The 72,089-nt window shown below is 35.4% G+C and overlaps 5 protein-coding genes, 1 long non-coding RNA gene and 1 pseudogene across 7 annotated transcripts; 4 read left to right on the top strand and 3 right to left on the bottom strand.

The window, feature by feature from the left end:
* Positions 1-7,546: 7,546 nt before the first annotated feature.
* LOC145147642 (uncharacterized) lies at positions 7,547-11,752 on the top strand. Its single transcript, XM_079075088.1, has 13 exons — positions 7,547-8,321; positions 8,407-8,794; positions 8,903-9,425; positions 9,518-9,558; positions 9,674-9,742; positions 9,821-9,921; positions 10,042-10,120; positions 10,216-10,314; positions 10,408-10,476; positions 10,570-10,619; positions 10,723-10,804; positions 10,980-11,074; positions 11,182-11,752. The coding sequence occupies exons 1-13, from the start codon at positions 7,942-7,944 to the stop codon at positions 11,300-11,302; spliced, it is 2,097 nt and encodes a 698-aa protein (XP_078931214.1). The 5' UTR covers positions 7,547-7,941; the 3' UTR covers positions 11,303-11,752.
* A 13,861-nt stretch (positions 11,753-25,613) lies between these two features.
* On the top strand, positions 25,614-30,753 carry LOC145115427 (putative serine/threonine-protein kinase SIS8). The gene is made up of 12 exons (XM_079051720.1): positions 25,614-25,950; positions 26,946-27,383; positions 27,467-27,507; positions 27,843-27,911; positions 28,603-28,703; positions 28,900-28,978; positions 29,102-29,200; positions 29,316-29,384; positions 29,603-29,652; positions 29,745-29,826; positions 30,031-30,125; positions 30,247-30,753. Exons 1-12 carry the CDS (start codon positions 25,614-25,616, stop codon positions 30,371-30,373), a joined length of 1,587 nt encoding a protein of 528 aa, XP_078907846.1. The 3' UTR covers positions 30,374-30,753.
* Positions 30,754-33,390: 2,637 nt separating this feature from the next.
* Positions 33,391-34,201, bottom strand: LOC145115419 (epoxide hydrolase 1 pseudogene; annotated as a pseudogene).
* A 3,002-nt stretch (positions 34,202-37,203) lies between these two features.
* LOC145147626 (uncharacterized) lies at positions 37,204-37,784 on the top strand. Of its 2 annotated transcripts, XR_013728534.1 has the most exons (3): positions 37,204-37,302; positions 37,415-37,489; positions 37,597-37,784. It is a non-coding gene; the product is annotated as an uncharacterized LOC145147626 (long non-coding RNA). The 2 variants fall into 2 exon arrangements; XR_013728528.1 differs by lacking the exon at positions 37,204-37,302 and having other exon boundaries at positions 37,334-37,489.
* Positions 37,785-37,829: 45 nt separating this feature from the next.
* Positions 37,830-39,218, bottom strand: LOC145147609 (DNA-binding enhancer protein-like protein). Its single transcript, XM_079075087.1, has 4 exons — positions 38,987-39,218; positions 38,834-38,889; positions 38,195-38,261; positions 37,830-38,055 (listed from the first exon to the last, which is right to left on the bottom strand). Exons 1-4 carry the CDS (start codon positions 39,113-39,115, stop codon positions 37,963-37,965), a joined length of 345 nt encoding a protein of 114 aa, XP_078931213.1. The 5' UTR covers positions 39,116-39,218; the 3' UTR covers positions 37,830-37,962.
* A 270-nt stretch (positions 39,219-39,488) lies between these two features.
* On the bottom strand, positions 39,489-42,586 carry LOC145105257 (Pectin lyase-like superfamily protein). Its single transcript, XM_079042390.1, has 5 exons — positions 42,160-42,586; positions 40,957-41,119; positions 40,674-40,880; positions 40,331-40,578; positions 39,489-39,805 (listed from the first exon to the last, which is right to left on the bottom strand). The coding sequence occupies exons 1-5, from the start codon at positions 42,444-42,446 to the stop codon at positions 39,646-39,648; spliced, it is 1,065 nt and encodes a 354-aa protein (XP_078898516.1). The 5' UTR covers positions 42,447-42,586; the 3' UTR covers positions 39,489-39,645.
* Positions 42,587-44,109: 1,523 nt separating this feature from the next.
* On the top strand, positions 44,110-46,015 carry LOC145115410 (uncharacterized). Its single transcript, XM_079051706.1, has 4 exons — positions 44,110-44,250; positions 44,345-44,593; positions 44,711-44,984; positions 45,054-46,015. Exons 1-4 carry the CDS (start codon positions 44,110-44,112, stop codon positions 46,013-46,015), a joined length of 1,626 nt encoding a protein of 541 aa, XP_078907832.1.
* Positions 46,016-72,089: the final 26,074 nt, after the last annotated feature.

The following is a 72,089-nucleotide window of genomic DNA, read 5'->3' as shown; positions in this document are numbered from 1 at the left end:
ACAATGACATTAGGCACGCAGATACTATACTATCGGCTCTACTCTACTAGCTCATGTATCCTAACATACATGGATACATATATTGTAATACATAGTATAGTGAGATAACTCACCTAATTGAGGTGGAAGATCCTCGGGAAGCTACTCATGGGCTAACGCTTCAACTTATCCATTTTAAACAACCTAAGTACGAATAATACTGTGCTTTCAGTATTCGTTTGTATTTATGTTATTTCCTGGATTCCTCAACAATCCTAATGAATACATTGAGATCTATTAAATAAGGAACAACTGGGTAAGATCATATTAGAGGTAGTTTCCGTTTGGTATATAAAATATACTGTTTGGAAATCTCACTTTAAACACTTCACTAAATCTAGCCTAGACATCATTCTCATAAGTAGATCAATCAATATTATGAATAGAATCACTGATAAATCTTATTTATAGATTCATAAACGACTATGAATATAAATATAAGTTACTCTTAAAGCGTAGTAAGTGCAGCTTAACTTACATGAATTTTTTAATGAAATTCGGAAAGTCGCTGGAATAATCTTGACCTGAAAGCTACTTTTCGTTGGTCTCCTAAATATTTCTGAGCCTTGCTAAAGTGCTTAGATGATGGAGAAAAGTCGGACTCAAGGGAGGAAAACGTTTGAGAGAGAGAGAGAGAGAGAGATTGAAAGTAATGAGAAAATGAACTAAATTCGGTTGCTATTTATAGAGGAATTGGACAAGCACACTGCACCCAAGGTCGGTGTGTCCGGTCTAGTGCGGTGCCACCTGTCGCATGCTTGTTGGTCCACGTAGTTCAGTCGAATGCGTCTTCGACATTGCTACATGTAATCATATCGTGGTGCCACATGTTTTAACCTCATGGTGCCATGTCATCGTGTTGGTTGGAACACATGACTCTCACTCGACTATGTGGCGCACTCCGGTGCTGCCACGACATCACAACAGGTATTTTCGTGAAATATTCGAAAGGCCATAACTTTCGCATACAAGCTTCGTTTTCGACATACTTTATATCCATGGAATCCTCTCGACGAGCACTACAAATTTCCTTTAGTTCTCAACAGTTAATTCTCACTACATTTTAAATTAATATTTTATAGAGCTTACACTGTTAAAGTCCGAGCAAAAATCATAGCTCCTTCATACAAACTTCGTTCTCGACTGTCTCTATATCGACGAGTTTGTATTTACAAGATCTTCAGCTCTCGTTTACATTGTTTTTCCTAACAATCAACCGATCTAAAATTTGATTTATGTATCGCACACTGTTGTATTGTGTCACATCAAAACTTCAAAAAAATCATAACTTTCTCAAACGAAGTCAGATTTGGACGTTCTATATATCTACGTAAATCATAATGACGTCTAATACATGTTTATGATGATTATTTTGGCTAACAAGTAATATATTTCTACTTAAACAAACGGTTTATATTGCATTTCTAATGTAGAGTGAAAACAGGGTGTTATAAATGATGATAGTTTCTTATAGATATAACATCAAATCAGGGGTTCTAGCAAAGAAGTTACCTTAAATCCTGATAGATTTGTTGTAGATGTTGCTACATTCCAACAACAAGTGAGGAATATATTCGAATTTCATGGCCCAATTGTTTCAGGTAAAAAGTACAATTGTCTACTCCAACGTGCATTTTAGCACCAGGTTCTTAACTTTTGAGAACTTTGACCTGTAGTGTATTTATCAAAAGTTGCACCAACAATTATGGCATGCTGTTGGGGTCCAAGAAGGCTTGCAAGAACTTTTGTGACGTTGGATTCTTTTGATAAAATTGTTGATGTTTTATCTATGAGATTGCTAATTATCTGTTGTTAAAATGTCACTGATCAAGAAAGTAAGAGAGACGACGAGCAACGAATTGTCAAATTCTTGATAGATCACAAACATAATTGTATTCTAATTGCAATCAAAGTTGTTAATTAATACCCTGTAATATTTTGGAGAACTTCCTTCTACTTACCTCCATGACTGAAGACGGAAAAGCCATATATTCGGTATGGTTTGCTTCACTCTTTTTCACTTTTGGTGTTCCCCTTTCGATTAAACTTCTATGTAGCTTATTTAAATGGTTCCATAAATATAGTCCTGCTGATACACTTCTAATTCATCATGTCCAACTCTAATAAGATGAAGTCAATCAATCTTAGAATAACATTTAATTATATAGATATGTTTGTTGCATAAGATGTTTCCTGCCCTTACATTGTTTTGAAAAAAGTTGATTTTATGGAGTTTTTGAATTTTCTTGAATCCTAGGTAGGTACACATAGATATGGGTTTTGGGAATATATATGTGGGAAGCTATTGATAGTTTCTTAAAACATATGGATTAATTCCACAAATCATGATTAGAGTCATGCAATAGCTTAATATACCATGCAAATTGTCAATGTTATATCTTTTTTGAAGTTTTCACCATAGCATAAAATGGTGGCCTTTCTTTAATTTTTGGCTCTTATGTGGATATTGATTATGTATAGGTGCTACAAACATGAAAACACATCCTGTTAGAAGTGGCAGTCTTGTTAAGATATTGAAAGATTGAATATTATTTGTACCACCTGTAACGGCCCCAAAAGAATTCAAAGACATTGGTAGCTTTGTGGTTAAGAACAACAAAGTTCATCTGCACCCGTTCAGTGGCGAATCTAGAATAAAAAAGAATGTGGTTCTTAATTAAGTGAAAGCAAAAAAAAAAAAAAAAAAAAACCAAAGAGTCAACGATATATGTGGTCGATCGAGTCGGGTCGAACCAGAAAAATCGTCCGATTTGTAAAAACACGAGTACAACCGGACCGGTCAAACACCTTAAAAACTAGTAAAAATGGTCTATTTAACCTCCAAATACGGATTTTTGCAAAAAAAAAAACAATTACTTTGCACGACTGAGTCTTTTTTCATTTTAAAGATTTCATATGTAAGAAACATTTTTTACGACCAACAATATGTGATGACTTGTATTGCATATTAAAGTTCTTAATAATCATTTATCATTCATTTTTATAACATTAAACAACTAAATTACTTTCTCTTTATCTCTCAATGTGGGATAGATTTTGAAAATATTAACCATTTCCTTTAAATTTAAGTATAAGCCTTCAATATTTTTTTATTTATTAGTTTTCTTATTTTGTTGAATAGTAAGTCCTAATTTTTTTCAAGGTAATTATTATTTTCTTCTATATAAACATAATATTAAATTAAAAAATTAGATAGGTCTTAGGACATATATTTGTTGTAGGTAGCTACGCCATTGCACATGTTGCGAAGCATACATGTTAAGCCCTTTTTATCATATTTACTTTTCATGCGCTATTGTTTTTTAACTAATTCGTTAGATTTTTAGTTATAAATAAAATATATTTTTTTTGAAATTTTAGAATTGTTAATCGGATTTTGCATTTGTTCTTGAAATTTCGAAATATTATTTTTTTCTGTTCGGAATCCCAAATAGTCCGAAGTGACATACGGAAAAATCCATTTTTATTAAAATAAAAAACTTTAAATATGATATAAACTTGGTCTGTAATAACCTATTCCGAACAAAATGGTATTTTGAAGACACTGTTAAATGTATATTTTTATAAGAAAAAAAATACTTTTAATATGATATAAGCTTGGTCGATAATAATCCATTTCGAACAATATTTTCCAAAATACAAAAAACTTGATCTTTTGATTAAACTTCCATTTCTGATGATGTTTTTCATTTTTGTGAATATCTTTGTAAGTTTTATATAAAACAAAATTTTAAATCGCATATTACTTAACAGGATTGACTTGCTAAATTTAACGTTACGTACGCATAGGATGGATATATTCCATACATCTTCTTTTGCAAGTTGACAAGCAAGAGGACAAAGGTATTAGTTCATCTTCAATGTATCCACTAAAACATTAATTTCATATAAAAATATCAAAAATATTATTTTCAAGGTATTAATTTTGTAATTAATATCTTATACCTTTTTTTTTTAAACGACAAATAATTATCTATTCTCCTTTCCCTGGGATTGAACCAGGATCTCCTAGTTAGATGTTAGTTTAGAACCTCCAAGTTAAGTCAAATGGGCTAGTCCCAACTTATTAATATCTTATACTTGATATCATTTTATTTGGTTATCAATAAATTTGGTTGATATATATTGTTAGGCATTTGGAGTGGTTGTCAAGGAGGAGATTCTTCGTTGAGGTGGCAACGACCAGGATCGTTAACACCACCCTGGTGGATTGTGGTTTGTCGTGGCCGTGGTGAACTGGTGATATGTGATGTAGACGACGAACGACAACAACCAATAGCAACACCTCTCCTCCATAAAATGTGCAACAATCATTTTTATAAAAAAAAATTAAAAAACTTACCACACTTCTATGTATATCATACCCAAGGTTCTAAAAAGCTCGTCATGGCTCCAAGGCTTGTATGTGCCGCCAAGCTTTACCAAAACGCCGTCTTGACTTATATATGTGTATAAAAATGAATAATAGTAGAAAATACATATAAAAATATGAATTATATACAAAATTGCCGCCTTAAGTCACGCCTTACAAACGACGTGGCTCGCCAAGGCTCGGAAAAGCTTGAGGCTTGACATTGCCGCCAAGTCACGTCTTACGTTATTTAGAACCTTGATCATACCACTTTCAAACATAAAACCTCACTATCTTTTATAATTATTAACCCTACAAAGGTGATTTTTTTTTTTAATTTTGATTATGATGATGATGGGTAGTTTATCGCGATATTATTTAATGTTGTGCAAAACATAGTCGATGAAGATCGTACGAACGTTTGTAATACAAGAACATTTGTCAGTCGAGATCGGCAAGCCATACATGAACTTTTGGTACGTGATTATTTTGTCGATAATTGTCTCATAATGATGCAACATTCGAATGTTGTTTTCATCTTAGTGGGTGTTTGAGAGTGCTTTTCAAATTGACTTATTAGTTTATTGACTTTTCAAATAACCAATAAGCTAAAAAAATGTTTAGGTTGTTCAAAAGCCATTTTCAAATGACTTTTTAGCCAAAAAAAAAATGAGTTTCAAAAAATCATAAAATTTTAGCTTTTTGTGGCTTATTGGCATATTGATTATTTTATCTCTAAAAAGGTAAGTTAAATACTTTTTTAAAATTAACTTATTGATTTTTAGTTTTTCCTATCATAAAAACTAATCCAAATACTTTTTAATTTTTTTTTTCCAAAAAGCTATAAGCCAATAAATATTTTTTCCAAAAACACTTTTGAGATTAAAAAGCATTTCCAAAAACACTTTTTAGTAAAATATTTTAATATTGTAATGTTCGGAAAAATAAAATATGTATAATGTTTTAACATTATATATTTTTAGAATATTTCAATGTAAAATGTATGAACAATATTATATTAGAATATAAGAATATTACATATATTATATTTTATTAACAATAGAATATTAGAATATTTCATTAGAAAAGAATAATCTTAGGTTGTCTTAAAAATATGCCCTCTCAAATGAACCTAACCTATACACACACGGTTTGTCAGGTTTTTGGCTCAAACCGAAACCGATAAATTTGATTTTTAAAAACGAAAAATCGTTTGATTCGGTTATGGTTTTATTTTATTTTTTTTTTTTTTTTCGATTTATACAATTGCGGTTCGGTTTTCTTCGGTACTAAGAAGAATCTACCTATGTCTCACACACGTCATTGTATAAAATTTGACGCAACATCTGGCGTCATTTCTTTGGAGGCATTGTCTTATAAAACAAAATAGGATACGCATTGGAAATTGAATGCATAAAAGACGATGAAAACTAGATAAATGTGACAATTGGCATGTTAAATAATAAATACAAAATGTGAATATATAATTGAAAGTAATATTCTTTTTCCGAAAAGGTAACATTTTCTTTTATTTTTCTGGGTCTTTTTATGTATTTGATAATTATTAGTGGCTTTTGTTGAACTCTACAGAAAAGGCAAAACAAGACACACGAAATTGCAAAATTTGACTTATGATAAAAAGCTACAAACACGAGCCGGGTACAAAGTTTTGTGTTATAGGTATTAAATTTTTTTTTTTTTTGACCAAACCGAAAAAACGAATATGAGCGTGCAACTTGATTTGCATAAACAAATTGTGCAAAGTTTTGCTGAAACTATAGGGCAAATCTCACATAGTAGATATAAGGCCAACTTTATTATATAAATCTCAATGTTCGCCAATTACGAAGAAACGGAAGAAAAATATAGAGTTTGTGGAAACTAGGAGGATGCGTATATATGTGTAGAAGTTTATTGGACAAAATATCAAACATGACACTTAGAGTTATGCTAAGAGTGGCACCATTATATCAAGAGATTGAGGGAATGAAGATTATGTTGTTCATATATGTCGATAGGAGACAATTGAAGACTGTATAGGAGGGTTGAGAAAATGATCAGTGACACTGCAAGGAGGAGAGAACACTCTTAGGTTAGTCTTAAATTAATTAGCTTTTAGGCTAAAGGATGTGGTGATGTTTTTGTCTATCAAGTTTTGGTGACACATAGGCATTTGACATTTATGCCAATATATACCTATGAATGAGGTGTGGTGTCATCCTTGCCTATTAAATTGTTTTGAAACCATAACCCATTTACCACCATTCTTGTGTATTTTCCTAATGCACAAAAATGCAAGCCTATGATGCATCTTCATGTGCTCCATGTATCTTCCAACGACAACAGTGAACAATAATAATGTGCAGATCAAGTTTGCCAACGACAACATAAAGAATCAAGGGGTGGTGTTTGTTGCCGGCAATAACATCACGACAACATATAACCTTACGGAGAACACGACCTTTAGATGAAAGGGTGTGGAGGCTTAACGGTAGAGTTGTGGAGTAATATATTAATAGTCAAGGTACTAGCTTTCTTCTGCTAATGTGCTTGTCCTACATTCTTTTTCTTAGTATTTTTCTTAGTATCCTACATTCTTTTTCTTAGAATTATTCAATATAAAAAATCGAAAAAAAAGTATTCAACAAGAATAAACAAAAAAAAAAACGAAAAAAAGGTAAAATAAAACTTCAGTAACATATAATCAAGATTTCAGCAAGAAAAAAAAAGAAGAGGTTGGAAGAGACTGAAAGAGGCAATACAAGTGTTGTGCCAAACAGAACACGCGCAAAAGTTTTTTTACTCTCAAAATTTCTAAAAAACAAATAGCTGCGAGATTAAAAGTGTTGCGCTTGTGCTACGCCGTGCAACAATAAAAGGTCTGAAAAGGTTTTTTACAAAAATCAACAGCACCTTAGTGTGGGTACTAATGTTTACCTTTGCTAATTTAGTCCATTCTTATGGGATAAGGCCATAAGGGCATCTTTGCTAATTTAGGGAATGAAAATCACCAAGAGGGAAAAAGTATTTATTAAGAAACCAAAAGTGTAACTTGATAAATAGTCTAGGGGGCACTTCTATAGCTTATTTAAATTTTATAAAAAAAGCCCATAGGTTCTGGGGGCGATTTTGAGGAAGTGGAACGAAGACACAGTCCAACACAGTCCAGGCTTTGTCGGATGTCGCTACTCGCTAGAAACTTTATCAGACGCATTTTGGATTTGCTTTTTATGGTTACGTGTAAGAACCCAGAGAGAGAGAGAGAGAGAGAAGTACAATTAATCAATTGATCTTCAAATCATTGTGTGCTCGTGTGTGTGAAAATGAAGTAGTAGTGTAAGTTAAAGTGTTTCTGTTTCTTGGTTTTACATTTTCTATTACTTTCTTGATGTGTGTTTCTTTCACGAGGTCAAATTATATTAATCTGATTGATAAAATAATCACTGCATGAGAAACTTGGGTTTTTGCCATTCGATTAATTCGCAATTTGGGGTTTCAAATAAGTGTTTGGTTTTGTCATTTGTGTGGAAATGGAGAACGATAAGAACATCAATTCAATCGAAAGACCACCAGTTGAGATGCTATTGAAGAAAATCCAAGAGCTAGAAAAAGGTCATGCCCACCTCAAAGAAGCGATTTCAAAGCTCATAATCTCCGACGAGTACAAAAAATCAGTATCACCCGTCAGAGGCGGCGCCTCCCAGACCTTCTCCAAAACGGAATCTTCATCTTACCGGAAAATTTTACCACTGAGAAGAGAAAACAATAATGATAGGTTCCATGAAGGCGGTGGCGCGGCCGTCGACGGTGGTGGGGCCATGAAGCTGACAGAAAATCAATATATGAACATATTACAGACAATGGGTCAAGCATTGCATGTATTCGATCTCACAGGTCGCATAATCTACTGGTATGTTGATCATTTCGCTTGATTTCTTCTTCGTTTTCCCCCAATTTCTTCTGATTTCCATCTCTTTAAACCATTAATTCTACAGGAACCAAATGGCACAGAGCCTCTATGGTTACACAGTCGAGGAAGCCATCGGAAAAACTGCTCCCGACATCATTATACCACCTAATTATTCAGAACTGGCTAATATCATCATACACAGAGGATTACAGGGAGAAAGATGGTCAGGGGAGTTTCCTGTTCGACATAAAAGAGGGCAAAGGTTTACTGTTATCACTAACGTCTCGCCATTTCACGATGAAAATGGAACAATTCGTGGTGCTATGTGTATTTCAACTGATTCTCGCCCATTTCGGGAAATAATTCCACAATTAAACGTTAATATTGCGCCATGGAGGATTTCTTACTCTAAATTTGGTCTTGATGATCAACAACCTCTACAATCTGCAATCGCCTCAAAGATTTCAAATTTGGTTAGTTGTTTGTTCTTGTAATAATCTTGTTCAAGTATAAACCTTTTTCTTTCTTTCTAGATATTTCTGAACTTGTAGTTGTAACTTTTCTTCAAAACTTCCATACAGGCTTCCAAGGTCAAGTCAAAAATAAAGACAAGAGAGAACAATGAGGATGATTTCACCAAGAGTGGAGACTATCATTATTACGATATTGCCCCTTGTGATCATACTCAAGAAGCAGGTTGTAGTATCGACAGTATGAAATCTCCATATGGACATTTTACCGTAAAGCCCTCAACGGATTCTAGCAGGGGTAGTGAAAAGGAAAACAAACTTGGGATCCATGAAGTTTTATCTTCAAAAGCAGAGGCATGGTTGGGCAAAAAGGGAATTTCATGGCCATGGAAAGGAAATGAAAGTGATCAAGATCACGATTATGGTCCACAAACAAGTTCTAGTGCTTCTATAAAAGTAGAAAGTCAAATGCATGAAAGTTTTATTAATACTAATGAGGCTCCAAAGTCGTTGTCTTCATGTGGTGCAAGTAGCTCAGAAAGTAATGTTATCTATAAAATTGACATCGATATTGACAATTTGGATGTTGAAGTATCATGGGACGATTTGGTAATTAACGAACAAATTGGACAAGGTATAGACTATAGCTACCCTCGTTATGGTGGTTTAATCTTTTATTTATTTTTAATTTTAATTTTAATTTTCTTGTTATATATATTTTGGCAGGTTCGTGTGGGACCGTATATCATGGACTGTGGTATGGATCGGTACTTTTTCCATCTTTGCCCTTCTTAACTTATCTCTTTAAAACCATGCTTAATTGTTTTTGTTATAACGGATTAACGGGTAATTAATGAAGTTATGTATCTTGATGTTATGTAGGATGTTGCAATCAAAGTATTTAGCAAGCAAGAATACCCTGAAGATGTGATACTATCCTTTAGAAAAGAGGTAATCTTTTCGTCAATGCATTATTTTGACCATATTATTCTTTTTTGTGAAATAATATTCTTTTGTTGTGGATTGAAGGTGTCTCTAATGAAAAGACTCCGACATCCGAATATTTTGCTCTTTATGGGTGCAGTAACTTCACCTCATCATCTATGCATTGTTTCAGAGTTCCTTCCACGGTTAGTTACATCATTGCATTTGCATAAAAAAGATTGAATATTACCAAATGTCTATAATACCCTTGAGTAATGATTACACATAGTCGATAAAAATCGAATTTTTTTTTTCTTTTTATGTAGTGGAAGTTTGTTCGGGTTACTTCAAAGAAATACAACCAAATTAGATTGGAGACGCCGCATTCATATGGCCATGGATATTGTAAGTCGCATGTTAATAATCTTTTTATTAACAACTGATTTTGAGTGATACTTTTTAAATAATCTTTTTATTAACAATTGTTTTTGTTTGTAAAGGCACGAGGGATGAATTATCTTCATCATTGCAACCCACCTATCATTCACCGTGATTTGAAGTCTTCTAACCTTCTTGTTGATAAAAATTGGACTGTGAAGGTGTTTGTTTTGTTTACTTTTGTGAATTTTAGTTTTTTTTTTTTTTCTTGAGTAGGAAAATAAAATAATATTGAATAATTTACAATTGAATAGGTTGGTGACTTTGGTATCTCGCGTATCAAGCATGAAACTTACTTGTCAACAAACACTGGAAAAGGAACAGTATGACAATCTCTTTCTTGACTTTTTGTTTTGACACATATTAAATAAAAAAACTTATTTAATCATTAACTAATTAAGAATTTTTTTTCTTAGCCTCAATGGATGGCTCCAGATGTTCTTCGTAACGAGCAAGTGGATGAAAAGTAAGCTTATAACATGGATTTTCTTTCAAATTTGATGTAAAATAATATTATTAATATGGGTCGATTTGGATTTTTAAGTTGAACATTTTTTGGAGAGTTATAGGTCGGATGTGTATAGCTATGGCGTGGTATTATGGGAACTTACTACTGAAAAGATTCCTTGGGATCATCTGAACTCAATGCAGGTATATATGAATTTCTTTCTATTTCATAACATGCTATTAGTCTTTGAAACCATGTATGTTAAAACTTTGACTTGTAAGTGTATGGTCAAACCTAACTCTTTTTTTTAATAGCATATTGATATGCATATCATGTTGTTATTAAAACTTAAATTTTAATTAGTAATGACTCTTGCAGGTTATTGGAGCTGTAGGGTTCATGAATAAAAGGCTGGAGATTCCAAAGGACATCGATCCACAATGGGCTTCTCTTATAGAAAGCTGTTGGTCCAGGTCTTTTGTTCAATCTTAGTAGCAAAATTACAAATTTACCACCAAATACAATGTGTGATATTTGAGGCATAATATACCAACAACTTTCTTGATTTTTTGTTGCTCAGTGAACCAAAATCCCGACCAACATTCCAAGAAATACTAATTAAGCTCAAGGATATGCAGAGGAAGTTGGTGATTCAAACTCAGGTTCCCCGTAGAGTTAACAGCAATCAAAAGGGATCATAAAAAGTAAAAGCACATGATGATCAATTGCTAGAGGCTTCAATTGTTTTTCTCATCCAAGATTTTAGAGATGAGTTGACAAGTTGCATAATCGGGCTAACATTGAAGAAGATACTCGAGAGTTCTTGTTACTTATTTTCGTTGGCTGGTTTTATATAAATATCATGAACCATGTTCATGGATAGGGGACATCATGTGGTTTGTGATCTTGATACAACTTAAGAGATTACTTGTATAGTATATTTACCAATGAGGACTGACCAAAATAAGATGAGGGTAGACAAGTAGAAGGCATCTTTTGTGTTGTATGTATGTAAGTATGTGTTTTCATTTTGTTTAAGTAGGTGGATGGATCCTCCATTTCCAACAGTTAGTTCATAGTTATGTATAATGCAAATTGAAAACATTTGTTCACAAACAACTTACAAAAAGAGACAGATCATAATGATTCGACCGGTGAATAAGCTTGTTCAGTTCTTATAGGTTTTGTGTGTTCGTTTTTTCTCATGTAAGCTATTTATATATCTATTTATCGTTGTCAATCGTGATTGGTTGTAATATCTATGGGAGGCTGTTACCCATAAGCCCATAAGGGCCATACACAGCATGGGAAAGAAATCATGTAAAATAAATCATGTATAATTCTGTCTTGTAAAAGTTCTATCTCATTTCTACTACATCACTTTTAGTTCTTACATGGTGATCTGCCTCTTACTTAATGACACTTGACTTTCAATCCAGCTTTTGTATTAATTTATAATTCTAACAAAAATACTATATTGAAAATGATAATACAATATCAAATAAGGTAATCTCATGAACTGTCAATCTACTAATTTGTATGTTTCAGTCATTTTTGTTAATTTAATTTGTTTTGAAAGGTAACCAACTACTTTTATTCAAAGTATATCAATATAGCCTGCCATAGCCATTTCACCGGTTGTCGGTCTATACAACGTGTGTATTATGAGCTAGCATGGTTAAATAAGATACTAATGGAGCTTAAGCATTCCTCTAATATGTGAAACCATGATTTATATCTACATTGCTAATAACCGCGTATTTCACGAGAGAACAGAGCATATAGAGCTGGCTTGTGAACGATCCCACGTGTGATTGGAGGCCAGAGAAGACATTTCAGAATCCATGTTAGACTTCCAATTGGGATCACACATATCTTAAGCAGTAGACCAGGGTATGGAAAAAAAAAACTCAAAAGGTGGCAGAGAAAGATTGATGATTTGTTTAGGTTTAAGAGACCTCATATGAGAACGATTGGTCATGTGGTGACCATCTATGGAGGTGGAGACATAAGTAGGATTTTGTGTACCTTTAGAGGTTCTGTGTCTGGAGAAGACGACACATCATCAGATTCATCCAAGAAAGGAGAAAGTGTCGTAGGAGGAGCTTCAATAGAAGCTTCAATTTTGAATTGGTTCAACACATACGTATAAAAATGGTAAAAACATTAGATTTAACACGTAAAGAAAACACTCATAGAAAAGGAAAAAAGTCATCTGGAAAATAGTATTTGTATCCACTAAGACTTGTAACTGGGGATGTCGATAAGTCTGAGTGAATTAATTAAAATAAAGGAACGGGTTTTGAAGTAGAACTTGAAGAAGTTGAAACAAAACATCATAACTGGAGAATGAAAAATCTTGGGTGACCAAGCCGACGGTGTTACGTAGTGAGAGAGACAATGGATATAACATTCATGCATTTACGATTCATGTGACTGTATTGATAATTCTGAAAGGTATTCTATTTGCTCGTAGCTCCCGTTTGATACCGAATAAAGCAAATCTTGGTTTTTTTCCCTTATGATGGGCATATGTATAGAACTAACTTTGGGATTGGGCACATTATGAAAGATCTTTTGGATGCACACATCCCTCCGGGAAGGCGATTGGGACGTAAGCATAAGAGCCTTTATGACTGATATTATTATATACAGTCATGCATTTTATGCAATATTTAAATATTTTTAGCTACATTTAGTCATTATTTAATATAAATGATACTTAATTTGTTTATATTTCGTTTTTGTAGCGGCGAAGACATTCTCAAGGAAAATGGAGTAAAATGCAAGGTTGGAGGCTAATGACTTGAAGAAATCATCATAACAGAAGAAAACATGCCAAAATTGTGTGCCACGTCGTGGTCATATGTATACTACGACGTGGTGATGTGTCAAACAGTAGAAGGTTTGCGGATGATTTGCATGGAAAGCTTGGAGGGCACATATAAAAACAAGACGCCATGATGTGGTGAGCTATTTTCCACAACGTGGTGGCTTGTTTTAGGCAATCTTATAAATTCGATTATTAGGTCTGAGTTTAAAGTGTGCTACATAGAGCAGCGATTAGTGACGACAAAAACTCCCTAGAAACCCTAAGGAGGCCAGAGATCGATTGGTGAACAAGATACAAAGAGATCGAGAGCATAAACACGATTAATCATTTAGTTTGCTTTGTTTCATGATGGGTTTTACATGTAATAATGTAGAAAAATCCTTATAGTCTTAAGGGTACATGCAACATAATAGATCTATGTCATAACACTATAGAAGCAACCAACTATTGAATAATAAAATTTATAAACCCTAGATGAAATCGAAATTCACATTAAATGGAGGATTACATACCTTTTGTAGGTTCCAATCAAGTTAATTAAAGTCTTTTTGTCTCCTTGGAAAACCTAGCTCCAATAGTGTGCGAACCTCTAATGGTTCACACCCAAAGTGCAAGAGACCATAAGATTGAAGGAGAGATAGGAGAGAGGAGGAGAATTTCGTTCTCCACCTTAAGGTATGTGAGAGTCACGAAAATTAGGTGCCCAAGGGTCCTATTTATAGTCTAGGTAACTTAGGGACAAAGCAATATTTGAAGGATTAAATAATAGATTTAATCTCAATCCAAATCCTTTCCTTATATACCATCAAGTGGGTGGCTTCTGGAAACCCCAAGAAAGGCTCCAAAACCGTCCATACTATGGACCATTCTAGAATTGCATCTTTTGCTCAACTATTGAATAATTACAAGTCACCTCTTGCACCTTTAATTAATTCCAATTAATCTCGAATTAATTCCAGATTAATTCTGATTAATAATTAGTGGACTATCACTTATTTCTAATTAATTTATTATTCATATAATAAATTAACAAATCATTAATTAACAATTTCTAATTAATATCTTAATCACATAATATATTAATAAAACATTTTATTTCTTTCTCCTTTGATCAATCCAGGCCATTTCCTGGTTATGAAGGCAACCTAAAAAGAACTTTACTTTTATTCATCAACATTATACTAATTTAGTTAGGACTTTAGACACTTAATCCGACACTCTCCTACTTGGATAATTCGCTAACTCTAATTATAAGTACAACTCCGAATAACCAGTAAATATTGTTTTCCAAAGACATTGCCAAACTCTGATTAGACGTTGGTCGTAAGAGAAGTGATCAACTATCCCTTCGTTCTACAAGATAATGTATGGACACAAGACATGAATTAGAATCAATCTCATTGTCCAAGATTTTGTTTCTCGACTTTCCCGATTTATGATGACTGAATTCAAATTACTCAACTAACACATCAATTTAGTCTGGGCTCGGCCAAACACTTCAGCTGTCGGCAACAAATCATCGAGGGACCCAAAGATATCACTTTTCCTATTAATGCAAAAGAAACGGATAAACTTCGACTATATAATCATCAATTTCACTCACCAAATCATGCATGGAATTACACTTTATAACACTCAGTTAGGAGATGCGTTGGTGTAAACCAATGCACAACAGATTTGCAAAATATGACTTATATATCTCTGTTTGAAGAATAGAAGATGTTATCGTCTTAGAATTACTCGTGATTGAATCCATGAAGTAATCTCTAAGCGCGGTTTTAACCAATAATTAAAATCCTTATTTTCAAAGTACTCATGAATATTGCAGCAATCCTTATGCAATGTTCAATCCATATGGACAATCTACAATCAATTCATGACAGTCTTAAATCAATACTTACTCCCCAAAGTATGACTAACTGTGGCATTTTGAATAAATTAATATTCAGGATGTAACACACAAAATGAAACACAATAATAAACTAATTGTCCTATGGCTTCACACTCTTTGAATATAAATAATTCCCTATTATCTAATCACCATAACAATTACATATTTATCTAATGTATAAATGTTCGAGGTAATCGACTTAATGAATAAACTTGTCAACATTTCCCATGCCAATGCTCTTAACATGCATATCATGTTTTCCTTTGGTTATCATTATTGTGAACGAATCATCAGAAAGATATTCACTTCACAACTATGAATCCATCCTCATCTTTATCTTGGATGTAGTGGAATCTCCTCCTTCTATGCATTGATCTTTTGTGATCTCAAGAATATTTAGTCAACATGACTGCACTCTCACAGAATGTTTCTAATGACAATTTGTTACTTAAAACAAATCCAAGGTCAACTATGAAGCTTTCTAGTCCAAGTACGCTCCTTGGATACTTTACTTGCACCAATATGGTCTTACACACATTGTCGAATCTACCACCATCTCCTGCATGAAAACTTTGTTGCTACAACTCAAAAATGAATATCCATTTAGAATATGACGCAAAGTCATCTCTAAAATTCATGTTACTATAACTTTTCTCAATCATGTTCTCTACTGTCTACAAAAAACCATTACTTGGTATCTTTCAATACTTTAGAATGTTCTTGACATTTATCTAATGATTCCGTCAAACAGTTTCTGACACAATCTCCTGATGCACAAAACATCTGAGACATCAGAATAAGCACAAGTCTTAACATTCATGATTGATCCTATATTTTAGGCATATGGGACTCGAACCATTTTATCAAATTCATGACTAGAACATAGGACTTTAAGATTCACTCAAGTCCTTGGTATGAAGCATATGAACAATCTCTTTCTTAGAATTTTCTATATTGAAACCTTTCAACAATTCGTGCTTAGACGAGACTCCTATTAAACATTTTGATCTATACTTTTATATCCAAATACCAAATATCAATGTCACTTTACCTTTTCCGTCATAGCGAAACAATTCCCAAGCTTTTGCACTTTGCAACTTAGGAAAATGTTTCCTATGAGAGGTATTTTCGTCTATATGCAATACTAGGTAGACAACAACACTCCCACTAGCTTTGACATGTACTCAAGACTCATCTGAACTTGTAGAAAGACAACACTCTTCACTTTCTCATGGAAGAACAAATTCCTTCTATGCGATGCTTGTCTGAACAATTTCTCAAGCCTACACACCTTATTTGGATACATTGTATGTTTAAATCCTTTCAGAATATGTCATATATCCTTTGAAAGTTTCTTATTGAGGAAAGTTGTTTAAACATCCACTTTACCATACCTCGAATCAAAGAAGGCAATAATGGTAACAAATAACCAATTAGACCTTTCTCAGCTATTGGTAATAATGTTTCCTCATAATCAATTTCTTGAGTTCTGAGCGGAACCTAGTTCCTACCATACTAACTTTGAATGTGTGTGCAGTCCCATCCATGTTAGTCTTCATATTGAAGATCTAATCACAACCCATTGTCATAATACGAGGTTTAGGATCAACCAATTTCAAATTTAGTTATCCCTAATGGATAGAATTTTGCTATCCTTAGACTCTTCTAGTGGCAGCCATAGGGCCTACCATTGCTTCCTAGTAGCTATTAGACTTATCCAAATTGATCAATGTTTTATCACTAATCAACGAATCTCCTTCCACAATTAGATGAAACTCGTAAAACTTGGGAGGTGCTCTAACTCTACTATCTTTTGCGAAGAGGTATGGTAATGTTATTTGACTCAACTGGTTTTTCAACTTCAGGTTGAGAGCTAGTGCCAACCATAGGTTCATTTTCGGTCATATCTCGAATTTATTCAAGTTCAATTTGACTCCCACTGAATTCTTGATATCTATATGTTCATTCTCTCAAGGAACATTCCTTTTGAGCTATAAGCGCAAATATCAAAAATCTTTAGTGAATACCCAACAGCGTAACACTTCATAAATATCGATTCAAGTTGGTCATTGGTTTCTCGTTTAACGAAAGACCTCACAGCACCAGATCTAAATGTAATGGAACTTTCCAACTCTACATTTCACGAGGAGTCATCAAAACCTACTTAGTTGGATACATGGTTTAAGAATGCTCTACTAATTCAAGTGTATATTCCCAAAATTTTGTGAATGGTAGCGAAGCACGACTCATCGTAGATCGAACCATATAACATTTGATTCTCTTTTTAGTAACATCATTACATTAATTGTAACACTTGATTTGGTATGTTTATATTCAACCCTTTTTATTTTAAAGTGTTGCATTTTGGTCCTTATGGCTAGTACGCGGGGCATACCATAGGGTACGCTTGGCGTACTAGCTGAATTATGACCGCGGGCATCCGTTAGCGGAATTTTCATATAACAACAGTTATCACGCCAGCATTGATCGACCTCCTTTTGAGATGCTCTATGGGAGGAAATGCACGACCCCGATTTGTTGGGGCGAGGTCAGTCAGCGGGTTATGGGGAGTACCGAGGTGGTATCAAGACCACTGAGTTGATCCAACAGGTTCACAATAGGCTTCAGACAGCTCAGAGTCGGCAGAAAAGTTATGCCGACAGACGCCGATCAGATCTAGAGTTCTAGGTGGGGAACTTGGTTCTCTTGAAGGTGTCACCTTGGAAAGGTGTCATCCGATTCAGGAAGAGGGGCAAGTTGGTCCCCAGGTATATCTGTCCTTTCAGGGTTTTGGTCCGGGTAGGCCGAGTTGCATATCACTTGGATCTTCCAGATGAGTTCAGTCAGATTCACAGCACGTTCCATGTCTCAGCTGCGGAAGTGTTTAGTGGATGATTCCGCAGTGGTACCGTTGGAGGATATTCAGGTGGATGACCGCCTGAATTATATTGAGAGAAAAGTGGCGATTCTTGATCGGAAGACGAAAACCTTGAGGAACAAGGTTGTTGTGTTGGTGAAAGTGCAATGGCAACATCGTAAGGGTTCGGAGTGGACTTGGGAACTGGAAGATGACGTAAGGGAGCACTATCCAGAATTATTTGGAGCGGCGGACTTCGAGGACGAAGTCTGATTCAAGTGGGGGAGAATTATAACACTTGATTTGGTATGTTCATATTCAACCATTTTTATTTTAAAGTATTGCATTTTGGTCCTTGTGGCTAGTACGTGGAGCATACCATAGGGTATGATTGGCATACTAGAAATGGACATTGAGCTTTCTAGTAAATTTTTTGTTTGTAGAAGGCACACTCATCATACGCAACCCTTAGAGTTTGTCGGGGCTGATTAGTGGAAATAGCAAGCACAACAGGAGTGGAAGTAGGAGTGGAGATTGTTTTAGACATTTTATCCGCATAAGACTTGATACGAGTTTCTTCAGCAATAAGCTCATGAACAACAGAATCCACTGAGGGAAGTGGGGAAGGATGAAGAATTGTTCCACATAGGCCTTCAAAGTCGAAACACAATGCCATAAAAAACTAAACCAAATGTTGTTCTTCCCTCCTAGAAATATAAGGCTCAAAATCTTTTAACTCTTTAGATTCAGTAAGAGCCAACTGATCCCATAAATCAGGCATAGCAGCATCGAAATCTTGAATACTCATATCATTTTACTAAAGGGCACGAATGTCATACTCTAACGGATACTGTTTAGCAAACTTGGACTGAGAATACAGTCTCTCCAAATGGTTCCACACTTCCTTTGTTGTGTCACATTTAGCCAACTGCATACCAATAGACTGAGTAACAGAATTGTTAATCCAAGTAATGACCTTGGAGTTGTCAGTCTCCCAAGTATCAACTAACAAATCAAAATTTTCAGCTTGAGGCACTGAAGGTTTGGCTTTCATCCCAATGACATAACCCCACATATTCTTCCCACGAAGAAATTTCTTCATAACATAGCTCCAATAAGTGTAATTCTTTCCACCCAATCGAGTACTGATTGACTGAAGGGAATCTTCCTTTCTAGTCATGATGACAACAGAAAAATAACCACAATAATGGACAAGCAATTAGAGAACAAGAACGACAAACCATCGGAAGCAACCAATCCAGCAGCAAGAAATCGAATAGAAAAGGCTAGAATTCGAATAGTAACAACAAACTAACAACAACGGCAAATGAACACTAACAAGCAAACGAACAGTAAAAACAAATAAACGTTAAACGCATCTGCTATAGTAAACCCTCAAGAAAATTCGATCCACGCCACAGATGACTGCTACAAAACCTTCGAACATATCAAACCTCTGCTCTGATACCATGATAATTGAGCCATATGACTATTGAGAGAGAAAAGTTACAAGTGTTGTATATGAAAAGTACAAAAGTTGAGAACAAGAAAGAGGAGAATAAATACTAGCTAAGACACCAATCCCTAATGGGCTAAAGGCTAAAGGGCCCATAAACAAGTGGGCTAAGTACATATAGGCTAACAACATTAAGGCTACAATGTATTGCATATTTGCTCATTCAGTTCCTTAATTTATTTTCATGCTTTTTGAGGGAATAAAGTTGTTTTCGACCTGCTTTTTAATCACTACTACCTACTATAACAGGTTTCAAGCTGATGTGGCTTCCTTTTCAATTACAGCTCACCAACCAATGGTATGAACACATGGTCAACCTCATCATGGAGAAACTTTTAGCATGGTCAACATTTCATATTTTGCAAAACCCGTCAATCATGCAACGAAAAATGAAGTTATCTGGTTCAGACATTTCACCGAACAACTTGCGTGCGTCATCCATCTTCAAACTTACTAGACTGGTAATATATGTAGCAAAAACCACACCCAATTTCCTGAAGCTACTCTATATCACCTAACAAAGAATTACGTCGATCGTCAACTATATAACTATGAATCGAAAACTAGATCATCCAGATGGAGAGTGGCTGATGCTCAAACATGAAATCCAAGGAGCGGGAAAACTTGTTAAGAAATGTTTGAAAGTGAAGTGGCATATCATCAAGAAGTTGCTAGAATTCTTTGAAGTCGAACTTTAAGCATTCCAGAGTCGACACATTGGGGAGGTGCTTTAAATGTCAACATTGTAAAGCTGAAAATGGACCGGTTACCTTCAGATTTAATGAAAAATACCCTACTAAGAACAGGCCGGGTCCGTAATCACAGTGGTTCTCTATCGTCTTCATTCAGAACAGAATAATTGAGATGTGAAAACATGAAACGAGAAAAGTATGGTTGGTGTGTTCCAGAACTTCCAGTGGAATTGTAGCATTTGACGAACTGTTGGAGAAGCTGAAGGCGGATGTGCAAAGACGACTTTAGTGAAAATGCTATGCCATGATGAATAGTACTAAGGTGATGAACCAGTTTTGAGTGGTGGGTTGGTTATGAAGTTATAAGGTGAGTTTAGGGTGGGGAAGACGATGAATAGTATTGGGTTTATCAAGTGCTTCATGGGGTTGTACATTCAAAGTTAATGTGGGTTAAATGAAAATGGGTCAACAAATATCTATATGGCAAAGGGGTAGGGATGAAAGTGGGTCCAAACCCGGACCGGATGGACCCGGAACCGATTAACGAGATTTTGTAGAACCGGAAACCAGACCGGTATATAGGAACCGTTTCCGATTCGGTTCCGGGTATGATATCGGGTAAAGTGGGTTTAGAACCGAAAAACCCGGAAACATCAAAGTCGGTAGTTTGGAACCGGATAAATTGGGTTTAGAACCGGAAAACCCAGAAAAACCGGAATTTTTTGCTAATTACTTACTACTTAGTGGGTTGAACTTTGAAAATTTTCATATTAATATCCCGACTTTGGGGGACTGTAACACATTGAATATGAAACCAAAATTGATAAAATTATAGTCTAATATCATGTACAAACTCTAAACTACACTCTGGAAAAAACTGCATGTCAATCCAATTTTAAACGAATGAGATATGCATGTGTTAACATTTTCACAGAATACAAAGTACAAAAACAAATAGCTGAAAAGTTGAAAATTTTCTGTTTTGATATCCCGACTTCGGGGGAGTGTAAATCATTGAATATTAAACCAAAAATGACAAAATTATAGTCTAAACTCATGTACAAACTCTAAACTACAAGTTGGAAAATACAACATGTCAATCCGACTTCAAACGAATTAGATATGCATGTTTTAAAACTTTCACAGAATACAAAAAGACTGAAAAACTAAAAACTTTCAGCTTTGATATCTCGACTTTGGGGGGACTGTAAATCAATGAATATAAAACTAAAAATGGCAAATTTATAGTCTAAAATCATGTACAAACTCTAAACTACACGTTGGAAAAAACCGCATGTCAATCGGTGTAACACCTGTTCCTGGTTTTTGAGGTCATTTATAATTTATAAGGGTTTGTGCATAGACTCGGTGAGTTGGGAGTCCAACTCGTCGAGTAGGGTCGTGTATCTTGGATGCGGGTCGGAAGTGACTCGGCGAGTCGGAAGGCTCGACTCGGCGAGTCTGAGCTGCTTAATGAAAACCCTAATTTTGAAGTTTGTTCCCTATATAAACATCATTATAAACCCTTGTGGCCTCCCTTAACACCATAAAAGACCGTTTACGACCGCAAACTCGCTGGAGTGTGAAGTGGGAGCATTTGGGAGCTTATCCTTGGTATTTTGGGGAGATTTCCAAGCCTTAAGAGGAAGTAATGAGGGGGAAGCACTAGATTGAGCATCTATTTTGTGTTGGGCAGCAGATTGAGGTATTAATATGTTACTTTCAGCTTTCGATCCTTAGAGTTCTTGAGGAAGATTATGGCCATTCTTGAGGGAAATGTAAGCAAGCTTAGATCTGGACCTATCACAAGGATATGGTTCCAGATCTGGACCTTCTTAGGTCCCAAATAGCATAAAGTTGTACCTTTTATTAATATTATTCCCTTTTCATGCATGGAAACCTTATTTGAGGGTTAGTTTTGGTGATTATGGCCATGTGAGGCCTTGCATGCACGTAAAGTTTGCAACTTTACGTGTTATCTACACTAGTAGGGGATAGATCTGAAGTTTGGGACCTTGAGTCCCACTGGAAAGGGCCGTAAACATGATGGACTAAGGGAACTCGACGAGTCGTGCAAGTGACTCGGCGAGTCGAGAGGGTTTTCTCAACTCACGGTTAAGTGTTCACGGCCAAGGGTTCACGGTCATGTGTTTTCGGTTGGGAGTTTACGGCCGTGAACATCAAGTAACTCGGCGAGTTGACGAGATAAGCAAGGAACTCGACGAGTGGCTGGTTAGGCTCGACGAGTTGAGGTCAACATGGACTGTTGACCTTGATTGTGGACCTTGACTCAGACCAGGGTTGGCCAGGGTTGATCCGGAGGGCGGTTGTGGTATTTCAAGGTCGTGATAGGTTAAGCACATGATGATTGCAGGCAGTTGAGTTGGAGTAGTATGTCGGGACTTACTGGGTCTTACCCTGTTAGTCCAACAGCTGGAGTTTCGACTGCGGGATTTCGACAGTGCGAGGTGAGTCTTCTCACCATACCAATGGGTCTAAGGCACCAAGGCCGACCCATTTATCTAGTTGTGATGATTGTTGCGAATGTGCTATTGATACATTATGTATTATGTGAAGACCATGCAGGGGTTCCCATGGCAAACGGTAATATATGTAGTATGCTAGTTGATTGTGGGGTATTTGGTATGCTAGTTGTCTTTGTGATACTTAAATGGAAGACATCGGGGGGTTCCCGAGGCAGTTGGACATAAGACCATGTGGGGGTTCCCATGGCGTTCCAGGCTAAGACCATGTGGGGGTTCCCAAGGCAGTGGGCTAAGACCATGTGGGGGTTCCCGTGGCACCCGGTGTAAGACCTTGGAGGGTTTCCAGGGCATCCTTATATGTTTGTTTGTTTAGCTCATATGTTTATATGTATAGTTTGCATTATGTATTGTTTGGCAAATTGACCTTGTGGGGGTTCCCAAGGCAGGAAGACCACGTGGGGGTTCCCGTGGCACTAGGTGTAAGACCCTGGAGGGTTTCCATGACTCCCTTATATGATTCTATGCAGGGCTTATGTGGTAGAGATAGCTTTTATAGCTAATATGATATGTGTTATGTGGATTGTGTGTGGGGTATGCTCTTTTATAGCTAATATGATATGTGTTATGTGGATTGTGTGTGGGGTATGCTCTGGGGGACTCACTAAGCTTTGTGCTTACGGTTTACAGTTTTGGTTTCAGGTATGATCGATTTAAAGAGGGAGAGCTCGGATTGATCGCAGTGCACACACCTATGATTTCCGCAATGAATGATTTTGGGATAAACTCTGATAAATGATTTACTTAACAATGATTTGGAATGGTTGGAATAAATGGTATCAGTGTTTTAGTTATATTATAAATGAAATTTTTACCCATGATTTTGGGTCGTTACAATCGGAGTTGAAGCGAATGAGATATGCATCTTTTAAACGTTTCACAAAAACCGGTTCCGGCCCTAAAAGTGGTTCCGGTTCCTAACACCGGTTCCGGTTTTTAGACCCGGTTTACCCGGACCCGATGGACCCAAATCCGGATTACCCGGAACCCGGATAAAACCAATTTTTAAACCCGGAACCGGAACCAGTTCTATATATTCCGGTTCTAACGGTTCCAGTTCCAGTTCCGATCCGATTCCGGTTCCGGTCCGGTTTTCCGGTTTTAAATCTCATCCCTACAAAGGGATAACCGAGTGACCCCTTTATTTTGTGCAAAGTGACTAATTAGACCAGACAAAAATAATTTTATTCCTTCAACAAATACGAAAATAAATTAAATGACTGAATAGGCAATTTTGTTTTTGATTGGGTTCTTGTTGCTTTCTTCTAAACTGAAATTTTAAAAGACAGAAACGACGAAAGATGACACGGTTTTTTTGTAGGCGATCTTTGTTCAAATTTAAAGACAAATGTTTTAATCAATAATCAGACAATGAGAATGTCTTTTTGTTTCAAACTTTGGGCTTAAATAACAACTCTTGATGCTTGTTTTTTCTGTGAAAATGGAGAACGAAATACACCAGAAAAGAAGACCACCCATTGAAGAGCTGACAAAGAGGATTCAAGATCTAGAAGACGCCCATGCTCACCTCAAACAAAAGATGTTCAAGTTCATGATCTCCGGTGACAGGAAAACTTCAAATTCAATAACTTCACGCCGATGGACTCAGCATTCACCTCTCATCTTAACAGAAACTGATTATTTCAATATCCTACAGTCAATCGATCAGCCAATTCATATAACCAATCTTAAGCGTTGCATAATCTACAGGCAAGTTTTTTATATCTTCATAATATTTGAGGCTGATTGTTGTATGATATTAACCTAAATTTCTCTCCAGATTTTGAGATTTATGCAGGAACCAAGCTTGGGAAAACTTGTATGGTTATAGTGCTGAGGAAATTCGTGGAAAAGGTTTTCTGGATCTTGTAGTAGAACCAAAGGATCTCCATATAGCTAATGATGTTGAGTATGAATCCACAGAAATGTTGAGTGTGAATCCACAGAAAAGCTGGTCAAAAATGGCAGGAACAATGTGAAGTTGTGAAGCCACAATTGTTGAATGAAGACCCAGTTGTGTTTTTTGACTACTTCTGATTTCCATCTCTATATAAGAGATTATTCTGTATTTGTAAAACTCGTATCTAGTGTAACACAGAAAGAGTGTAGATTAGCACCAAGAAATGTAAATTCCTAGTTACCGGTGGACGTAGGTCAGAGAAGGACCGAACCACGTTAAATCCCTCATGTTCATCCTTGTGTTCTTGTTTTTCGTGAGCTGTGTGTGTGTTTAGAGTCGTGTGTTAAGTGTCTCGATCCTAACAAGTGGTATCAGAGCAAGGTTGTAGCTCCAGAAGGTGATTTTAAGTTTTTGGTCGAAATTTTTTTTTCGTCAAAAACGATTTTGGTGTATACCGTTGGAAAGGTCTCGTTCCGAAGATTCCGAAAATATTTTTTTCTGAATTTTTTGACCACCGGAAGACGTCCAAATCGCCGGTCAAAGGTTCGCTGGAATAGTGACCGGGAAAACCAGTTCGCCGGAGAAGACGACACTGTACGCCGGAGCCTTGCCGGAGAAGACGACACTGTACGCCGGAGACCTGCCGGAGAAGATGACACTGTAGCGACACTGTAGCATCACTGTAGCGTCACTGTAGCAGAATTTGAAAAACTCAGATTTGGTCCCTGAAGTTTCAGAAAATTGCAAGACAGGTCCCTGTTCTTTCAGAAAATTGCAAAAATGGCAGAAGATGGTAAAATCAAAATTGACAAGTTTGATGGAACCGATTATGGATTTTGGAAGATGCAAATTGAAGATATGTTGTATCAGAAAAGTTTGCATTTGCCTATGTTGGGCGAACAACCGGATGACATGTATGATGAAGAATGGAAGTTGTTGGATCGACAAGCCTTGGGTGTAGTTAGGCTTTCATTGGCAAAGAGTGTTGCGTATAACATTGTTAATGAAACAACTACTTATGGAGTATTTAAGGCTTTGTCCAACATGTACGAGAAGCCGTCCGCTTCCAACAAAGTGTTCCTCATCAAACAATTGGTTAACACCAAAAAGAAGGAAGGTTGTCAAAGGAAATCTTGTGATAGCTCGTGGACATAAGAGGGGTTCATTATATATGGTCAGTTTACCGTCTGAGGGAGTAACCGTCCCAGTTCAGAAGAAAAACAAAATCCGGTTCATAGAGTCTCGTGGACAGAAGAAGGTTTGCTTTGCAGATGGCAAACCCAGAGTCACAGGTCAGATTCAGGTTGAACGTGTTTGGAACGGTTCAGAAAAACCAGTCAAGGGCATTCATAGCAGTGGGAGCATGGGCTTTGTTTCAGCTAGAATACCCAGAACACAGTGGGTTAAGAGAACCAATATTCCATCTGTAAAAGTCTCTCCAGATTATCTGCTTCACATGGAGAGTGTCGTTTGTTCTCAGGATGTTCCAGGATCGGGCAGTTCATTTCAGTGGGAGCCGGTGGAGACAGAGAACAGGTCAGTGGCAGACTTAGCCATGACTGATGCGTTGGAGCTAACGAAAGCTTCAACTGGCCTTCAGGTTAATTGAAGAGAAGGCCAGGGTAAACTAGGAAGGAGTTAAGATCAAATACAGATGCACAGTTGAAGCACAGGTGAAGATTGTTCCGTGGCTTCAAGTGGGAGATTGTTGAGTATGAATCCACAGAAATGTTGAGTGTGAATCCACAGAAAAGCTGGTCAAAAATAGCAGGAACAATGTGAAGTTGTGAAGCCACAATTGTTGAATGAAGACCCAGTTGTGTTTTTTGACTACTTCTGATTTCCATCTCTATATAAGAGATTATTCTGTATTTGTAAAACTCGTATCTAGTGTAACACAGAAAGAGTGCAGATTAGCACCAAGAAATGTAAATTCCTAGTTATCGGTGGACGTAGGTCAGAGAAGGACCGAACCACGTTAAATCCCTCATGTTCATCCTTGTGTTCTTGTTTTTCGTGAGCTGTGTGTGTGTGTTTAGAGTCGTGTGTTAAGTGTCTCGATCCTAACAAATGATATCCTACAACACATGTTAAAGGGTGAGTGCTGGACAGGGGAGTTTCCTATTAGAAATAAGAGAGGGGAAAGGTTTGTTATTATTGGTTCCACTAAACCTTTACGTGATGAAAATGGGACACTTATAGGGATTATAAGTGTATCAACTGCCCCAAGCCCATATCAACAAATAAAGCTAAGTGCTCCTATGGTAAATGAAACCAGTACCTTGTTTTCAAAATCTAAATGGAAAGGAAAAGAACAAAAAGGTTGTTTTGATCACACAACTAGTCGTTCTTGCTGGCATTGGATACACAGTGATCAAGATAAGTATGGTCTGAGAATGAGGGCGAATGTAGAAAATCAACAATGGATGGTAAACACTAATTGTGTTGGTCGTGATAACAAGGCTTTAAGTACTTGGTCTTTGTTTAATCACAGTTTTGATTGTGAAATCAAGTGGGAAGATTTGAGGATTAGAGAAGTGATTGGGCGAGGTATGTTAATGTTTTACAAGACTTTCACGTCTTTTTTTTTCTGCAAGTTTTTGATGTTTTACGTTTAACATACATTGTGGCAGGTTCATGTGGGATTCGATATCATGCAGTGTGGCAAGGATCTGTATGTTTCCATCTCTCCCTTGTTAATTTATGATGTTAAAATTGTAGGTGTATCTCATGTAAGTTGATTAAACTCAAGCATGAATATCACAACCTATTCAACACTAGTTTCAGAACTAATTATGTCATCATGTAACAAAAATTATAATTACTTGAATCATCAAAGATTCAAGTAACATCTCATGACATAAATTGAAGGACCAGTTATGTCATCATGGCTTACTATGTGATATAAATTATAATTATATCCCTAACAAAAAAAATATATAACATAAATGGTTTTACAGCCACATTATTGTACGTATATTCTAATAATGTATTGTTCATGTTATGCAGGATGTTGCCCTCAAGTTATTTTCCAAGCAGGCACACTCACATGATTTTATAGTATCATTTATGCATGAGGTATTTTATATCTTGAAAAAGTTATATCATTTTCAGCCCTGCCTCCCAGAAAAAAAAGTTTATAATAAATTTGTAACTTTTGCACAATCTTTATAGATTTTCTTGATCCACAACTATTCATGCATATCGGCTTTCTCCTTTTTCAAGTTATCTTTCATTCCAAATACATCACTCTGTTGGTCCAGACCCAAGAAAAATAATCATGCACACACCACTTTTCTGGATTATCTCTTTCATAGAAAACAGAAAATACATACATACAAATGGAAGAAATTCTACTCTATTTATACTAGTAAACATGCTAAGAAACAGGAATAAACTATCAGCTAAGAACCACAAATATAGGAGTACTAAGTCCACGTTTTGAAACCCCTTCAAACCAGGTCATTATTAGACTAAGTCTGACCTATCCAACTTGTGCATAAGGAAACCGAACCGACCCATTCGAACCTGTACCCGTGACCCAGCTTAACCCATCAAGATTACCCAACACACTCATCTTAACTTTGATCTGTTCTTGTAGTATATTGTTACTAAAGCTCTTCCCAAGAAAAGAAGAAAGCAACCCCATTAAAATATAATACAAATAAATAATAGATATCCAAATTTACACATGTCCAAAATGGGTGGAAATCATATTTTTCTAATTAAAGATCATGTTTTTCTAACAGTTTTTTCTTACAATTTGAAGGCATCTCTTATGAAAAGGCTTCGGCATCCAAATATTTTGCTCCTCATGGGTACAGTAGCATCACCTCAGTGCATATGCATTGTAACCGAGTTTCTTCGTCGGTTGGTATTCGTTTTCCCCCTTCTCAAATACATTCAATCATGTATGTTTGTGTGTATGAGAAGACACTATTATAGCTATTTCACACAACTAATGTTGGAATCTTATATATTTTATCTTGTGAAGTGCACATGCCTTTAATCTTATGCATGCATATATGACTTTGATGATTTTTATGTTCTTATAACTTTTGTGAAGTGGAAATTTGTTCAAGTTACTTCACCGAAAAAGAGCCAGATTGGATTGGAGACGCCGAATCCGTATGGCCATTGATATTGTAATCAATGTTTTCTCTCTAGCTACTTGCTAGTTTATCAATAAAAACTTTCGTCTTTCAAGAAAAAAACATTCCATTAAATATATTGATATTATCTTCATCATTATATACTTTTTTATATAGGCACGAGGAATTAATTATCTTCATCATTGCCTCCCTCCCATCATCCACCGTGATCTGAATTCTTCAAAACTTCTTGTGGATAAGGATTGGACAGTCAAGGTGACACTTCGTTCCATTTAACTACCATATTTATGTTCATATTCCGTCTGATGTTGTACATTTTCTTCTCTTTTTTCACAAATAAAATGATCTTGTGTCACTTACAATTGAATAGGTTGGTGACTTTGGTCTATGCTGTACTAAGCATGAAACTTATGAGACCATCAAGGAAAGGATTGGAATGGTACTATATATATATATATATATATATATATATATATATATATATATATATATATATATATATATATATATATATATCCTTCTTGATTAATACTTTTATTCCACTATAACTGATCAAAAGGAAAATGATCAAAACGGGTTATATTTTATCTTCTGTGGGACCATGTATATAATTTCATGAGTTGACAATCTTTTGTCTTTCTTTCTTGTTAGCCTTAGCATCAGTGGATGGCACCCGAAGTTCTTCGAAATGAGCAAGCAGATGAAAGGTAAATTTACTTGTTTGCATCCCTAACGATTGATTTATAAATCTATGTTTAGTTTTTATATATTTTTTAAAATGTTTCTTGGCTTTGTGTAGGTCGGATATATATAGCTATGGTGTGGTACTATGGGAAATTACCACAGAGAAGATCCCTTGGGATGGACTCAACTCAATGCAGGTTTTCTTCTTTCTAACATCATGTAAATGTGGAACCCATGATCACATCATATAAATTGATGAATACATTAAAAGGTAAAACATTTAAGTTTGAACTAAATTGAGAGGATTTGTTTGTAAATCATGTCAAAGACGATAATGATTTAGGAAGATTGGGCAAAGAAAGGGGATCTGTATACTAATAACAGTGTGTATATATATTCAGGTGATGGAAGCTGTAGGAGTCATGAATCAAGGGTTAGATATTCCAAAAGATGTGGATCCACAATGGGCTTCTCTTATTCAAAGATGTTTGTGCAGGTTCATTTTTCATAATCAATTAGAATACCTTCATAGTTTAATAACAAATCCTTTAAGTTTTCATATAATTTGTTTGAAAAAAAAAACAAGAAGTTTCTTGTTTTCTTTTTTTCCTTCTTAGTGAACCACAGTCGAGGCCAACATTCAAAGAGATACTAGAAGAGCTACACCACTTGGACATGCGGTTCAAGTTCATGCCACCACTACATGAGGACTCAAAGAGCAGTAAGGAATTGAAAATTATGTGAAACAGATGCATGATCTTGTTCTTTTGAACTTGAAGGATTTCACTTGCTTGTGTTGAAACTTAGTTAATCTATGAATGTGGAATGAAAATCAACGAGAATGATGACAAAAGATGGCTTTATTATTCATGATTTGTGAAAGCGTACAAGAACATAACAAAGAAACCGGAATGGGAGTAATATTTTGAAAGTGTACAACTTAAATGGGCAATCAACATGTTGTTCTTCAAACTTAAGAGCACCAACTTGATCGCTTTGAGAACATTTGTCAGACACCTAGACCTAGTGTGTGTATTTTGAAACTCCACCTCAACACAAAATTTCTTTCGTAGAGGGTTCGTGTTTTTAATTCAAATCTTCAAAACAAAAAGAATTGGAGTCAATTGTTTCCTACTCAAAAAACACTTTTGACTTAATTTAATTTTCAGTTAATACTCCTTGACTTTACTTTTAAGTCACTAAAGAGTCCTACAATGATAATGATGATTATGTCAGTATGGTGGAGGATGATGATGATGATAGTATGGAGAAAGATGATGATTATGTCAATATGAATGGATTTCTTTAATGACTTGGATATGTAACACTTAAATTTCATAATTGGACTTCTTGGCAGATACGAGGAATTCAACAAAATCCACTTCCAATTGCTAAAAAGAAACCCATAGAAATGAAGCTATCCTCTCTTTTCCCTTTTCAGAAATTGAATGAAGAAAATGTAGGCCAAACCCTAGGCTTAAATAATTTTCATACTTGAATTCAAGAAGTCCTTCCACTTAGGTGCTGTTTGTTTTTTCGAAGCGAAAATTTATGAAGTGTGCGGATCACCTCTGCAATCCTCTGCAACAGAAGAGGTGGAACAAACGGCTGCAGCACATAATAAGAAGCATGTTTGTTTTTTAACATCTGCAGACTGCTGCAGTAAACTGAAATTTAAATAAACTAATTTTATAAACTTAAAATAGTTCTCAACACCGAAATTTTAATAATTCTAGTTTTAAAACATTGAAAGACTACTAAAAATAACATGTAAAAAAACAAAAATATAAAACTTTTTTTAAAAAAAAACTTACAAAAATATAAAAGAAGCTAGCAGCTTTATTCTAGAAAAAAAAAACTAATTTTAAAAAACATAAAAAAGAAAATAATAAAAAAATTAAGAAAGTATTGCAAACGATGTGTACAAAGTTCGTAAAAAATTACACACGTTAAAAAATATGAAACTGAAACTGAAACTGAAAATATTATTAACGGAAACGGTAAAAAAATTAAAAAAATCAAAGTTTTTTTTTTTAAATCAAGTTAAAAAAATTTGTGGAAACTATAATAAGAAATTGTATTAAATCCGTAAATAAAAGTTTTTTTTTAATTGTTTAAAAAAAGTAAGTTATACCAAAATTCTAAAAAAAACTTCAAAAAATTGAAAGCTGAAGAGGTTTGAAGAGGCAAGTCAAGTGCTACGCCACGCAGCACACGCGCAGAGGTTTTGCAGTCTGAAGTCTTCCAAAAAACAAACTGCTACGAGAGGGAAAATGTTGCGCGTGTGCTGCGCCGCGCAGCAGAAAGTGGTTTGAAGAGGTTTTTCTAAAAAAACAAACAGCACCTTAGACTCAATGCATAAATGGTCGTTAATAATGTTTTAATAAACCGCAATATAAACCCAACTTCATTAATCTTTCACTTCAAGGTCAAACTTCTAAATAGGCTTAAGCTCATATACGCCAAATTAGTCGACCCAGTCATGATGTTAGCCCAAAATAATAGGCAAGCCCAATTCCTCATCTTTAAACAACCAAAGCTTTATTTGTAAGAGGCTTAGGTTATTCTATTCAAAGTAATTATTGTGTTATTGTATGTATAAATATGGGCCAATCATTTTACTTATTTTAAGAAAGTGATTAATACATATTATTGAATTAAAAATAATCGAAAAATACCATCTAATTTAACTAGAAGGGTATTTTAGTCAATTAATATAGATTTAATAAAGTAAATTTGCATATTTTAAGGGATCATAGATTCTATTAATTTTAAAAATCCGATTTTACGAATTATAAGATTTTTAATTCGGACATTCTGACAGAATATGTTTGAGTATGTTAAAAAAAAAAATTCTAGAACCATAAAATAATAAAAATATTCTTGAACATATTTCTTGTAGAATAACAAATTCTCGAATCAGCAATTGAAGAATTAAAACAAAAATTATATTAATTCTTATAGAATACATGTAACAATTGCTAAGAATTACATTTGTTGTTAAAGAATAACACTAAAAAACTGTAAAATCGGGAAAAAAAAACATCAAAATCTAACAAATACACTAATTTATTCTAAAATAATAATGTTGCTAAGAGGCGTCGTTCAAATTTCGTGGTCCGTTCTTCAAGCATCAGCTTCTGTGGAAAATAATCCAATGAATAAATTAGTGAGAAAATATCCATATTCCATTCCAGCATGAATGGAATTCGTGATTCCATTCTGATAGAATTGGAATTCATTTACCAATAATTATATTAATTTGGGGCATTCTAACAGAATATGTTCATGATTATCATAAAAAACATTCTTTTCTGATAGAATATTATAAACGAAGAAATACCATTCAGTTGAAACATTTTACCGAGCGTTTGGTGTGCATCAAAACAACTTTCAATTTCCTGTAAAAATTAGACAATCAGAACAAATTCCCAAAAAACCTAAACACATCGAGTCTATCAATGTCATCATTCAAGACTGTATTTTTGAATCATCCAACAGAAGATTCCTAATTTCGTACATTTTTATTGGGGATTTCGTTTGGGATGGTTCAAATAACGAAAACTAGGGCTTTTCTGCCAATTCGAACTCAAAGAACACCTGATCGATCGGCCTACATGTCTATGAAATACTAAATGCTAACAGATTATACAAACTGAGCATTCGTCACTACAAATAAAACTGCTTATTGATATGACTAATATCTATTAACAGCCTCGATTAACTCAGAGAGCAGAGCACAAAAGGGGCAAAACCTGAAATCAGAATCGACCTCCCGTGCACAGAATTGACATCGAAGGCTCTCTGATGGCCGAAGGAATTTCCATGTGATCGATAATCTCAATTCCAGGAGGTGCTACCGGTACATCACCATGGTTGATCAGCAAAAACTTCTTGATTACTGTCAAGCAATCGTATTTCACAAAAGCCCTCTCTGCTCTTCCTGATTCCTGTATTAATTTCCTAAACTTTATGAAACTCATCTCCATGTAAACAGAGTGAGAGAAAGAAGAAGAAGAAGAACCTGGAATTGAGAGATGTAGAAATCGTCTCCAAACGATTTGGTGAATAAGTGAGTTGGATTGATAGGGTATCTTGGAAAAAATGGAATACCGAGAGAAAAGATTCCTTTGACTCTATCTGGTCGGAAAAGACTCAGATGCCAGACGGATGTTGCTCCCCAATCGTGTCCCACCACAAACACCTGATATTCATACTTACACAAAATCAACCCTAACGTTGATTAAAGCTTCATCGCCATTAAAGCCACATACGACATACCTGTTGTTGATTGAAGTGATCTAGAAGGCCGATGAGATCACCGACTATGTGGAAGAAGGTGTAGGAAGAGGGAGAGGATGGGGAGTCGGAATCGCCATAGCCGCGGAGGTCAGGTGCGAGGACACGGTAACCATGGTTACTTAAGTGAGTGATCTGATGACGCCATGAAAACCAGAGCTCCGGGAAGCCATTGAGGAGGAGCACTACAGGTCCGTCGCCTTTTTCTGCAACATGCATCGATATTCCGTTGGTTTTGATTTTATGGTGAGCTATTTCACCCATCTTCTTCATCCATTCCATTTCCATGTCTGCCGGAGTCGATGAATATAAGAGAGGAGGGAAGAGGCGGACTACAAATTGGGTTTTAAAACTGATATCCCTAAATTAAAGGGATATTAATTGATTTATATATTTATCATAATTAATTAAGTATAAGATTACATATTTACCCTTTTGAAATGATTGGCCTGTATTTACTCATACAATAACACACTAATTAGTTTAAACAAATGAACCTAGCTCATTTGTAAGATGCTTAAAAATTGTTGCCTATGAAGAATATTGGTCTAGACTGACATGACATTTTAGGTTGCACAGTTCTCTAACTCCAAAGTATTCGGCTTTCATGTGATTTGATCTATAATAATCTAAAAAGATTCTTTTGAAACTAATTCTTTTCCATCAATTATAAAAGAATAAAAGAGTGAACAAAACACTTAGACATTGCATTGTTATTCATTTTCAAATTAGCAAACATGGAACCTTACTAATAGAATCCATAGTCCTCAAATTAGCAGATGCAAACCTTTCAACATCCGAATTAGCAGACACATACATGCTGTGACACAACTATATCCAAGTTAGCAGGCGCAAAACCTCAAGTTTTCGGTCTCAGAATTAGTAGACATATACCCATTGTGATACAATTACATCCAAGTTAGTAGTCGCAAAGCCTTTAGTTTTCAAATTAACAAACACATACAACTAACCTCCATCAAGAACACTATAAGAAACATCAACAACAAGAACAATAGAACTATGAGCCAAAACCAATTTTTTTGTCAAATAAAAGGGGGTTTTCTAAAAAAAATAGGATCTTTAACTTACCAATTAACCAAACATTATCTTTCGGTAAATCAGCTAGAACATGCAAAACGAAAATAAAGAAATGTTCATGTTCAAACAGAGATTCAAAAAATATTAGATGTTTTATAGTATTCACCCGCGATAAAATAGCACTTTCATTGCCAAAGACGTCATTTTATACAATATTTATTTTTGAAAATTACCAATTATAACATTGTATTCCATATTAAATAGTTTTCCAATGTATGGTAGATCCCATCATACAATTACATTTTCTAACCATTTTCATGCTCATATTCAATAAATAAATCAAATTCTTCAATTATATCAATATACCATAACAAAAGTCTAGCACCTAGATTACTTCACAACCATCAACATACATAAAAACCTAGTTATATACTTGGTATCATTGCACGATGCTTAACATTAATCCAAGCTTATATCTCACGTGCATAAACACATTGAACTTCAAGAGATTGGCAATAATTATATCAAAATAATCACAAATCAACAATAAATAAGTGATGTATACCTCCAACATTTCAAGATTTTAATGTCTACGTTTGCATTGTACTTCATTTTATCTAGCATGACATTGTACTCCCATCATCAACCAAATTTCATGTTGGGTACAAAGTTATCTATATATGACTTTGTAAATGGTTTGACTTTTGTAGACCCACTTGCATGTGGTGCATTAGTCTTGTGACATGAGATAGAGAGTGAGAGAGAGACATGTAAACACCTGTATATAAGGTGGGTTCATACCACTTATGGAGGTGTGCTCGAGAAATGTAACATTGAGTGTGTTAGTGTGTGTTAATTATGTAGATTTAGATCTAGATCCTTTTTTGTAACACCTTACATAATCGAATGCATCTCTTAAACACCCAAATCACCGTGTTTTTTGTGTTATTTAATTCTGCATGCCAAATCAATGCTCATAATTCACATCAATTGGTATCAGAGCGGGTCTTCGAAGATCAACATGATTTTTTGAAGAAACGATTCTCGGTTTGGCTAAATTTGTCACAATTGGAACATTTATGGTGAGTCTCTCTATGATCTCTCTAAATCTCTTTGATTCGTGCTTTGCGTTCTTGAATTTTTTATCATTTTGACTCATTGGATCAATTTTTTTTTAAAAACCCATTTGTTTTGATCCAATAATTTTTTGTTGATCAAGTCTCAATCCAATCCTATTTGTTGTTCGATATGATTCTCAAATTTCAATTGTTCATTTGAATCGATTATAAGTCCAAAATTCATTGTAGTTCAATCATTTTCTTGATTTAGACCAAAAGTAATTTTCTATCAAAATGTCGAAATCTACTGTTCACAAAAATTTTGAGCCCAATCATCAAATTAGTTACTGTTCGTCGGCCCAAATTTATGATCCAATGTTTTAAGCCTTTTACTGTTCTTCATGGATTCAACGTGTCTAATGATTCAATTAAATCAGTACAAGACATATTATTCGTTGTTCATCAGTTTTCGCCGTATGCTTAAATGAGTTGTACATTTCAAATCTTCTTGTCTCTCGTATAGATCTGCAAGTCCTTGTGTTCCAGTTTTGTTTCAAGGTTTCTTACTAATCGATTAGAAGTGTCGATTAATATCAACTTATGAATCGATTTTATATGAATGGTTCTATCACAAAATCGATTATAATTAAGTTACTGTTAAGAAATCGAAAATTAGATCTTTGATTTGAATTCGGTGATGAAATCTCAAAGCGAAAGTCAAGAACATGATGAACAGTGATGAAGAACAGTTCGAATAGTATGTTTGATCTGAACTTGCTCTGAAAAGTTTTCGATTTGTGTTTGTTAACTGACAAATTCGAAAAGTCAAAGATGGGTTGAAAAAGTCAAAATCGATTAAGGTTCATGTGTAAGAGCGAATTGGTGTCATAATAACAAGCGATGGTTTGATATTGAATCGATGTTGAAAAAAAGCAAATGAGAGAATGGCTGTCAATTTTGGATACGGGAGTTAGAAGAGCTGAAGCCATGGAGTCGACTATATATTCTTTAAACTATGTAGATTTTCTTATGACATAATAGACATTATCAACATAAGAAAATATCACACATTTATGCCTAACATAAAAGTGTCAAGTAAATACATTCCTAATTGCATACTTCCATCTTTGTTGTATAATATGTACAATCCTTCGATTCCTTCAAAAACTTAATCTTAACATGATCATAAAATTCCAAACACTCATCTCAAATCGTTCTAACGTCACTTGGGAGTTTACTAACTCTTTAAAACACGTTCTCGATTCATGCAACCCACATGTATTATTTAAAATACATTCATACAAAACTCGTGAAACTATTAGTTTTGTTTTATGTTTTCAAATTAATTTCTTATAAATATATTTAAGTTTTTCTAATCATGTATTTCTAGGTCGAAAGCATGACATGAAGAACTTTCATATGCTCATCTTTCTTATTCTTCTTCTTGCGACATGCATGGTCAAAGGTAAATCATTCGATAGCTTTTCATGTTAACTAACAAAGGGTGCATATAATATATATACACACACATAACATGTGTGTATAAAACAATGATTTTTTGTTTGTATAAAGGTAGCACAATCGGGATCAAAGAGGCTAAATATGGATCTGGTTGTTATTCTGGTGATTATAACGATAAGTTTCAAATTTGTTGCAAACAAAATTTCGTAGTTAAGAGTTGTTATGCCAAAATGGAAGATTGTAAAAAAAAATTGTCCATACACTAACACTGCATAAATAAAAGTAAGTAAAATATATCAGCATCATTTTACAGTTTTCTATTCTTTTGTCTTGAACACAAAACATCCATTTCAATTTCACAACATTTTAATTAGGAAAATTTGGATTCAATTGCATAACATAAAAGTTGTGACACAATGTAACATAAACTAAATGACGTTTAACAACATTTTGGAAATAACAAGACAGATGTTGAATTTAAAGATTACCCACATGAAGCAAGTGCCTTATTGCAGCAACTGCATCACCCTTGTGTTCCCTTAATGTTCTTTCAGCCACCTTTTTATCCAACTGCAGTAACAAGCCATGAGTAAAATATCCTTTTTTTTGCAAATAAATCATCACAAAAATCCCAGAAAACAAACAATTAAACTTTCAATTGATTTTTTCCTAAAATCTCTCATTTCAGAGAACAATGGGACAGTTATACCTCTAGTTCACTTGCAATGATGTCAACTTCAGCAGCATTGATCTTAACAGCAGCCAATTCTTTCTCCCTTGAAAAAATCATAAAATAGCATCAATTGATATTAAGTTATTAACATATATATAAGAAACATAAATAAAGTTTAGTGGTGTGATTATTAAGCTGGAGATGATAAATTGATAATGATCTATAGAAGGATCATAATACCCATTAAGAATGCCATGAAGGATTACTGTATGAAAATAGACTTTTTGTTTCACAGTCAGGATTACCAATATGAGTAGTCCCTCTGATGAAAATTAAAACAATCACTTTTGACACATGACATTTATAAGGTTCTTGATGCTTCAAAATGTTGTTAATGATACACCAGATTTGGTTAGTAGCCCTCATAACTATGTAATCAGTTAAATTCAGAAAGATAGATGCAAAAACATCTTATATCTGTAAGATAAGTTTTCCTCATTGTAACATTTCAGAAAAAAATGAAAACGTAAACATTTACATGATTGATAGAAGTATACATATGGTAATTGAACATGGATAGTTCAGTGATAAATAAACTTTCATCAGTGTGTTGATAGATGATATTTGCATAAAAAGTAAAATGCAGAAATAATTTTTGGGACACTGATTGCAAACCTCAATCTCATAGCATTCAAATCAGCTTCCTTTGATGCAGCAATCGAAGCCATAGCCTATTCAATACAAATTTTAAACAATAAAACCTAAATAACCGATTCATACGATCAATCCATCATAAAACCAGACAGTTAGTAAAATTTACACACAAACCTCTTGAACACGAGTCGAATCGAGCTGACGATCTTCGACATGGTCGGTAAGTTTGTCGAGTGCTTTGCTCTGTTGCTGTAAGTCCTTGGAGTCCTCTACTCTCTCAATCCCTTCGTCTCCTGCCTCCATAATTGTCTTCACTCCTTCGAATCACAAAGCTCTGCAAATGGCGAAATCGTTTGCCCTAAAAGTTTCTAGTTTTCGGGTTCTTTCGCATAAGCCATGAACAAACCCTTTTGAAACCCATTTTAATAATGGGCCCAAACCCATTCTTATTTTTTGTTATTATTTAGAATTTAGGGTTAAAAAACTTAAAATATTCGGGTTATGTCATGAAATGTAAAATAAAACTAAAATTCTTTAAATATTTTAAGCTATAAATCAACTACTATATGATTGGTTGATCATTCATCTCATTCTTTGTTATTCTGATTATTTAAATATTTAAATTGCAAAAATCACAAGCTCAAGAATATTGGTTAATAATAACCTATAAGCCATTATTTACAAAATAATTACAATTGTTTCATTCCTTTATGCCATGTCGTTTAGAAGGAAGAAACTCAAAACACCCATAACCTAATAATTATAGTACAAGCAACCTAAACTTCATTGTACAAGTTTTTTTTAATGCATGTGGAAACGGCAACCTTAAAAGTTTATGCAGAATATCCGGCAAACAACCACTTCTTTCCATCGATAAATTTTATAGAGAGGAATGGTGGAGCTTCTTCATCACTCAGTTTCTTCAACCATTGAACCCGCTCACTCGTACCAGCTCCGGGTCCATGGCATTTGTATTCACAATGGCATAGATTTCTGTAAAAAATACAAGTGAAAAAGTTAAGAAATAATGATAAAACTTGGTTAATATATAAAATCATTAAATGAATGAATTGTGTTTTATTCAACATGGTAGATTTTTTATTTTTTTCAAGTTGTATTTATTACAATGAAATTATAGATAATAATGAAATAACTCAGGGGCACATTCAAAATTTTATATGTATAAAAATATATTATGTATAAAAATCAGTGAACAGGGGGCACAGTCAAAATTTTATATTTTTGGGCCTAATATGTATAAAATTAAAGTATAAAAGCTACTTCTAACCAAAAAATGAGGGGGGCCACAGCCCCCCTTGCCCTAATAAAGCTCCGCCCTTAAATAACTCATTCCAAGGAAATGGAAAAACACTTTTGTGTGAAATGAAATTGATCATTCCAAAAAGAATGTGTGCCTACTATTTTTTTCAACTTTCATTCTCATTAAAAGCTATCACTGAAAATACTGAGTTGTATAAAAAATAAAAGGGAAGAGGGGGAAGATAGAGGGAAGCTTACTCAGTACTACCGTGATGGTTCCAATCACTCCATCCTTCGGGTCTTACAGTCTTAGATAAGTAAGTTTTTGCAAAAACTACTCGAGAATGGGTACCTCTAGGTCTACCTAAGAAAGCATGTCCAGTGCCAAAAACTCTCCCACCAACGAAAACAAATCCAGTATTTTCATCTAGACCCGATCGCGTATGGGCCGTCACTAACCCTTGAATCTCCATTCGTTTATCATTAATCACAAAAATCTCACATTCCTGCACGAGTACCATAAGCAGTAACAATTCATTTGGGAGGGTAGAGTTATAGGGTCTATATTTTATAATATTTTTAATTAAAATAGAAAACTTACATGAAAAATGGATCGGCCGCGACCGAAAATAATATCGACCGCACCCTGGATGTAGCAATGATCGTAGTAATGTCTACCTTTGTTATCAAGAAGAGTGTTATGGGAACTATAGAATCCACAACTATAGAATGCAACCTTGTCCGCACCCACATATGCTGCCACAGTTTGGTTATGTGAGGTGTTAGCGATCCCTGTAGGTGCATCATTCTGTCCAAAACATGTGCATTAGAAGGTTGTACTTTATGCATTGTTGTGTTGTAATTGGTGAATTAAAAACTTGTACCTTAAAGCTAATACCATAGGCAACGAAATTAGGAGCTTCAACTTTGAAAGTGGAAGATTGATAGTTGTTTTCAGAGCTTTCTGCCCAAACTATGACTGTTTTAGTGCTCCCACTTCCCCTCAAGTAAATGTGTGGTTTTTCCCTTGGAATTATTACTTTTTCCCTACATTAAAACCCCATTATGATTAAATTTATGTATATAGTTTTGAGGTGACAAAAACTTAGTGTTTGGGTTGGTCGGTTGATGGGTCATAGATGTTAAACAAGGGCACGGCCCATATAGTTATTTGTGTAGTCTTACTCAATCTTAATTCGAATTAGCCATAAACAAGTCAACTCATGTAACTCGTTTGATTATATGGGTTTGTGGGTTGGATTTAGGTTTTTCATGGGTCAGAATCGGGTTTGTGAGTTTCGGGAAAAAAAATCCCTAAATATCACATAGTTACTTATCAGTCCTTACTCATTTATTTATTTAATAAATATAATTTTTATTTATTTAAATATAATAAAGTAAACGAGTTCACGCGTCAACCAGTGAAATTATTTGCAAACCCGAACATTACTCGTATAATAAACGGATTGGCAGGTTGACGGGTTAGAAAAACTCAACCGAACTCTGTTTCGTGTCGTGTCGAGAATTGACACCCCAATAAAAACAGGTGGGGTTCTTTTTGTAATCCTATACGCTATATAAATATAGTTTTGTAAAAATTTATAGTTATAATAATAACCTAATTCTGTTTTGACTTAAAAGTTAGAAGATTGCAAGTATTGAATATACTTAAAGAGACTAACTCGTTTTACTCATTTTTTCAGCTATTTTTTATGTTAAATTACTAATTACTAGTTAGACATGCCATGGATAAAATCTAAATCTACATAGATCAATATTCACATAAATGATTTATTCGAAATCGATGCCTCTAATAGACATTATGTACGCCTAAATAGACTAACTGCTTATTTAGCCACATATAATATGACTCTAATAAACATTAATGTACGCTTAAATAGACTAATTGCTTATCTGCCGTTCTAAAAAAAATAAAATTAAATAAACATCTATAATGCATGTTGTAATATATAATGTTTAACATGATAATCGATAAAGTTCTATTATATTAATTGATATGGAAAACGAAATATAAATAAGAAATAAGAAATATCTTAGAAAACTTTATTAAAAATATAAATCATCACCTGTAAATTCCTTTTTTGACATGGATGACAACCCAATCTTGATTATTATCAGGAACAGAATCAATGGCACCTTGTATCGACCTATAATTTTCTGGTCCATTAATGTCAACGATGAAGGTTCGATTTGGTAAGATTTGTGAGGTCAAAAAAGACGCATCTACCCCTTGTGGCCTTAGCCTGAGAATACCTTTGCCATCGACACCATCTAGAAAAACCGTAAATGTGATAAATGTGAGTACGTATAGAACTATAATTGTTTTAAAAGGATTAGACTGTAATCGAAACATAGTGAACAAAATATAGAAAATTGTGGGATAAAAGAAAGAAATTGAAGTAAGAAAATGTTTGGTTTCTTAGGGTTCTTCTGGTTTTGAAGGCGGGGTTTTAAATTTTGTAGGGTGTTAAGAAGGGTAATTTTCTCCTCCAGTAATTCGTGTGGTGAATATCTTGATATTGGTTTTTCTACGTTCTTTTGGTTTTAAGATTTATGTGTGGTTAAGGAATCTTTTGTTTTTAAGGTTTTATATTTTGTTCTTTTGCTTTTAAGGTTTTTAAGGGCTATCATAATCGTATAGAGATGCCATGATATTGTAAATATACGACAAAAAGTATACAAGTATTTAATGAATGAGAAAATTCCAAAAATGACCAAAAGGGGAGGTGGTTTGAAGTAAATAACCAAGAAAAAAAAGATTTCGGAAAATGACCAAAGGATCCGCAGAGCACCCTCTGCGGATCCATTGAAGGCTCTGCGAATCCTCTACAGCTCTGCGGAATCTTTGTTTTTTGATTTTTAAAATTTTTTTTTTTTTTCGTTTTTTCGTTTTTTTTTGCGTTCATTTTCGTTTATTAATAATAATTTTTTTTTAAATACACTAATACCTTATGTGATTATTATGTAAAAAATTCGACAAAAAAAGGTTAAAAATAATGAAATGTTTTATGTAATACGTTTGCCTCTGAGGAACCGAAACACCTCTGCGGATCTTGAGTTTTTTAATTTTTATTTTTTCGTTTTTTCTATTTTTTGTTTTCGTTTATTAATATTTTTTTTTTTAATATACTAATACCTTATGTTTTATGTAAAAAATTTGACAAAAAAAAGGTTAAAAATAATGAACTTATGTTTAATATCAGTCCACAGAACTGTTTGGGAATCCACAGAACTGTTATCAGCGGATCAGTGTACACCTCTGCGGATCAGTGTACACCTCTGCGGATCAGTTATAGAAGTTATAGATCGACGTATTTTAGTGGGTTTTTGTGAGTTTGTGAGTTTCATTTACCAGTAGAAGTTGTTTTTTCATTGTGTTTGTGGAGAGTGATTTGTAAAATTAGTTTTATTATTTTGTGTACGGGGGGGGGGGGGGGGGGGGTCTTGGCAGTTAGTTAATGGAGATGAGGTTTACGTTAGAAATAATGTGAAAAACTATGGTTTAAATCTTTCTCCTAACATTGACAATAAAATGTTATTACAAATGGTTAGAAGTAAGGCAGGTGTGCTAAATAGTCATATATGTTTGTCTTTTAAGCACCCGGAGTTAGGGTATGTCATGGAGCTTGGGGATGAAACTGTCATTGGCAAAATTGAAAGCTGTTAAAGAAAAGTTTCAGATAAAGGTTGAAAAATCTTCAAAATCTCGGTACCAGGTTGTTTGTATGCAAGAAAACTGTCATTGGCGTTTATACGCATCTCTCATTAAAGGAACAAAAATGTTTGAAATTAAGACGTTTAATGACGAGCATACATGTTCTTCATTGCTTATACACCCAAATCATAGACAATAAAATAGCGAAGTTGTGGGAACCATAATACATGACATTATGGGTCAAGGAAGTTTGACAGTTTGGAAGCCTAAAGATATAATTAGAGATATGAATGTTTTGCTACAAATAAATATGAGTTATTCACAAGCGTGACATGCTAGAGAATTTGCTCTGGGATTGATGATGGGGACCCCCGAAGAAAGTTTCTCCAAACTTCCATTTTATTTTCACAATCTGGAGAAACATAATCCTGGTACTGTGGCGTACATAAAAACTGATTCGGATGATCGTTCTGAGTACTGCTTTTTCGCTATTGGATGCGCGGTAATATATTTTTAAATATATTTGTTATTTTCGTAAATGTTTATAAACAAATTCTATTGTTGATATATTAATGGTTTTTATATTGTTGTTGCAGACACGTGCTTTCAGAGAGTGTTGTAGAAAAGTTATTATTATGGATGATGCTCATTTGAAGGGAAAGTACAAAGGCACCATCTTGCATGCAGTGGCCATGGATGGCAACAATCAGATCTTGCCTATTGGGTATGGAATTTGCCCGAAAGAGACTACGGATTCTTGGACATGGTTTCTTGAAAAACTACATGAATGCATTGGTGATGTGGAAGGTCTGACAATGGTCACAGATAGGGCACCCGCAATTGCTGTAAGTATTCAAAATGTTTTTCCAAATGCTCAACATGGATTGTGTGCTTTTCATCTAATAGGAAACATAGTCCACACCTTTGGAAAAAACAAAAAAACAGCAATTTTGTTTTGGAAGCTGGTAAGAGCTTACAAAACCACTGAGTTTGAATTCTATTGGGGGAGACTTCGTAATATAAGAGATAATGTAGCGACATATCTCAGTCAAATTCCACGTGACAAATGGACCAGAGCGTATTGCCCTACCACGAGGTATGATTATATGACCTCAAATAGTGTGGAGTCCATGAATGTTGTATCAAATAAAGCAATGAAGTTGCCTATATTACCACTTCTTGAGTTCTTTCGCGCAATTATGCAGAAATGGTTTTACAAACGGTGGATGGCTGCAGGTATGATTATGTTTATTTTTAAATTATATGATAAATGTCATATATAATAATATATGTTTGTTTTAACAGAAAAAAGTACAACAATACTTATGAAGTGGGCTGAAGATATGGTTAAAAAAAATAAAGAGGGGATTCAAGGATGGTCGGTATCCGGTGTTGACAATACAACATATCAAGTGCATGACTTCAAAAGTATTGGCATAGTGAATTTGAGGGAAAAGACTTGTTCTTGCAGATATTGGCAACTAACTGGTTTGCCATGTGGTCATGTGATAATGGTTTTAACGCACTTGAAAATTGATCACTGTGGGCATATGGCTATAGATGCTTATAAAATTGAAACATATCGAAGAACGTATGAGCAGGTCGTATACCCTCTTTCAGAACTTAGTGATTGGGAGGTTCCGGATGACCTTATGGTTGTTAACCCTCCTGTGATGGAAATACGTCAAGCCGGTAGACCAAAAAACACCAATCGTATTCCCTCTCAAGGTGAGGAACCAAAAATAAGAAGGTGTAGTAGATGCCATATCACAACTCATAACGCAAGGACGTGTAAGGAAATCATTCCAAATAACCAAAGTAAAAGTAAAAAACGTATTGGGGCGTCAGGTAGTGGGACCAAAGCGAAAGAAGAGGAACCGACGCAAGCGACCGAAAACCAATGGCAGCATGAGCCGGAGAACCAATGGACGCAACATACCGAACAACAATGGCAGCAGCAGCCAGACAACCAATGGACACAACAGAATGAACATCAATGGCACCAACAGTCAGACAACCAATGGACACAACAGACCGAACATCAATGGCAACAGGAGCCACATAACCAATGGATGCAAGGGACCGAATACCGACCGCAGGAAGAGCCACAGAACCAATGGCATGGTTGCAACGAGTACCAATGGCAGCAACAGTCAGATAACCAATGGACGCAAGCGACAGTAAACCTAGGGACACAAGCAACAGAAAACCCATGGACGGAATACGAAAACAAATCAAATTTTTTGTGGTTCGATTTGAATGAATGAAGTTTATTTCATAGTATGTTTATTATGAAGGTTGTATGTTTATATTTTCTAAAGTATGTTTTGTAACCTATAAAAAACATGAAATATTTGTATAATTTTAATTAGGTTATTTATATGCACCGGTTTGTATTATGTTATTTATATGTATTTGGTTTGTATTAGGTTATTTACGAAACCAGTTGAGTTAACTTCTACTTTATTCCATAGAACATAAAATACAAAACAGTAAAAATACATGAAAAACATACATCAGTAGCAAACGTATTACATAAAACATTTCATTATTTTTAACTTTGTTTTTGTCAAATTTTTTACATAATAATCACATAAGGTATTAGTGTATTTAAAAAAAAATTAATATTAATAAACGAAAATGAACGCAAAAACAACGCAAAAACGAAAAAACGAAAAAAAAATCAAAAAAAAATCAAAAAACAAAGATTCCGCATAGCTGTAAAGGATCTGCGGAGCCTTCAATGGATCCGCAGAGGGTGCTCTGCGGATCCTTTGGTCATTTTCCAAAATCTGTTTTTTCTTGGTTATTTTCTTTAAACCACCTCCTTTTTTTTTATCATTTCTCGAATTTTCTCTTAATGAATAGAACACATGCATCAATCATTCAATATATTTGTACGTGTAAAGCATATATAATTAAAGAAAAACTAAAATGAAATAATATTTTATATAATATTTGAATGAATTAAAATAACTAAATACAATATAAAATAAAGCATAGAGTCCCATAGTTGATATATGGTAATTGGAAACTCTAGTTTTTATTTGTTATATTACTGTTTGATAAAGTAATTGGAAACTTTTAAAATATATACAATTATATAAAATAGGATTATTTAACAAATATAGATATATAAATATAATTTTTAAAGACAATTCTGAAAAATTATTAAAAAAACTCAATAGTTTTTTCTTAAAGGTTACATGAATGAACTAACTTTTAGATTTAAATTTGTTTGGTTAAACTAAAAGTTAAACATTCATACTCACAAACAAAGTTTTTTTTTAATCAGATTTTCTTGTTAAAAACTAGTAGATATCAAATACTTGTTGTCAAATGCCAAATCAAATACTTCTATAAATATCAGTCAAACTAGCAAAACGAAAAAGAATAATGATTCGAAAAGGTAACAAACTTTTAATTTTGTTCATATTTAGTTAATGAAAAGGTTACAACCCGTTATAAGGGTAAAATATGGGTAATTTCTAATATTTCAAGGGTAAATCAAACATAAAAAAAAATTCATTGACTAAATGTACAAAATTGAAAATATGTTACTCTTTCAAGTCAATATCCTTTTTTGTAACCATCCCTTAGTTTATTTTGTCTATTTGTAACAATTACTTAGATAAATAATTTTGATTTCAGTCATTATGTTTGTTTTGTGTTGTGTTTGCAAGGAGTATTAGAGAATAAAATATGTACCACACAATGATGTTGTAGTTCATAGCTTTAATCATGGTCAATGAGATAAACTTTTAACGATAATTTTTTTATTCATTTCATGTTTTATGCTTCTATTTATAATTACAATTTTATAGATTATAATGGGACATCATTTATTCAAACACATATTATAAAAATCATGTACTATATATATATATATATATATATATATATATATATATATATATATATATATATATATATATATATATATATATATATATATATTACAAATGGTTATGCATCTTTACGACGAAGTGTAGTGAACGCAACACTAATGACGCATTATTATACAAAATATTTGTTTCAAGCTAAATTGTAACACCAGTTATATGTATGTACTTCTTTGGGTTCATAACAATTAAGATTTCAAATATAGAATTTTAGGTGACCACGACATGGTTTCACATGATAAGAAACGCGCCTTCTTTTGGACACCACAACGTGGCATGGTTCTAGCCACGACGTGGCGGCGGCCAATATGAAAAACCTTAATTTTTTGGGTTTAGAGCCCTATTTAAGGGGATGTGATGGCTAGGGTTTGCTCACCCTCAGCCTTGATCACTCCCTCTTGACCTATCTTGTTGATATCTTGAAGCTTTTTGTGGTGTTTTCTGGTGTTGAAGAGGAAGAAGGTGCTCTTTGTCCAAAGATTCAGCTAGCAAGTCTATCCACCACCTTCTTACACACATTTTAGACCCTTATAAGTCCTCAAGTTCATACCTTTTGTGTGTGCAGTCCTTCTAGAACTAGACTTTTTAAGTACTTTTCTCCATGTTTATGATGGTTTAAGTTGATAGATTTCAAAATTTTGGCAACTTTATGGATCCTTGTGAACCTTTTTTAGTCAAATGATCCAAATATGAAATCATATAGAGTTTTGGTTCCATGCATGGGGATTTTGACCCTATTTTTACCGTTTGACCTAACTAGACTTCAAGACATCCATTGGACATGTGTTTCCATCAAGCAATGATTTTTATGATTCTTATGGGTGTAAGGAGGCCTTCTGGAGAATATAAGTGTGTGGCTTTGTAACACCCAGTTTTGGGTCATTTCTTAATTCAGGGTTGTGAACCGAAATTCGATCATGTAAAGGCTTTAGGCCTTAAGGAAGTAAAGTTTAGACCTTATTGAAAGTTGATAATGTTGTTTGTGAGATCTAAACCCCTTATTTGTGTGTTGGACCGAATGGTAGAAAGGGAAAAGTTATATGTCGAGTTTCTTGCATGGAATAGGGTTTTTAGTTCCATGTGTTAAGACAAAACTAATTAGATAGGATTTTGGGGCTCTTCAGTACCTTTATGTGCATATAAAGAACGTTGAAAACGTAGTTGAAACGAAGAAGTTATGGTTGTTTGAAGTTAAGCTGGAAATATAAGTTTTGCACTACGCAGGGCGTAGTGGCTGAAGGGTGGGACACATTTTTAGTGGGCTACACAGGACGTAGCCTATGTTACGCAGGGCGTAATTGCACAGAGTAAAAACCCTAATTTCGGGGTTTTGAGCTTTATTTAAGGAATCTATGTTGGATTAGGTGTCTAAGCATATAACTAAAATTGGTATATACTTGAATTGATAGTAGCACAGTCCTTTTGGGTTGCCCTCAAACCTAACAATTAGATATGATGATTTTAGAGAGAGAGAGAGAGAGAGAGATTAATTTATTATGTGAATAATAAATTAAATAAATGGTTTATTATTGTGTTATGAAAATAATGTATTAATTAAAAATTATATTACTTAATTAATAATTAATCAGAAATTAATTGGAATTAATTTTGGGATTAATTGGATTAGTTAAAAGTACAATGACTGTTTTGTTATTTATTAATAGTTGAGAAATGAAGGCTTTATAACCTCATGGAATGAGGTGGACAAAAATCTCTAGGGAAACCCTAAGAGATTTCATCCAAGGCCCCTTGGACAAGCGGTGTGGGCTACTTGGTCACCAAGCAAGGGAATCTAAGGCTTATCCCTTGAAGCCTAGCTTTGGCACCAAGTTTCCTCAACTATAAAAGGAGTCACCTAGTGTAACACCCCAAATCTTTTTCAAACTTTAAAATGCTATGGTTTTAAAGTCATTTCAGGTAATAACCCACATTTAACAAAAATCGGTCCCACAAAAATGCTTACAAACATTGGGTGTTACCATTAAGCATCATACAAACCATAGCAAACAAATGAGAATTACATCAATATAATAAATAAGTAACTTAACAAGTTCCACTCCATTCTCTATCTCTGAACTTCTAAATTTCATCTATCATCCTCTCTCCTTAAGTACAATCCTGGAATACATGACATTAAAAAGAGATACGTAAGACAATAATGTCTCGTGAGCTACGTGGGTTTGTGACCCAAAACATTTATCACATTTTCATCAAAACATTTCATTTTTACTAAACATATATTTTCAAAAAATTTCAAGAACACTCTTTTCATACATATCATAAATACCATTTCATCTATTACCATTTCATTTCAGAAGATATCTTTCCTCATTCCATTCTATATCAAAACATTTCATTAGTCATAATGTAATTCAAGACATTTCTTTTCACATTCCATTCCTTATTTCATTAAGGGCTAATTCCGGTGTTAAACCGTTGCCATTTTTATACTTAGGGCCTAGCAATATCCCCAAGTCTATACCAAGGTGGAAAGAACAAATCAATCCACCAAGGCATCATTTCCATTAGGACATCTATCTCGTGAAGGGAGGCGCACCCTGATAGATTCCTCTATATCCTGTTACATGGACATCATGGATCGAGCAATATATTATTTTCATTACTTTCCATTTCTTCCATTCTAATCACTACTTTCCATTTATTTCCATTCTTTTCATTACTTTCCATTTCTTTCCGTTCTATTCATTACGTTCCGTTTCTTTCCATTCTTTTCATTTCTTTATGTTATTTTCATTACTTTCCATGGTTTACATAGTTCATACATTAGTATCAAAATACTCATTTAAAAAAGCAAAGCATCTATATTTCAAAACATTTCAAACACGTTAACAAAACATTCGTTCTTCCAAAACTTTTTTTCCTTCAAAAACATTCTTGCCTTCAAGGCGTTCTTTCAAAACAATTCTTTCCAAATACATTTAACACGTTCTTTTCAAAATATTTCATATATCAAGGCATTGCATTTCATTATTATAACATCATTTTGCCATGTACCCCAAAGTGGGAAAAATGCCAACACGTACTCACCTCAATCACACGTAGGTTAGCTAATGCTCTTCAAGTTCATTTCCCTAGATCAATCCTCTTCAAACACTACCTACACCATATATGGACATAAGTCACTAAAATGACCAAAATACCCCTCATAGCTTCCATTACTAAATTTTATTGTTTCAAATGATTCCTCGTGCAAAAATATGAATGTAGGCGAAAACCGTACGTAAATCCGAGTCTGTATACAAAAGTTATGAAGAAAACAAGAAAACCTCTAACAAGGATTTACGCGAACCGTGTAAATTAAAGCATGCATTTACACGGGCCGTGTTTTCATGTCTGCACACACACAAAACTCGATTTTTCTCAAAATAACACTATACTTTGTATAGTTCTTGAAGACCCTTTTTCCAAATCACTTTGTACCATTTGTATAGGTTCTCACACATGTTTAGGATGTGTTTTATCATCTTAAAACACTCCATTTAATCCATTCAGTGTTCATTGAAACCTTAAGATCATGGTGATCCTCAAGTGTTTAAAAGAAGGGTAAACTAGTCCATTTTTCACTTGAACATTCCAAAGCTCACAAGGCTTGTTCTCAACTTATTGAACACTCAAATAAATGTTTTCAAGCACATAAAACCTTCATTATTTTCATTGTAAGTACATAAACTAACCATGGAATCCTCAATTCTGTTCAATGTTTCCCAAAATGCCCTTTAGGCTAAAACAATCACCAGAACCACTTATAGATCAAGAGACCCTTCATGTTTATGTTCCAATTCCATCTCTAAAGTGTCAATTCATATCCATGAATGTAATTCACCTCTTAGATGTCAATTAACATGTAGTTATCCCTAGATTTCCCAAAATGCCCTTATGGCCAATAATTCAATATATCAATCAAGGAATCAAGTAATCGCCTTATGATTTGAATTCCAATTATTCTAAGAGTATCCATTCATACTTATGAACTTCATTTACTCCTCAAAAGTCCAACAACTAAGGATTCCATTGTTTTCATCATATTGTCCCCAAATCCATTTCAATCCAAGCTTATACATGATTCTACCATCATAGATGTGTTTAAGCATTCCACTTGGATTCATTGCCTTCAAACAACATCTAGGTCATTGAATCCATTCCAATATAACATATAAACATGAAATCCCTAATTTGAATTTCTAGGGTTCATGGAGGTTTTCACCTAAATCATCAAATCCATCAATAGGATGATTAGATTGAGATTAGTGATGGGTTTTGAGCACTACAACATTCCTATGGTCTACATGCAACGCTAATGCTTTGGATCTAGGTTTTTCTCAAGTTATACATGTAATTCTAATCATCCAAAGCATGAACCCTAAATAGCATACAATTTTTGAGATTTGTAACATAAAAATAAAGTTAGAAGAATGCATTTTCCTTGTAGCTTGTAGATCTTGACCTTCAAGAGCTTAGTGCCTCAAATTTTGCACCTCTAATGAGTCACAAACACCAAGTAGCAATGGAGGATTATGAGAGAGAGGTGAAAGGCTCCTAAAATTGGCTAGGGTATTCTCTTGGAAGCAAGTGACCGATTTTGGGAGTCTTAGGGGTTCCTTATATAGCTGAGCTGCTAGGGTTTCTGACTGGAACTCTAATTCTCTGCTTAGGCCTTAAGCAACCCATTAGATCCTTCCAGAACCGCCCTTTGGACAAATTCTATGTGGGCTACACATAGAATTTCGTCCGTCCCTTCTTAGTGATCCACAAGCCCAACTTTGCAACTATTAGATAATTGCAATACCAGTCCCCTTAATTTAATTAGTCTCTTTTAATCACCAAATTAATTCCAAATTAATTTCTAATCAATACTAATTAAATAATATGATTTCTTAATTAATATATTATTCTTATGATATATTAATAAATCATAATAAACCTCTTTTCTCCATAATTCATCCTATCAAATTGCTATGGTGAAGACAACCCAAAAGAACCATGCTACTATCGGGTCAAGTACATACCAATTATAGTTATGGGCTTAGACACCTAATCCAACAGTCTCCCACTTGGATAAGTTTAATAACTATAACTGCAAGTACGACTTCAAAATCCGATTAGCAATCGTAGCTCTCAAAAGCTACCGTCGAACTTTGACCTAGTTAATAACGCGTCCTTTAGATAAGGGATCATGTAGTCCTCCATTCTCAAGATATCGTGTGGACAAAGACATGGAATAAAGTCATACTCATTGTCCAACAGTTTGTTTCCCGATTTCTTATTTGTTTGACATAGAACTTAATTGAACACGTCAATTTAGTCCTGACCGGGCCCGACACATAAGTCAACACAAAATCATCGAGGGACCCAAGATATCGCTTTTAATCCTATTAGGATAAAAGGAACAAATAAACTTTGACTTATATGCTTGTACTATTCACTTATTAAATCGTACACAACAAAACGTTTTATAACATCAAGTTACTGATGCGTTTACGCACTATCAATGCACAACCAACTTGTAAACAACAACTCATATATCTCGGTTTAAAGACTATACGATATTATCGTCTCAAAATCACTCGTGATAAATTCCATGAAGTGATTCATATGAGCATGGGTTTAATCCAATACTCAAATCTTATTTCATGAGTACTCATTAACGTTGAAACAAACTTTTGCTATGTCCAAACACTTAGACAATTTATAAGCTAATTCATGAAAGTCTAACCTCATAACCTACTTCCAAAGTATGATAGACTGTGGATAATTCGAATAATCGAATTATTCTGGAAGTCAAAACATGCAAAAGTGAAACAATAGTAAACAATTGACACAAGATAGTAACTTTACTCATAAATAAAACTCCTTTATTCAATCATCAAATGTCAATTACATTTGATCTATTACAAGTTTCTAAACAACTATCTAATCACTAAAACTAATATCGTCCTTCAGACCAATGCTCCTCGCATGCTGTAGGTGCTTAACCCTGCTTAGACCCTTTGTGAGGGTATCTGTTGGGTTCTCTTCCGACGATACCCTCTTTACTACGAGGAGTCCCTCTTCTACCCGATGTCTGATGAAGTGATATTTTCTGTCGATGTGCCTGGATCTCCCATCATCCCTCGGTTCCTTGGTCAAGGCAACCGCTCCTTCGTTATCGCAGAAAATCTCCATAGGCTTCTTTATGGCTGGTACAACTTCAAGGTATCCAATGAAGTTCTTCAACCATATCGCCTCCTTCGATGCTTCGCTCGCTACTATGTACTCTGATTCGGACGTTGAATCAGCTACGGTCTCCTGCTTGGAACTTTTCCAAGTCACTGCTCCTCCATTCAGGGTAAATACCCAGCCCGACTGAGAGCGGAAGTTATCTCTGTCGGTCTGAAAACTAGCATCACTATACCCTGTTACTCTCAAGTCTTCACTTCCACCAAGTACGAGGACCCAGTCCTTTGTCCTTCGTAGATACTTAAGAATGTTCTTTACTGCTATCCAGTGAGCTCTACCAGGGTTCCCTTGATATCGACTGGCCATGCTTAAAGCGAAAGCCACATCAGGGCGAGTACACGTCATAGCGTACATGATCGAGCCAACGGCGGAAGCATATGGTACTCAACTCATTTTTCTATCTCAGCATCGGTACTCGAGCTTTGTGTCTTACTCAATTTGGTGTTGCTCTGGATTGGTAACTCCCCTTTCTTGGAATTCTCCATGCTAAAACGTTTCAACACTTTATCCAAGTAAGTACTTTGACTAAGTCCTGTTAGTCTCTTACTCCTATTTCTCAATATCCTTATCCCTAGAATATAAGCAGCTTCTCTGAGGTCCTTCATAGCGAAACACTTCCCAAGCCATGGCTTAACCTCCTACAAGGCCGGGACGTCGTTTCCTATGAGTAGTATGTCATCCACATACAATACCAAGAAGCTAACGATACTCCCACTAGCTTTGACATATACGCAGGACTCATCATCGCTTCTCGAAAAACCAAACTCTTTGACTTTCTCATCGAAACAAAGATTCCATCTGCGAGATGTTTGTTTCAATCCATACATCGATTTCTCAAGCTTGCACACTCTATTCGGGTACTTTGCATCCACAAAACCCTCTGGTTGATTCATGTAAACATCCTCAGCCAACTTTCCATTAAGGAAAGCGGTTTTGACGTCTATCTGCAATATTTCATAATTATGAAATGCAGCTATGGCCAACATAACCCTTATAGACTTGATCTTGGCCATTGGTGAGAAGGTATCGTCATAGTCAACTCTAGGAGTTTGAGTGAAACCCTTCGCAACCAGTCGTGCCTTGAACGTGTGTACATTCCCATCCATGTCGGTCTTCTTCTTGAAGATCCACTTGCACCCCGACCGTCTTACGACCTGGTACATTGTCAACCAAGTTCCAAACTTGATTGTCATACATGGACTGAATCTCGTTGTCCATCGTCTCTTTCCATTTTGCAGACTCCGGGTCTTCCATGGCTTCCTTGTAGTTGTTAGGTTCATCCATATTTATCAATGTACTATCACTAATAAATGTATCACCCACAATAGTTATATGGAAGCCATATAATACGGGTGGAACACTAACTCTACTGGAACGTCTTAGAGGTAAGGACTCGTCAATCGGTTCAACAGGAGTTTCCTCCTCGGGTTGAGCGCTAGTGTTTGAGGTTCCTTCATCACTTGATTCTTGAAGCTCTTCAAGATCAATTTTCCTCCCACTGTCCTCTTGGCATATGAGTTCTCTTTCGCGGAAAACCCCTCTCCTCACAACGAAGACAACATTGTCACTCGGTCTGTAGAAGAGATATGCAAAGGACTTTTATGGATAGCCGATGAAAATACACTGCTCACTACGAGGTTCAAACTTGTCGCGAGTCTCTCGTCTTACAAAAGCCTCGCAACTCCAAACCTTGATATGTGCTAATGAGGGAACCTTCCCTGTCCACATCTCGTGAGGTGTTTTGGCAACCTTTTTAGTCAGGACTAGATTAAGGATATGGGCGGCAGTCTCTAAGGCATACCCCCAGAATGAGATAGGTAACAAAGCTCGACTCATCATGGAACGAACCATGTCCAACAAGGTTCTATTGCGCCTATCAGTCACACCATTCAGCTGCGGTGTCAATTGTGAAATAATTCCACAGTCCTTAAGATATTCGTGGAACTCGATACTAAGATACTCACCACCTCGATCGGATCGGAACATCTTTATCTTCTTGCCCAATTGATTCTCCACTTCTTGCTTAAACTCTTTTGAACTTTTCAAAAGTTTCCAACTTATGCTTGATTAAGTAGATATACCCAGATCTGTTATAATCGTTGGTAAAAGTTACATAGAAACGGTTAGTGTCCCTTGTGGTGGATCTGAAGGGCCCACACACATCGGCGTGTATGAGATCCAACAAACCCTCACCTCTTTCACAAGTACCAGTGAAAGGTGATTTAGTCATCTTTCCAAGTAAACAAGATTCACACGTTTCATTCGACTTTAAGTCAAATGACTCCAACACTCCATCCTTTTGGAGTTGGTCTATGCGCTTCTTGTTGACATGTCCAAGACGACAATGCCACAAGCATGCCTTGTCCAAACCATTGGATGAATCAATATGCAATACATTATTTCCTAAGTTGTCTACAACCATAGCAGTTTCATATATACCATTACAAGGAAATGCTTCAAAATAAAATTTACCATTAAGGAAAGCATTAATAGAACCAATTTCATTATCAAACAAAAATCTAAAACCTTGTTTATACAAACCATGAAAATAAATAATGTTTTTCGTCATTTCCGACGAGTAGCAACAATCGTTTAAATCTAACCCTAACCCATTACTAAGCAATAAAGAATAAACTTCAATCTTGGTGACAGTCGACGCTTTTCTATTCCCCATGATCAAGTTCATCTTCCCGTGCTCCACATCCCTACTTCTTCTTAGACCCTGCAAATCAGAACAAATGTGAAAACCACATCCTGTATCAAGGACCCAAGAACTAGCATGTGATGAGTTATTAGATTGAATAGTGTAAATACCTGCGAAGGTGGGCTTTATCTTCCCATCCTTGATGTCTTGCAGATACTTCGGGCATCTTCGCTTCCAATTCCCTTTTTCGTGACAGTAGAAGCACTCTGCATCTTTTGGATTGGACGAGGAAGCAGCAGAACCACCTTTGGTTCCACTTGAAGAAGAACCATCATGAGACTTTCCCTTGTGGCTCTTAGAAGGAGCTTTCCTTTTCTTCCCTTTCCCTTGTCCAGTAGCCAAGACAGGGGAAGCAGCAGTAGGAGTTGATGTGACAACTTTGCCTTTCAATCCGGTTTCAGCAGTTCTTAACAACCCTTGAAGTTTGCTCAAGGTCACCTCATCCTTGTTCATATGATAAGTCATCTTGAAATGTTCATAACAAGGAGGTAAAGAGTGGAGGATAATATCAATGGCCAGCTCTTCATCGAAGTTGATATTTAACTTGAGCAAACGGTCAACATATCTTTGCATTCTTTGTAAGTGGGCCATGATGGACTCTCCATCCTTCATTTTGGTTGTTATTAACGAGACAACAAGCTCGTAGCTCTCTTGACGCGCACTTTGATGGTACTTTTCCATCAAATCTTGGTGCATGTCATAAGGCCAGAAGTCCTTGTAGAACTTTTGAAGTTCTGGAATCATAGTGGCTACCATGATGCATGACACCTTTGTCGCCTCTTTGAATCGAGCCCTATACTCGGTGATCTCTTCGGGAGTAGCAGTAGTTTCATTGATCTCGATGGGTTCTTTGTCGAGAATGTCTTCATTGTCCTCGTTCCTTAGGGCCATACGAATGTTGCGAATCCAATCATTGAAATTGGATCCATCAAATGTGACCCTCCCACATATGACCAAGAGAGAAAGTGGGTTCGAGGAGTTGGTGTTGGAGGAGTTTGAGCCTGACATCTGAAAAAGAAAAGAGACAAAGTTTAGATTAGATAAGAATCCTTAATATAACACCCAAATGAAATATCAAGGCTAGGACCCAACACAATATTCCACAATTCGGAAGAGGGATGCCGTAATCCAATTGCAAAATATTTTAAGGTAGGTAAATGACGATTTACCAATTTCCACCATGAAAAACGAAAATGAGCATTAGGTTTTAAATGAATTGAAATTCCTAGATTCTTTGAGATTCATTGAACTTTTCAATGGCATGTTTTAATCTCGATTATGCCCTTCAAGTTTGTGACTGGGATACCGAGGATCACAAACAAGGTGTGAATAACCATGCAAATGTGCTCGGTACTCTCGATGTCATTTATCACCTAATCAATTTGTCGGTTAACCACACACGCTCCATTGATCTATGATAAACATCGAGCTACCCTTTTCCATCCTTGTTAGTCCAAGTTAGTGTGCCGGTTAACCACACACGCTCCACTAACGACTTGGCAAGGTGCAAAGTGCAATTTCATGGAATAGCATGATTTTCACATTTTTCCTAAAGTAACTAAGATTGGGAATTTATGAAAACATTTAGTTACTTCATAATAATCATTACACTTATTAATGAGGAATTAGTTGTCCTATCCTACCCGTTCGGCTAACGACCCTCCACTAGTCAAGAGTGCGGTAGGTAAGAGTGGATACCCAATGGCGGTCATTTTATAGGCTGCTTCCTTAAACACCCCTTATAGACCAACTTCGTGAATGAGGCCTACTAATGGTAAAACTGACTTATCCTATACATATATATATATATATATATATATATATATATATATATATAATCATTAAGCTTTTAATATTATAATAGTATAAGGGTTTCATTTTAAATTTTTAAAACACTAGGGTTTAGAATTTAATATTTCAAAATTAAAACTTTTTAATCAAATTTTAAATTCCAAAACTTGAGGGCAAGTTATGAAACTTTTCAAAACTATCTAGATCAAATTTAAAATAATTAAAATAATCATATAATTTAATCTTTATCAAAATTTGACCTAATCCAATTTTATTTTACAAGATAAATACAATTCAAAATTTACAGATAATTAGTTTATCATATAATCTAGTAATTATCTTAAATTTTGGCCATTATCTTCCAATTAGATTAGGATATTCATTACCATATCATAAAACACATTTTTGATAAATTAAAACAACTTCTGGTAACCATCCTTATCTAATTTAAGCCAAAATCCTGAAAATTTCCATCAGACCCAATTCCACGTCGTGGCAGGCTTTGCTACGTCGTGGTATCAGGAAGAAAAAAAAACGAATTTTTTTTTTCAGATTTGAAAACATTACAATTGCATCATATAACAGAAAAAGCACCCTAAGCTCTGATACCAATGATGGGTTTTGAGCACTACAAGATTCCTATGGTGTACATGCAACCCTAATGTTTGGATCTAGGTTTTTCTCAAGTTATACATGCAATTCTAATCATATAAAGCATGAACCCTAACTAGCATACAATTTTCGAAATTTGTAACATAAAAACAAAGTTAGAAGAATACCTTTTCCTTATAGCTTGTAGATCTTGACCTTTAAGAGCTTAGTGCCTCAAATGTTACACGTCTAATGAGTCACAAACACTAAGTAGCAATGGAGGATTATGAGAGAGAGGTGAGAGGCTCCTAAAATCGGCTAGGGTATTCTCTTGGAAGCAAGTGGCCGATTTTGGGAGTCTTAGGAGTTCCTTATATAGCTGAGCTGCTAGGGTTTCTGACTGGAACTCTAATTCTCTGCTTAGGCCTTAAGCAACCAATTAGATCCTTCCAAAACCCCCCTTTGGACGAATTCTATGTGGGCTACACATAGAATTTCGTCCGTCCCTTCTTAGTGATCCACAAGCCCAACTTTGCAACTATTAGATAATTGCAATACCAGTCCCCTTAATTTAATTAGTCTCTTTTAATCACCAAATTAATTCCAAATTAATTTTTGATCAATACTAATTAAATAATATGATTTCTTAATTAATATATTATTCTTATGATATATTAATAAATCATAATAAACCTCTTTTCTCCATAATTCATCCTATCAAATTGCTATGGTGAAGACAACCCAAAAGGACTATGCTACTATCGGGTCAAGTACATACCAATTATAGTTATGAGCTTAGATTTAATTAATTGAATTGTTAATAATTACATCATTATTAATTTATTTTAAATTTAGTTTCATGAATATTAATTTCAAAATTTAAAATATAAACCTTAGTATTTTGAAAATGTTTAAAATACACCTTATACTATATGTAAAATTAAAAGTTTAATTATTACTATATGTATAAGAATAAGTCTGTTAAATCGCTAGTACACCTCATTCACGAAACTAGTCTATAAGGGGGTATAAGGAAACTGCCTATAAAAAGGTAGTTGAATGGGTGTCCACTTTCACCCACCGCTTCCTTGATTAGTGGAGGGCTGTTAGCCGAACAGATTTGATAGGAAAAATTAATTATCATTAAAAGTATAATGCTATTAAAATTAACTAAACTTTTTTTAAAAATTCACAATCTTAGTTACTTTAGAAAAATGTGAATTTATATGCTAACCCATGAAATTGCACATTACACTTTATAAGTCGTTAGTGGAGCGTGTGTGGTTAACCAGCACACTAATAGGGACTAATAAAGAGTTGTAATGTGTATCATAAATTATCATTGTTGATGGAGTGTGTGTGGTTTACCAGCACATCAATTGGGATGATAAATGACAATGAGGTTACCAAGCACATTTGCATGGTTATTCACATCTTGTTTGTGATCCTCGGCATCCCAGTCACAAATAGAAGAGCATAATCTAAGATTAAACATGCTATTGAATAGTTTCAATGAATCTCAAAAGATCTAGGAATTTCACTTAACTTAATTTCTTTCAAATTTTGTTTTCTTTTGGTGGAATTGGTAAATCGTCATTTACCTACCTTTATAAAATTTACAATTAGACTACGACATCCCTTTTCTAAGTTTTGAATTATATAGTTGGAACCTAGCCTTAATCTTTTATTTTGGGTTATTATATTAAGGATTATTATTATCTAACTAAAACTACCTTCCTTTTATAGATGTCTACTCCAACTGATGCTTCTGGTTCCTCCTCCTCCAATCACCATAACTTCTCATTGCTTTCCATCTGCTCCAAAGTCATATTGGATGGTTCTAATTGCAATGATTTGATGCGAAATATCAAAATGTCCCTTCGATTAGAGAACAAAGAATATGTTATCGAAAAGGAACTCGATGAGATTGACGAAGAGAAGGCCACTCCTGAAGAATTATCCTCCTACAAGAAGCACTACAATGATGCAACAAAAGTTGTTTGCATCATGGTAGCCACCATGACCCTTGAGATGCAAATGTTTTATGAGGATTACTGGCCCTACGAAATGAACAAGGACCTTGTGGAAAAGTACCATAAGCAAGCTCGTCAAGAAAAGTACGAAGTGGTCAAGTCCCTCATGGAATGCAAGATGAAGAATGGGAGAATCTGTTTGTGGCCACGTACAAAGGATGCAACGTTACGTGGATCGCCTTGTTAGGTTGGATGTGAATTTTGATGAGGAGTTGGCTATTGACATAGTCCTAAACACCCTACCTAGTTGTTATGATCAGTTCATTTTGAACTATCATATGAACAACAGTGAGACCACCCTAGCTCAATTGCACAATCTCATGCAGACAGCTAAAGCAGAAATGAAGGGTAAGAGTATTGCCTCCACTCCTGCTAGTTTTCCCGTCCTAGCCATTGGACAAGGAAAGGGTAAAAAAAGGAAAGGTCCTCCCAAAAAATATGGAAAGGAAAGTCTCATGCAGTGTCATCCAATAGTGGCCCCAAAGGAAAGTCCAGTTCTGATCATCCACCCTCTTCTGATCCCAAACAAGCTATCTGCTTTTACTGCAACGACAAGGGGTATTGGAAACGAAGCTACCCGAAGTATCTGCAAGATGTCAAAGACGGCAAGGTGAAGCCAACTTCTTCAGGTATATACACTATTTCATCTAATAACTCATCATCTTCTCGTTCTTGGGTCCTTGATACAAGATGTGGATTTCACATTTGTTCTGCTTTGCAATGGCTAAAAAGAAGTGAGGAGGTGGAGCACGGTAGAATGAACCTGATCATGGGGAATAGGCGATCTTCTCTTGTTACCAAAGTTGGAATTTATAGTCTAGTGCATAGTAATGGTGTTAGTTTAGATTTAATAAATTGTTGTTACTCGTCAGAAATGACAAAAAACATTATCTCTTTTTTTTGCATTGTTCAGGCAAGGGTTTAGATATTTATTTAATGATTTGAATGGTTCTATTTCTGCTTATAAAATGGTATTTTTTATTTTGAATATTTAGCTTGTGATGATATGTATGAAACTGTGTAGACAATTTAGGCAATAGTGTATTTCAAATTGATTCGTCTAATGGTATAGACAAAGCATGCTTTTGGCATTGTCGTCTTGGACACATCAACAAGAAACGCATCGCTCAACCCCAAAAGGATGGAGTGTTGGAATCATTTGACCTAAGGTCGGATGATGCATGTGAATCTTGTTTTGAGTAAGATGACAAAATCACCTTTCACTGGATCTTGTGTGTCACACCCCCAAACCAGAATGGCGGAAACATTCGGGGGTGAATGACTTCACGTAGTATCATAACAATTGAATATTTGTAAAGAAAGTAACATAACCATCATAAGTATAATAAAAGTTACATTGTTACGTGTAATACATGTTTCAAAAGAATATTACAAATATGATGATTTAAAATGTTTTGATAACAGACGCCTTAGCGTTCCTTCTCCAAAAGCTGATGGTTACCTGTATTACTGATTCCCTGAGAAATACAAGTAGTTTTGAAAAAGTGTCAACAATTAAGTTGGTGAGCTCATAAGCGTTTTTGTACTAAAATTTGTATGTCTTTCGGTAAAAATAACTGAACTTGTTTTCCAGAAAATCCAATAGTTTCTATGTATGTGTGATATTTTGAAAAGGTTCCAAAGGCTGAAATGCAATAGTATCTTTCATGCTAAAATGGTGAAAGTGGATTTATACATATATAATGTAACACTGAATGCATTTAAGAGTCTCGTAAATCAAAATATTTCGATATTCCATGTGAGATTTATAACCATGCTATTGACCCAGACTGCCTGTAACAACGTTCTTCAGGCGTTGCAGTGTTATGACGTTTGTCACCCCAGACCTGTCGGTCTAACTGTAGGTAACAGTTTAGGTGCGGGATTGTTAATCCCGTATAGATCTATACACAAGTATCACGCACTCCCTACAAGAGATTATGGTTTATAATACAGAACTTGAAATGCGTACTCGAGAGTACGGTGAAGCCGGATGTCTCACAAAACTTAGTATCAATAGATTTACGGAATGAAAAGTCCATGTTACTTGTAAATAAAGTATTTCCTTTTTATCGTGTTTATGTGAAGTTGTCATGAATATTTTGTAAACTATACCTATTATAGTTTTTCAAAAGTGTGTTCCATTTGGTGATAAAAACTTAACGTAATACCAACTTTGCATGTAAGGTGTAACTTGGGTATTAACGTTGTTTAAAAGTGTGTTCCATTTGGTGATAAAAACTTCACTTGTATTTCCCCCCTAAAACATGAAAAAGACGTGAAAATGTAGGGGTATGAACTCACCTGGAAAGTGTGGTGTTTTGAAGAAAACAAGATTTTCTCGGGCGGCACCTCGAGCGGGAAGTGGTATATTCCTCGGGAATCTCGGAGCTTCGGAACTTCGTCGGGACTCGGGTATGTAACCGGGGTGTCGGGGTCGTCTCGGGATGCTAAACGTAGAGTAGAAGTAAGAGAGAAAAGGGAAATGAGCAAAGGAAGTCGGAACCCTCGCATCTTATTTATAGGGGGGCTGACAGGCTTCGTACGCTGGGTGTACTTCGAAGTACGCGGGGCGTACGTCAGCGATGACGTCTCCGGTCTCTGGTCTTTGGATGGGACGGTAGTAGAGGGTGTAGATGCGACGTGGCCGATCCGAGGCCGTGCATTGGGTACGCTGGGCGTACTCCGAAGTACGTTGGGCGTAACCCTTCGGATAAGCCTCGAAGTGTGTGCCCAAAACTTCAAAAATGCGTAACTTTCGCATAAGAGCTCCGTTTTTGACGTTCTTTATATCCACGCGTAGGTGAGAATATACTCTACAACTCTCGTTTAGACTTCATCGACAAATTTTGACTTTAATAATATATTTTTAATAGGCCGGGACAGGATAAATCCGTTAAAAATTCATAACTTCTTCATCCGACGTCCGTTTTCGTCTGTCTTTTTACCATTGTATTACCATTGACGAGATCTTCGATACCTGTTTAGGTCGTGTCGGCTAAAAGTCGCTCGATCTCTATTTCGAGTTTTTAGCTGTCTACTGCTGTTCCGAAACTTAGAAAAATCATAACTTCCTCATACGAAGTCAGATTTGGGCGTTCTTTTTATGTATGCTCACGGTTTAACCTAATCTACGACTTTCGTTTAGATACCTAAGGCTAAAAAGTATTTTATTGAGATTTCACTTTTTACGCTTAACGGTGTTTTACCGGTTGTGTCGCGGAGTTTCGATTGATTATAACTTCTTCGTTATAACTCGGATTTGAGTGTTCTTTATATTTCTGAAAACCTTGACGCGATATCTAACACTTTCTGTATCCCAATTGAGACTTTAGAACACTTCATTTTTTACGCTATTTTTATTGATTCAAAATAGTTTATAATATTTGACTTTTTGAACATTACATTGACTCGAAATATCGGGTTGTCACATTGTGAAAGAGGTGAATGTTTGTTGGACCTCATACACACAGATTTGTGTGGGCATTTCAGATCCACCACACGGGATGCAAATCGATTTTATGTGACATTTACAGATGATTATGGTAGAAATGGCTATATTTACTTAAGAAAACATAAATCAGAAACCTTTGAAAAGTTCAAAGAGTTTAAACATGAAGTCGAGAATCAATTGGGCAGGAAGATAAAGATGCTCCGATCAGATAGAGGCAGAGAGTATCTTAGTATCGAGTTCCAAGACTACCTCAAGGAATGTGGAATAGTTTCACAATTAATCCCTCCTAGGACACCACAACTTAATGGTGTGGCTGAGAGGCGCAATCGAACCATGTTGGACATGGTTTGTTTCATGATTATTCGAGCTTCTATTCCAATTTCATTCTAGGGATATGCCTTAGAGACTGTCGCCCATATTCTTAATCTTGTCCCAACTAAAAAGGTTGCCAAAAGACCTCACGAGATGTGGACAGGGAAAGTTCCCTCCTTAGCACATATCAAAGTTTGGGGTTGTGAGGTTTTCGTTAGACGAGAGACTCACGAAAATCTTGAACCTCGAAGTGAGAGATGTATTTTCATCGGCTACCCACAGAAGTCCTTTGGATATTTGTTCTACAGACCTAGTGAAAACGTGGTTTTTATAGCACGAAGATGAGACTTTCGCGAGAGAGAGCTCATATGCAAAGAGGACAGTGGGAGTACCATTAACCTTGAATAGATTCAAGAGTCAAACGATGAAGGAACCTCTGAAGACGCTAGGGTTCAACCAGAGGAAGAGATTCCAGTTGAAAATTCATTACCTCTTTGACGCTCTAGTAGAGTTAGCATGCCACCTGAGTTCTATGGTTTCCATATAACTACAGATGGTGATACGTTTATCAGTGATAGTACACTGGTAAATTTGGATGAACCTGTTAACTATAAGGAAGCAATGGCAGGCCTTGAGGCAGCCAAATGGAAAGAGGCAATGGACAACGAGATCAAGTCCATGTATGACAACCAATTTTGGAATTTGGTTGATCAACAACCTGGTCGGAAGACAGTTGGTTACCAATGGATCTTCAAGAAGAAGACCAACATGGATGGTAATGTGCACACATTCAAATCACGACTGGTTGCAAAGGGATTTACTCAAACCCCAGGGATTGACTATGATAAGACCTTCTCACCATTGGCTAAGATAAAATCTATTAGGATAATTCTAGCCATAGCTGCCTTTCATGATTATAAAATTTGGCAGATGGATGTCAAAACCACTTTCCTTGATGGGAAGTTGGTTGAGGATGTTTACATGAGTCAACCAAAGGGTTTTGTTGATGAAAAGTTTCTTAATAGAGTGTGTAAGCTTGAGAAATCAATATATGGACCGAAACAATCATCTCGCAGATGGAATCTTTGCTTCGACGACAAAATCAAAGAATTTGGTTTCTCTAGAAGTAAAGATGAGTCTTGTGTATATGTCAAAGCTAGTGGGAGTATAGTTACCTTCCTAGTATTGTATTTTGATGACATACTGCTTATAAGAAACGACATTCCAACCTTGCAAGAGGTTAAGTCTTGGCTTGGAAAGTGTTTCGCTATGAAGGACCTAGGTGAGGCTGCCTATATTCTGGGGATAAGAATTCTGAGGGATAGGAGTAAAAGACTATTTGGACTTAGTCAAATTACATACTTGGAAAAGGTGCTAAAACATTTTAGTATGGAAAATTCCAAGAAAGGAGAACTGCCCATTTAGAAAATACCAAACTGAGTAAGACTCAGAGTCTGAGTACCGATGCAAAGACAGCATAAATGAGTCGGATTCCATACGTGTTTACCGTTGGATCAATCATGTATGCTATGACATGTACTCGCCCTGACGTGTCCTTTGCTTTGATCATGGTCAGTCGTTATCAGGGAAATACAGGTAAATCTCATTGGATAGCAATTAAGAATATTCTCAAGTATTTGCGAAGGACTAAGGACTGAGTCCTAGTACTTGGTGGCAGTGATACATTGAGAGTAACTGGGTATATTGACGCCAGCTTTCAAATATATAGAGACAACTTCCATTCTCAATCTGGCTGGGTATTTACTTTAAATGGATGAGCAGTTACTTGGAAAAGTTCCAAGCAAGAGACAGTGGCTGATTCTACCTGTGAATCAGAGTACATGGCGGAAAGTGAAGCATCAAAGGAAGAAATTTGGTTGAAGAACTTCATCAAAGATCTTGGAGTTGTTCCAATTATTAAGGAGTCAATGGAACTTTTATGTGATAATGAATGGGCGGTTGCCTTGACAAAGGAACCAAGAGATCATGGACGATCAAGACATATCGATAGAAAGTACCATTTCATCAGACATAGATTAGAAGAAGGTCACCTCATTGTAAAGAGAATATCATATGAAGAGAATCATGCAGATCCACTTACGAAGGGTCTGAGTAGGGTTAAACACATTCAACATGCCAGAAGCATAGGTCTGAGAGATTATATTAGTTTTAGTAGTTATATAGTTAGTTTGAAACTTGTAACAAAGTAAATATAATTGACTTTTGGTGATTAAATATATAGAGAATTATTTATGAGTATTTTTACTACCTTTTGTCAATTGTTTATTCTTTTGTTTCATTTTTTGCATGTTTTACTTCCTGGATAATATGGTTATTCAAATTCCACAGTCGATCACACTTTTGGAAGAAAGTAGTGAATTAAGACTGTCATGAATTGAATTATAGATTGTCTAAGGAGTTTTAGACATAGCAATGGTATTGCTACAATGTTCACGAGTACTTTGAAATGGAGATTTAAGTATTGGATTAACCCACGCTCAGAAAATTACTTCATGGAATTAATCACGAGTAATTCTGAGACGATAATATCTTATAATCTTGAAACAGAGATATATAAGTTGTAGTTTACAAGTTGGTTGTGCATTGATAATACATAATTGCATTAGTAACTTGATGTTATAAAACGTATTTTCATGCATGATTTGGTGAGTAAATGGTGCAAGCATATAAGTCAAATTTTATTCGTTCCTTTTTCCTTAACGGGAAAAGCGATATCTTTGTGCCCCACAGTGATTTGGTGTTGAATTATAGTGTCGGGCCCGAACAGGATTAAATTGATGTGTTCAATTAGAAGTTCTATGTCATTACAAATCAGAAATTGGGAAACAAAGTATTGGACAATGAGATTGATTCTATTTCATGTCTCATGTTTGAATGATATCTTGCAGAACGGAGAATTATATGATCACTTATCTTAGGACACGTAACTGACAGGGTCCGAGTTCGACAACGGCTTTTGGAAGCTACAATTTGCTTATCGATTCAAAACTTATATTGTCAATTATAGTTATAGACTTATCCAAGTGGGAGACTATTGGATTATGTGTCTAAGCCCATAACTAAAATTGGTATATACTTGAATTGATAGTAGCACAGTCCTTTTGGGTTGCCCTCAAACCTAGCAATTGGACAAGATGATTTTAGAGAAAGAGATTAATTTATTATGTGAATAATAAATTAAATAAATGGTTTATTAATCTGTCATGAAAATAATATATTAATTAGAAATCAAATTACTTAATTAATAATTAATCATAAATTAATTGGAATTAATTGGATTAATTAAAAGTACAGGGACTGTTTTGTTATTTATTAATAGTTGAGAAAAGAATGATCTAGAACCTCCTGGAAGGAGGTAGACGAAAATCTCTAGGGAAACCCTATGATATTTCTTACAAGGCCCCTTGGACAAGGGGTTTGGGCTGCTTGGTTACCAAGCAAGGGAATCTAAGGCTTATCCCTTGAACCTTAGCTTTGGCACCAAGTTTCCTCAACTATATAAGGAGTCCCCTAGCCCTTGAGTTCGTCCATGCCTTCCCTCTATAAGCCTTGGATAAAAATCCCTCCTCACTCCGAATTCATTCTCTTGCTAGTTTGCGTGTGATTCCATAAGAGGCACGACACTTGTGGTGCTTGCTTCCAAGAGATCAACAAAGAGGAATTCTAGTTTTTTGATATAACAACTAAAAGGTATGTAATCATAAAACCCTCTCATCATAATTTCAAAAATAGCCTAGGGTTTGTTGGTTTCTTTTTGATGTTCTTAGTTATAGGTTCAATAAAGAAAACATAGATCCTATTTGGGTTGCATGCAAACTTAAGGGTTTTATTTTTGTTTTTTTACCTAAATCCCATCATTCTAACCCCTTGAGGTCCTTCTTATCACCAGAATTCACCCTTTTGAGCCTCTAACTCGAGACCATAGCCATCTTGTGAGTGTAACATTTTGTTTAGGGATGTTTCTTAATTTTGGGTTTGTGGGTTGTAATTCGACTATGTAAGGACTTGGGTTTGAAGGGAATGGATTTTAGACTCTTTTGGAGGTGTATGATGTTGGATAAGTGATTTAAATCTTGGATTGTTTGATGGAAGTTGAGGGGTAAAATGGGAAGGGTTATGTTTCTGGCTTCTTGCATAATTACAAATTTTGGTTTGATATGTTTTTAGTCATAAGTATCAAGATATAATTATAGATCTCGACGATACCTTTCCGTGGATATAAAGATTGTCGAAGACGGAGTTGGAACGAAGAAGTTATGGATGTTGGAAGTTAAGTTGGAAAACAAGAGTCTGCACTATGTTGGGCGTACTAGCTGAAGTAGTCGCGATTTTAGGGTGTTACGATGGGCGTAACTTTGAGTACACTGCGCATATCGCCGCAGTGTAAAAACCTTATTTTCTTAGTTTTAAGCCCTATTTAAGGACTCTAACCCCTTGGGGTCCTTCCTAACATCAGCCTCCACCCTCTTGAGCCTCCAAGTCGAAACATTTTCCCCTATAACAAATCTTGAGCCTTTCTATGTGTTTTGAGTGCGTTTTGGATGAAAAAGAAGTTCAAGCTTGTTGATTGTTGAAGCTCAAGCTTGTGGATCCAGAGCCTATTGTAACACCCGTGACCCAAGAGGGTTGGGAAATACTTAAGAAATCAGAATAAGGCTTTGGAGGAGATACTCAGTCACGACGTGGGGCATGATGCCCACGACGTCGCATGGAATTTAATGAACGTGTGTCTTGGGAGGTGTCATGACGTGGCATCAGGAGGCCAGGTCGTGGTAGCCACTGCAGCTCAAATCCGGGATTTTTAGGGTTTCCCTTATATATAAAATCCTTAAATCCCTCTCTAGGTTATCTCCTTCAGCCTCTACCTCCCCAACTCGAAAGCTTAGCCCCCCATCACTCTTGAAGGTTCATTTTTGGTTCTTTGTTGGTATTCTTTGAAGGAGAAGGAAGTCATTGGTGTGGTTTATAACATTTTAAGCAGCATATACATCTTCTAGCACATCTTCTAGACTTAGGTGAGTGTTCAAGACTCAATATTTTCCTTGCTAAGTTGGTAGATATTGGTTTTTGGTCCCTTTTCTTCATATCCTATGTATTTTGGAAGGTGGGATCTCAGTTTGCAACTTTATGAATCCCCATGCCATTTGGAGTATTTGGCTCTTTGGATCTGAAGTAGAATTGAGTTTTGAAGCCATGCATGGAATCTTGGCCCCTTTTACCCTTGTTTTAACCTAATAAGAGTTCAAGGCATGCATTAGACATGCATGCCTGAAAAGCAAGAATTTTTATGATGGAAATGGTGCTAGAAACCCTTCTGAAGTTGTTGGTCAATAAATCTTCTAGGTTAAGTGCTTATTGATTAAGCCATGTCATGTTTTTGCCCTATTTAGACCTTAAAGTTAGATCTCTATCTCTCGGAGGGTCTGAAGGGATAAAGTTGGAAACTTTATCCACTTGGACCTTAGAAAGGACCATATCTGAGTTTTGGAACCCTTGAAGTTGGAAAGGAAAGTGACTTAATACATTAAGCTGCCCAGACCAGTCCCCACAGCCTGGCTCAGGTCACCACGGTGTGGCGATTGGGTCGAGGCCCATTTGTTTTGTCGTTTAGTGGCAGCGACGTGGCCAATGATGGCCACGGTATGGTGACCTGTTGTAGTTGACTTTGACTGTTGACCGTTAACTTTGACCAAGTTTGACCTAAGGGTATTTCGGGTATTTTGAGTTGTATTTGATATTGGTCACTATTTGATGAATATGTGACAGCTAGAGCTGAGATTCGGAGCAGAGACCTATTCAGCTATCTCTTCGGTCTGAGAGGTGATTTTCCTCACTATACTCAAGGGTCGAAGGCACCAACTCCGACCCACTAGGTTATGTTTCCTAGTTTAGAGGATGTTGCCTAGTTGTAGTGACCTGTTAGATCTGTGTCCTGGTATATATGATGTTGATATGCGGTAGTGATCTGTAGATCTGCCTGTTTGTCTGAATGGTTATATGATTATTTTTTTGTTGGATACATGTAATCTGTTATGTATATGTCGACATTCTATGGTTGGGTTCAGGCAATCCTGCTCTATGCGGAAGCCAACAAACCTGGGAGCAAGCCAGACATAAGATGTGGGCCAATAAGGCAAGCCAAACTTATGTTGTGGGCTCAGGAGTAAGCCAGACATAAGAAGTTGGCCAGTAAGGCAAGACAGACTTATGTTGTGGGCTCGGGAGCATGCCAAACATGAGCTATGGGCCGAAAAGGCAAGCCAGACTCATGTTGTGGGCTCGGGGGTAATCCAATATGTTAGCTGTGAACCCAGTATGCATGTTGTTATATGTTTTTGTGGTGGTATTTTGGGGAAACTCACTAATCTTCGTGCTTACGGTTTTAGTTTATTTTTTTCAGGTACTTCAGATGATCGGGGCAAGGCGAACGCGTGATCGTTCACATCCTTTGGATTTTATGTTATTGGAATCTGGGATACTCTGATTTATGAATTATACTTTTGAAACAGTGTTTTTGTAAACAATTATTGTCTTGGTGTTATTTTGGAAAAACAAAAGTTTTACTCTGATTTTTCAGATGTTACAAGTTGGTATCAGAGTCATGGTTTGAGTGAAATGGACGAGCATTCGTTTGAATCCTGTCTCAAGCTAAGGATCTGTAAAAGCTCTCAAAAAAAATTTAAAATTGTTTTCAAAATTGTTTTCCAAAGTGTTTTCAAAGGTAACCAAAGAAGGATGAGATGTGTACGATCAGCCGGAGCAAGAAAGTGTACCCCAAGATACCCACACTGTTATTTGATTATGATGATTATGATAGAACTACATGCTAGTAGTAGGCTAGGGGTATTTAAGAATTTCCTGATAGAATTGCCTGATATACGATGCATGATAGCCTAGGAGGACTTCTTATATGTTAGATGAAATTGACATCATTATTGTAGTTGCATAGTGTATGCATCATAGTTGTACATAACTAAGATCTTATAGCCTGAGAATGTTTTATTTAGCTTTATTTACTATTCTTGTCTGATGAAGGGATTAGGGTAGGGTCAGGTATTCAACTGTCTATAAGATCCAACGTTAGGTATGATTAGCATGCACGAGTGGCTGCAGGGTTGGTGGAAGTTTCATGAGTGAGTATGTGGGTGTATGATATGTGCATATTTAGTCATATATTTTGTCTAATATCTTAATACTATTTGGCTATTTGTTACCGTTCCCTGTGTTCGATACCCTGCTTACTTGAACTATATTGCTAATCGATAGGTACACCGCCTTTCGTGTGTTTAATTTGTG

The sequence above is a fragment of the Lactuca virosa genome, chromosome 1 (assembly GCF_052849685.1).
Source record: "Lactuca virosa cultivar CGN04683 chromosome 1, Lactuca_virosa_CGN04683_v6, whole genome shotgun sequence".
Taxonomy (NCBI): domain Eukaryota; kingdom Viridiplantae; phylum Streptophyta; class Magnoliopsida; order Asterales; family Asteraceae; genus Lactuca; species Lactuca virosa.
Note: the sequence above shows the minus strand (reverse complement) of the source record. Positions and strands in the feature narration are given on the sequence as shown.

What these genes read in the sequence shown, in the direction of transcription:
- LOC145147609 (XM_079075087.1), bottom strand. Translation starts at nt 39,115, where the DNA reads ATGGAGGCAGGAGACGAAGGGATTGAGAGAGTAGAGGACTCCAAGGAC. An exon ending in ATTCGACTCGTGTTCAAGAG is followed by an intron (nt 38,890 to 38,986) that starts GTTTGTGTGTAA and finishes TGTATTGAATAG; the next exon opens with GCTATGGCTTCGATTGCTGC. An exon ending in TTGAATGCTATGAGATTGAG is followed by an intron (nt 38,262 to 38,833) that starts GTTTGCAATCAG and finishes GATTTTTTCAAG; the next exon opens with GGAGAAAGAATTGGCTGCTG.
- LOC145115410 (XM_079051706.1), top strand. Translation starts at nt 44,110, where the DNA reads ATGGGGACCCCCGAAGAAAGTTTCTCCAAACTTCCATTTTATTTTCAC. An exon ending in ATAGGGCACCCGCAATTGCT is followed by an intron (nt 44,594 to 44,710) that starts GTAAGTATTCAA and finishes TTGTTTTGGAAG; the next exon opens with CTGGTAAGAGCTTACAAAAC. An exon ending in CAAACGGTGGATGGCTGCAG is followed by an intron (nt 44,985 to 45,053) that starts GTATGATTATGT and finishes TTGTTTTAACAG; the next exon opens with AAAAAAGTACAACAATACTT.
- LOC145115427 (XM_079051720.1), top strand. Translation starts at nt 25,614, where the DNA reads ATGGCAGAAGATGGTAAAATCAAAATTGACAAGTTTGATGGAACCGAT. An exon ending in GTAACCGAGTTTCTTCGTCG is followed by an intron (nt 28,704 to 28,899) that starts GTTGGTATTCGT and finishes ACTTTTGTGAAG; the next exon opens with TGGAAATTTGTTCAAGTTAC. An exon ending in ATAAGGATTGGACAGTCAAG is followed by an intron (nt 29,201 to 29,315) that starts GTGACACTTCGT and finishes ACAATTGAATAG; the next exon opens with GTTGGTGACTTTGGTCTATG.
- LOC145147642 (XM_079075088.1), top strand. Translation starts at nt 7,942, where the DNA reads ATGGAGAACGATAAGAACATCAATTCAATCGAAAGACCACCAGTTGAG. An exon ending in TACTATCCTTTAGAAAAGAG is followed by an intron (nt 9,743 to 9,820) that starts GTAATCTTTTCG and finishes TGTGGATTGAAG; the next exon opens with GTGTCTCTAATGAAAAGACT. An exon ending in ATAAAAATTGGACTGTGAAG is followed by an intron (nt 10,315 to 10,407) that starts GTGTTTGTTTTG and finishes ACAATTGAATAG; the next exon opens with GTTGGTGACTTTGGTATCTC.
- LOC145105257 (XM_079042390.1), bottom strand. Translation starts at nt 42,446, where the DNA reads ATGTTTCGATTACAGTCTAATCCTTTTAAAACAATTATAGTTCTATAC. An exon ending in CCTATGGTATTAGCTTTAAG is followed by an intron (nt 40,881 to 40,956) that starts GTACAAGTTTTT and finishes TGTTTTGGACAG; the next exon opens with AATGATGCACCTACAGGGAT. An exon ending in AACCATCACGGTAGTACTGA is followed by an intron (nt 39,806 to 40,330) that starts GTAAGCTTCCCT and finishes TATTTTTTACAG; the next exon opens with AAATCTATGCCATTGTGAAT.